Here is a 58,208-nt window from a genome sequence, read left to right as displayed (position 1 = left end):
GCCAGCTGGGAAAAAAGCTGGGCGTGGACCAACAGCAAGTTATGTCCCATGAACTGGACGTGTGGCCACTCTTATTCCGGGTGAAGAGTGCCTTTTTTGACTTATCTGCCTCAGCCCCCACGCTGCAAGCAAATTGCAAGTGCCAAAAAAGATACCCTTTTCCAGTAGAAGAGAGGCCACATGTGGAGTTAAACCAGAACAGCTTTAAACTCCGACAGGATCCTCTTCCCTGTCCGGACAAGCCCTTTTCTTTCATTTTTAAAGAAGAAAAGTGCCGTACGGACCAGCGCGGGAGGTCCGCAGGGTGCTGCAACTGCTCAGTGCAAGCATCCCCCGGGGCAGCCGGTCGGGGCCTGCAAAGGGCCTTGGCCGGGGCTGTTCGGGCCAAGTCCTCGGCCAGGGCATGGAGCTGGAAGGCGAAACGGACGGCTCGACCGGCTGCAGCTGCAGCTGATGCAACCCGGCCAGCTGTTTCGTCTCTGCCCAGCCCGGATCTCCACTTCCTGCACGGGGTGATGCAACCCGCAGGTGAAATAACGGCGTCTCGAGGAGGACGAGGCTGGAGCAAGGAGGCGGCGCTGGCTGGGGGACTCCCAGGTGCTCTTGCTGGCTCTGAGAAGGCTTGTAATGGCACACTTCGTTCCTGCTAATCTCTCTTCCCTCCACACGTGTTAATGACCCTCGTTTCTTTTTAAAGGTCCCGATGTGCCGTTAACAGAGCTGCCCTTTCTTCTGCACTGTTGCTGTCCCTGGGCTATTGGTGGGGACATCGTGCCCCCGTTTCACAGTTTAGTTCTAGCTCCTTCCCTTAACTCGCGCGTGGTCATGTTACTTCAGGGCAGCATTAACTCAGGTGCGGAAAGGACTGACAGCGAGGTATTGGAGGCACTGCCAAGATGCTCAAGAAGGCGAGGCGAAGCTTTATAAATCTGAATAAGACACATATCTTTCATTACAATGCCTACAGGACTAATGAAACAATACCTTTGGACTATTTTTGCCTCATTTATTGTGTTTTTTTAGAAGTAATCGGTGCACATTCCAATACAGTTATGTGGGGGGGTTTTGCTTTGATCTTAAAATGAATCATACAGCACAGGGCCCCCGGCGTATTAGCAAAGCTAGTTTTTCTTTAAGCAGAGAAAAATACGTGTTGTGTCATACACGCTTTTGCACCACGCCGCCCGCCTCCCATCTTCGAAATGCTCCATCTGCCCACGGGTACCCTCCGCTTCTCTGCCCCTCTGCATCCCACCTCCTCCGGCATTTCCTGGGGCCTGGATTCTCAGCCGGGGTGCTGTGGCACCCTGCGGTGCCTTGAGACCCTTCTGGGGCACCGCGCAGCGTGGGGCCTGCCGTGTTGTTACGGGCCGGCGCACAACCGTGACGTGCGAGACCAATCTTGTGAATTCAAACAAGAATCGGCAGTACTGAAAACACCTGGACCGGCGGCTCTCCTCCCCGGGTCTTTGCAGTAAGAGGGTTGCTCTGTTCTTCCTTTCCGGAGTCAAAACAGCAGTGAAACTAAGCTGGCGTTTTCTGAACGGGGCCTTGAGCCTCAAAAGGTTGAGCACCGCGGTCTTAAGGCGCGTTACCCGTATCAAGGGTTGCACAGCGAAACGGGCAACCGGCGCATCCACCTCGCCGAGAAGGGACCCAGTTGCTGGCGGTCCCAGAGTGACTTGGCCCCGGGGTGCGAATGACCCCGGCGCCCCGAGCGGATCTGGCTCGAGCAGTTGTTTGGGGGCTTGGAGGCTGAGTGGGCAATGCCGTGGCTTGGGTCTTCCTGCCTCCCTTGGTGTCTGAGCCATGCATTGGACGCGGATTTCGGGCCATCGACCTCGAAACTTGCGGTCCGGTTGGCTCCTGGCCCCCGGCGGCAGGTTCCCCCGGGTGCCGAGAACCGGTTTGTTGGCATTCCCCGCGCTGCGCCTCGCCCGGCACAGGCCCAGGCCCTTATCGTAAGGCGAGGCGAGTATGTTTTGCAAAGCCAGGCCCGAGGACAAACTTTTCCGTGGTTCAAATCCAAGGCAAACTTAAAGCACAGTGGAAATCATTGCTAAACCAAGCGGTTGCGTAAATAGCCGGTGCCAGGACTGTCGACTCCTCGGAGGGAACAAGCGATAAGCGCCCCGTGCTCACGGGCAGAGGCGATGTGCTTTAAGGGAGTCGGCTCCAAGGAGCCTTTTCTGCTGCAGGCTCCAGCCTGCTCGCGGCGTTTCCTCCGGTCGACGCGGGGTCTCGGGCCTGTTTTGGGAGGCGAGACTCGGGTTTGCCCTCGGCGGACACGGGGGGTGCATGCTCCGAAGGGAAGACGGGCTCCCTCGCTGCCGCCCTCCAGCTTGCAGGAGAGAACCTTCTTTTCTCCATTCACCTTGCAAAACCGAGGCGAGCGCGTTGTTCAGGGGTGTGTCGCACACGAGGAAGTGTGGTAACCGGCTCCCGGTCTGCGTGCCCCGAAGGCCGGCGGGCTCGGTGGCGCCAGACCCGCGGGAGAGCCGTGCGCCCAAGGGCCTGCTCGCGGCAGCGGGAAGGGCGTGCTGCACAAACAGCGCGACGAAGGCGCGCGCTCCTTGTTCTGTCTTGCGGAGAAAATTCCCTTGCCCCTGGGGCACTGGCAGGGCTGATAATTACAGTATAATTGTGGTGAGGACGTAGGCAATTTCTGTCTGCAAAGCTCGCCCCGGATCCCGGCTCTGAGGCCGCGAAGGAGCCTGCGGAGTTTCAGCAGGACCTCCCCGCGGGTACGAGCCCCCCGACCTGCAACCTCGCCGCGTGCTGCTCGTCCGCAGGATCACGGCGCCCCGGGCTCAGGTCGCCTTCCCGGGGCACCGGTGCCCCTCTCCGAGCCGCTGGCCCCAGGGCCAAGCACCAAGCCCTGTTCTTTGCCAGCCCTCGCGCTAGTTGTCAGAGACAAAACGTCCTCTAATAACACATCCTCTGGGGAGAACAAAGGTCTTCTGGGCTGGAACCCGTTAACGAGGAAGCCTTCTCATTAAGGGGCCTTGCGTTCAGGGCCTGGGGCAGTAGCTGAAGATGGTCCAAGAGTGCGGACAATGCCGAGGTCTGGATGACACCGTCCTGGCGTGAACCCGGGCCCGGGCCCTGCATGGACAGGCCGCCTGCCGTCTCTGCAGCTTTTCCTCGCCGGTACCGGCCAAAACGTGCGCGCGACACACGTGCTACGAGCTCGGTGCAGGAGATGCCCTGACGGCCGTAGGGCAGAGCAGGGGCCTGTGAATTTGTGGGGTAACCGAACGCTTCGGGGGAAACGGCGCGTCTCTCTCGACCTGCTCAGGTTCGGCATCTCTCTGCTGCTGGGTCCTTCGGTAAGACGGGGACGTGGAGGACTCCGGTAGCGTCCAGGCCCCCACAACGAAGACTGAGTTTTGCATGGAAAGCGAGACCTGAGGGGTAGGAGCCCGCAGCTCCCGAGACAGACTCTGAGACGGTCTGCAGCCCTGACGGGGACTTTCCAGCCGAGGTTGCTCCAGGTCCGGGCAGCCAGGACCGTCCTGCCTGATGCCGCGGGTTCAGCTGGTCCGGAGCAGGGGGCGAGTTGTCCCCAGCTGCTGCCGCGGCTGTCCTTGCACGCCCTCCTGGCACGTCCTGCGCCCGCCGGGCTGCACGGGACACGCTCCCAGGCGAGTCTGCTGCACGGGCCGGAGCGCCTCGTCCCCCATGCGGTGTGGGTCTCATCACCCAAATGTCTCAAGGCCGGTTGCACCAACCTGGCGACCCAAAGAAGAAACCAAAAGCAAGATCTGCTCCGTGATAGCTCTTTTTTTTGTGGATCAACAGCGTAGCTGGGGGAGGTGTCAGCCCAGCTTTGGGCACCAAATGCCCTGCCTCGATGCTGGGAGAGATGCAGATATGGCCAAAGCTAACTTCCAAGTAAAATGATTTCTTTTGTTTTTTTGGGTGAATCTCATATGTTTTGTTAGACCAACTTAAATAGTTGGGGGGAAAACATGTCAGCAAGGTTTCAGGTTTAAGAAGCCTTACTTTTGTTCAACGCTTCAAAGGGGACGAGGGCAGCGAAGCCGTCGGAGGCAGCGGCAGACGGAGCCAGCAGAGGTGACGAGAGATCGCTCTTGGTGGCTCGAGGATCGCCCTGGCCCCGGACTGGGGGACGGATGTGACCCCGCGCGGAGGGAAGAAGAAAGGGGCGGAGGGCTTTGCGCGCCCAGCTGTCCTGGACGCGTCCCCCGCGTGACCGACCGGCCGGCGGGCACCGCACCTCTCATCCGCGGCCAAGCCGCTCCCGAGCCTCCGGCCTGGCGGGCGGACGGCGGGGGACAGAGGACGATTGATCGCGCCAGGAAGCTCTGGCAGCCTCGAGCCAGCCCCGTGACCCTCGGCGCTCCTCCGTGGGAAAGCGGGGGTCATGGGGAGGAAAGCGTCAGGCCTCTTGGCCCGGACCTCCCGGCCTGCCCGGGGGCGACGGCAAGTCCTTGCTACGCCGCTCTGCCCCGCCGCGTGGGTCCGCCCAGGGCACGCAGGTACCTTTGGGCCTATTGTGGCACGTGCCCCCCCAGTTCCCCCCACGTCGTCTGTATCGCCCCCGTCCTGCCCCTGCGCAGGCTGCCCGTGCCCCCCTCGGGCCCCCCTACGCCGACGCTGGTGGAAAGGGGCTGGCCCCGAGGAGAGGAGACCGGGGCCAAAGCCCCCGTGGGGGGTGCGCCCCCACCTGCTGCGGGGCTTGTCACAGCTCGGCCGCTGCGAGTCACCGGCCCTTGGAAGGGGATTGCGTCAAGCCCGCGGAAACGGGCACTCTGGTCTGGGACTGGGCTCGTGGCGCCTGAGAGCTGAAGCGCCCGTGGGAGGAAGTGGAAATGCAAAAGGAAGCCGTGCTATTTTGGGACGGGAGTTGCGGGGGGAGGGGAAGTTGCTGGCTGTGCCCGTGCCGGCAGACCGGGGGCTCGCTCCTGTACCGTCTCGGCGAGCTGCGCGAGCCCCTGCTTCCCATCGCCGCGCCCTCGTACTGGACGCAGACCGGGCCAGTCTTGCACGGCCCAGTCCAGCGCAGGGAAGAGGGCTTTGGGCACGGGGCGAGAACAGCGGTGGTGGACGACTGAACAAGGAGCAATGGGCTCAAGCTGCAGGAAGGGAAGTTGAGGTTGGAGAGCAGGAAGCACTTTCTCCCCGGGGGGGGTGCAGCACTGGGGCAGGCTACGAGGAGAGGTGGTGGGGTCTCCACCCGGGGAGGTCGAGCCCCGGCTGGGATGAGGGAGCTGGGGCTTGGACTAGACGCGACCTCCGGAGGCCCCTTCCCAGCCTCGTTTTCTATGAGTCTAATGACACAAATACCCACCGTGCGCCTGCCTGGGAAGCGCCTGCCCGCGCGGCTGCTGCCCGAGGCCGACAGCCGGGGGTCACGCCGGACTCGCGAGGTGACACGGCAGTCCCCTAAAGTGCCAGGTGCAGGAGACGGAGAAGCAACCTGAACCCGGAGCCTGCGGCTATTTATATTTGGGTCTGAACTTTCCCAGCGAGGCCGGTGCGGGAGCTCCGGCAGGAGGCAGCTGAAAGGTTACGGGTTCAGATCTCCACGGAGACGTGCGGGCTGGCCGGCGTCCGGCGCCTGGCCCGTGTGCGACCTGCCCCTGGCACCGACGGGGTCTGGGCAGCAGGACGTGCTGCCTCTTCCCTGTCGCGCTCGGGGCTGGATGCAGACTTCTCCAGTGGGCGCATGTCTACACAGGAGGCTTTAATGCACATTAACCTAAGTTAATGCATGTGAAGGGCAAGCGTCTACACGAGCGCACCCTTAATGCGCATTAAAATCACGAATTTAGGCTATTCGTGCTTAAATCTGATACCTGCAAATGCAGCTACCAAATTTAGGCATGAATAGTTAAAGCGCATTAATGAAGGCGTAGACGTATTAAAGCACATTAACACTGTGCATGTCGACTGACTTGGGACTGACTTTATTCCCCAGTCAGTCCGCATGCAGCATTAGTGCGCTTTGATGCCCGCACGTGTAGGCACCAGCTTAAAGCTGCTTAACGTGCAGTAAGCTAATGTGCATTACATTTTGGCGCGCTTAAATGTGCGTGTAGACAGAAAAAGGAGGTTGCTACGATAAGTCCTGCACGGTCACTCTGTCTCTGGATTTCCACAGGGCTTTCCCTCTGGTCTGGTCCCTGTGGACGTGGCTCCAGCGAAGCCACAGCAAGGCTGTGCTGCATCCCGGGACGTACGGCGCGGCGCTCGGTGCGCAGCTGGCCCACGAAGGGGCCGGCGGTTGCATCCAAGGGACGGAAATGCCGGGGCGGACGGAAAGTGTAGACGGGGGAGCCCGGCTAGGACAGGGCTGCGGCGTGGGAACGGCTCTCCCTGGGCAGGGACAGGATGTGGCCTGCAGCCTCCTGGTGCCAACGAGCCAAGACATGAAAGGACGCCGAAACCTCCACAAAGGTCGTGGCGGCGAGGAAGGGAGGCAGAAGTGCGATGGCTCGGAGCAGCGCGTGGACACTCGCGCCTCTGTTTTCCGTCTTACTTGCCTTTTGGTGGCACGAAATAAGGCAGGCTGCTGTGAGGGTGCAGGTCGTGCCCAGAGCCAGGGCCGGGCCCAGGGGAGTCTGCGGGGAGCGGTTTCCGCGCCGTAGCTCGCCAGGCTTCCCCGTGGAATCGGCCTCCTGCAAACGCTCTTGTTCCTGCCTTGCGAAGTGGCACGTAACGAGCCCGCAGCTTTGTTTCGGGGGGGGCGCCGGGGCAGGCAGCATCTGTCAGGTGCACCCCTCTTGTTTTCCAGGCCTCGGCAAAGCGCCAGCAGAGCGTGGCCGCGGCGCGACCGGCGCTGACGTGCTCTCTCGGAGACCAGCGAAGCAGCTTTTCCTGCCATCAGCGAAAAGACGTTTCCTCAGACAGGAACAGACCGTGACATGGCCATTGGTAGGCACCGATTTCTCCTCCTCAGGTCACATTCGGCAGGTAAGTCACCTACTGCATCTCCGCACGTCTCCTCCGCGGGTGTCATCGGAGCGGCCAAATTTCCACTTTGTGCCTGGCCGACTGCCCCCCGTGTCCTCGCCGCAGCCTCTTCCCGTGCTCGATCGCTTCCCCACATCACGGGGAGGGTGAAAGGGCCGTTTCCTGGGGGGCGTCCGGGGCCCGGGGGCACCTTGGTTTCCACCAAGGGAGCAGGGCACCGACGCTCCCTTGAAGCCCAGCAAGCTTCGTTTTCTTCGCCGGCCTCTTGTCTTTCAGGGACGGGCTTGCCCCGAGCGGGCGCTGCTGAAGAGACGGGCTGGGGCGTCGCAGCGGAGCGGACGTGGTGCCGCGGCACTGCTGGACCCAGGGGCGCGCAGCGCGAGGGGCAGGTTTGACCGGCAGGCGCGGAGGCTCGACCTGGCCGCGGCTCCGCAGGGGCTTCCACCAGCACGTGGCAGGCGCCCCCAAAGTCTGCTCTTCCCAAGCAAAAAGGACCGGTTCGGATACGCGCTGGTGTCACTCCTCGGGGCGTTCATACCAAAACTCCTCCAAGACTGAACTGCGGGGTCCGTAGGCCTGTACGTTTTGGTTTCATGGGAAAAGAGGGAAAAACCACTCGGTCGAATGGGATCCACCGGCCTCTCTTCCCCAGGAAGGATCCAGCAGTCTCCCGTGCGGGGCGCGAGGGTCCCTTTCCACACGACGCCTGTCGGGGTGGGAGGAGGGACGGTCGGGGACCCCCGCCTGCCCAGCCGCCCCGCTCCCTGCTTCCCGCGGACGCTGGTGACCCTGCATTGCCCGAGCGCGGCTCCCCGTGGCGGTTTGCCAGTTCCCCGGTGTCCCGGATCTCTCTCCTGTTGCATCCCCGACCCATTTCTTGCCGTTAACAACCCCTGGCAGCCAGTAAATTCTTCAGATCGTTAAATTGATTCCCTGTTTTGTGTCCTCTGTCATGTCCCTTCACAGCTAGCAGCTACCTGAATGCACAAAACCTCGTTTTCTTCCTTTTCCTCTCGCGTGCGGCCTCCTGCGCCTTCCAGGGTTTCTGATGCCCGTTTCTGTGCTTCCCGCTTCTGCCGCTCGACACTGGGGACCATGGCGGTTTCCATCCTCCGCTCAGCCGGCCCGCAGTCACTTCCCCCGCGGGTCGCTCGCGAGCTTCCTCCTCCGGCAGCCCTTGACCTTGGGCCGGACACGGGAAATCCCTTCCCACATTTCTCCTGAAGCTGCCGTTTCCGATTCCTCGTCCTTTTGCACGCTTCTGGACTTGGTGGTTCAAATGTTGTAAGTCGTGCTTTTAGGACCTTGCATCTTGTACCATCTTGGGGTTCATTCGCTTTTGACCTGCAAGGTCTGGGTTCAGCCAGCTGTTAATTAGCAGTAGTTAATCTTGTACCATTTTTGGTTTGCTAATTTTTTACCTGGATGCCCTGGGTTCAATGAGGTGCTAATTACCGCGGCTCATCTTGTACCGTTTCAGGTCCGCTGGTTCTGACTGGCGGCCTGGGCCGAAGGGGACGTCGGCTGGCAGCGCGCCGGGCCGTTCTTTGGGTCTGTGTTGGACGAGGCATCAGCTCGCCGTCTTGGTCCGCTAGGTCTTGGCCTTGCAGATGCGGACTGGCCCGGGCTAATCGTGCGCTCAGGCAGGCGTGGGGGCACCGCGTTGCTTGGCCGCCGGGTTCACGGGCTCCCCCAGCGCGTTGCGTCCCAACCCGGGGACCGACACGCGGCTCAGGTCGGGCCCAGGGACTCGTCACGCGGCGCTCCTCGTGCCGCTCCTTGTTCTTGCGCAAGGAGCGCCGGATAACCATTGCAGGCGCGTCCCGGCTCAGTCCCCGGGGGTTTCTACCCACACGACTCGGCTTGCTGAGGGGGGCATGTTTTAGCTGGTAAGCCTGACTCACGCCCAGCCGGCCGCAGTTCACACCCGAGCCTTGGCAGAGATCTGGAGGCACGTTGCCCAAATCTGCCCCTGCCAGGAAGTTTTGCTTTGGGGAAACGTAATCCGGGTGCAGAAGACGATTCGCGGGGGCGTGAGCTCTTCCAAACGCGGGCGTTCGCCGGGAAGGGAAAGGACGACGCGTTACGGGCGGCAGATCCCACCTGCATGTTCGCCCCGACCCTCGCCGCAGCCGGGCCTGCTCTGTCGTGCCCGCCGGCCGTGCCCTTCGGAAAGCGCCAGCTCGCACTCAGCCTTGGGCCGTGGAGAAAGCATAAAGCAACGTTTCTGTTGCGAGGTCCTGAAGGACCACGGCCGGAGACAACGCTTTTAACACGCTGGGCTCCTCCTTGCCATCTCTGGGCTTCACTCGTGACTCACGGGTGCGCGCCCACCAGGCCTGACATGCTGCGGGACACCCTTGAGAGGATCTCGAGGCATGGCAGGGTGCTATGGCCCCTTGGTGGAGCAGCACGGCTGGTCCATTAGAGGCTTACCCCGGCCCCCTTCACCCGCTCCACTCAACCCTTTCCAGTCCCTCGTACAACCACTTTACTGTTCAGCGCATGACACCTTCCAGGTGAACCAGGTACGTGCAGACCAGGGTGACGCGCCCGTTCCCCAGTGGGGACTGCCCTGTGCGCTCGCATCCCTCCCAAGGGCAGCGGGATGATCCACGTTACATGAACCTTGTGTCACGGCGGAGCCGGCGCTGCACAGCAGGGTCACGCGGCGCCCATGCTCGCGGCAGCGTCGCCTCCGCCTCGACACGACGCCGGCGCTTCCCTGACATGAAGTCCACAGGCCGCGCGCAGGCCCCGGCTCACCCGTGCCCTTCTCCTCCCAGCTATAAACCTGATGGCGTGAATTCTGAGTCTCCATTTCCTGGTTTTCCTGTGTTGATGCTCTTTGTTTCCTGGTCGCGTGTCTGAGGTTCGGGTGCTGAGCGATGGGGGGCAGGGGCCGTACCGCTTCGGTGATGCTGAGCTAGTTAACATGCAACCACCCCTGGGTGTCGACACATCCTCCGCATTGCGCAAGGTTTGTTTGCCTCTTTCCCCTGGACAAAATGTTGGGAAATAAAGAAGGAAAAACATGTTTGCAGGCTGCGAGCAGCGCTCCTGCTTCGAAACCTGAGGGTTGGGAAACTGCATCACTGTTTTCTCCTCCCGCCTGGCGGGACAGGTGAATGGGTGGGCCACATTTGTTGCCAGCAGATCAAGGGAAATGATGCATCCCCTCTATTGGGCCCTGGGGAGGCCACATCTGGAGTGTCCAGCTGCGGCCCCCACTGCAGAAAGGAGGTGGACACGTTGGAGAGAGTCCAGCGGAGAGCAACGAACATGGCTGGGGGCTGGGGGACAGGACTGGTGAGGAGAGGCTGAGGGAACTGGGCTGATTTAGTCTGGAGAAGAGAAGACCGAGGGGGTTGAATAGCAGCCTCCAGCTCCCTGTTGGGGGGCTGCAAAGAGGATGGAGCTGGGCTGGTCTCAGTGGGGGCAGATGACAGGACAAGGAGCAATGGGCGCAGGCTGCAGCAAGGGAAGTTGAGGTTGGACATGAAGAAAACCTTGCTCGCAAGGAGGGTGGTGAAGCCCTGGGACAGGCTCCCCAGAGAGGCGGTGCGGTCTCCATCCTTGGAGGTGTTGAAGCCCTGGGTAGGCACATCCTTGTTCGGGATGACGTAGTTGGGGCTGGTCCTGCTTGGAGCAGGGGATTGCACTGGATGTGGCCTCCTGAGCTCCCTTCCAGTGGTAGTTTTCTGTGGTATCAATTAGAAAAGGCAGGAAACCCTTCCACAGGGTTTGGGAATGAAGCCAAAGGATGCTCCGGGAGAAAAGAAGAGATCACTTCGGCTGTGCCTGCAGGGGCCGCAGTGTCCGCGGGTGTAAGCTGGCTGTAGCCTCAGTGGTACCAGCGGGGCTGGGGGTGCAAGACGGCAATGGGTAGAGCAGCGCTGGTTGTTCGCACCAGCACCACTTCCCTTGGAAGTTGGGCCCAGGCCCTAGCCGCCCTGACCGTGAAGTCGCGCCTCCTGATGTCTAACCTAAACCTGCCCTCTGCCAGCTTGTGACCGTTACTCCTGGTCACTCCTGGCGGTGCTCAGGGGAACAGGGACTCCCCCAGCGCCTGCTGGTCCCCCTGACTAGTTTGTAACAGGCCACTAGACCCCCCTCCGCCTTCTCTTGTGGAGGCTGAACAGGTTCAGGTCCCGTCGCCTCTCCTCGTAGGGCCTGCCCTGCTGACCCCTGACCATGCGAGTGGCCTCCTCCGGACCCTCTCCATGCTGTCCACATCCCTCCTGCAGTGCGGCGCCCAGAACTGGACGCAGTCCTCCAGCTGCGGCCTGACCAGTGCTGCACAGAGGGGGAGGATCACCCCCCCGGACCTGCTCGAGATGCATCTGTGGATGCAGGACAAGGTGCGGTCGGCCTTCCTGACCGCATCCCCACACTGCCGGCCCGTGTTCATCAAGAGGGGAGTTCCCTAACCTGTAGGTATGGTGCCGGTTGTTCCTCCCCAGGTGCAGCACCTTGCACTTGTCCGTGTTGAAACCCATCCTGTTCTTGTCCACCCACCCTTGTAACTGTCTAGGTCCGATTGTAGCCTGTTGCATCCTTCCAGTGTGCCCACGTCCCCCCACATCTTAGTGTTGTCTGCGAATTTGAGCAGGTGCTTTTTACCCCCTCATCCAAGTCACTGATGAAGATGTTGAACAGTGCGGGCCCGAGGACCGAGCCCGGGGGGACCCACTGCCCACATCCCTCCAGGGTGAGAAGGACCCATCCACCACCACCACCCTCTGGGTGCGGCCCTCTGACCAGTTGGCGACCCATTTGACTGTGTGGGTGTCTACACCACAGCCCCCCAGTTTCTTAATGAGGACGGGGTGAGAGACAGTGTCAAAAGCCTTCCGGAAGTCCAGGAAGACGATGTCCACTGCTACCCCTGCATCCAGTGATCTGGTGATCTGATCGTAGAAGGCCGCCAGGCTGGTCTGACAGGACCTGCCACTGATGAACCCGTGCTGGTTGCCCCTAAGCGTGATCTCCCCTGCTGGCCCCTCCTGGATGTGTGCCCGCATAATTTTCTCAAACAGCTTGCCTAGGACCGAGGTAAGACTAACTGCCCTATAGTTCCCAGGTCCTCCTTCCTGCCTTTTTTGAAGATGGGAACCACGTTGGCCCTCTTCCAGCTCTCCAGTACCTCACCAGAGCACCACGAGTGCTCGTAAAGCCGTGCCAGGGGACTTGCAATGACCTCGGCCAGTTCCTTTAGTACTCTAGGGCGGAGATCGTCCAGGCCGGCTGACTTGAACACGTCCAGTCCCTCCAGAAGCTCCCTAACTAAATCCTCGCTAACCCGTGGCCCAGGTGTGCCTCCCCTGGGGCCCGAGGGGGGCCCAGCAGGGAGGGGGCTGTTCTGGTCCCTACTTAGGAAGACGGAGGCAAAGAAATCGTTAAACATGTTAGCTTTTTCCGCCTGGTGTGACGACCAAATTTCCCAACGCATCCTGCAAGGGCCCCACATTACCCGGGACCTTCTTTTTACCCCCTATGTATTTAAAAAAGGACTTCTTATTGTCCTTAATCTGGGAAGCTAGCCCCAGTCCCATCTCTGCCTCGGCCTTCCTGACTGCCCCCCTACATCCCCGAGCAACTACAGAATAGCCCTCCCTGGAGATGATCCCTTCTTTCCATTGGGTGTAAGCCTCCTTTTTAGCAAGGAGACATTCCCGGATGCTTTTGGTGAGCCACGGAGGCTTGTGTGCTCTCCTGCTCCCTTTGATCCTCGTCGGGATTACCTCCCTTTGGGCTGGGAGGATCGTCTCCTTAGGGAGCGACCACTCTCCTTGGACACCCGGCTCCCCTCCCCCCCCGGGACCTCAGTGCCTCCCCGACTACTCTCCTTAGCTCGTTGGAGCCTGCCCTCCTGAAGTCCAGGGCTGCTGCCTTGCTGCTGGCCTTTGCCACCTTGCGCTGGATGGTGACTCCCAGCAGGCGACGATCGCTGTCGCCGAGGGGGTCGAGCCCCCGCAGCCCCCGCAGCAGGTCGTCGCCCGTGGCAGCACCAGGTCCAACAAGGCGTCTCCCTGGTGGGGCTGTGCCCCTCCTGGGTTCGATGGAGGTCCTGCACTCTGGCCAAGACCCTGTGTGAGCGGTCAGACCTGGCTGCCTGCTCCTCCCAGCAGATGTCCGGGAAGCTCAGGGCCCCCATGGCGCCCACGTCCTTAGCCTTCACCACCTCCGTGAGCTGACCCAAGGATTCCTGGTCAAGCTCTTCCCCCTGGTTGGGAGGTCTGTAGTAGGCCCCCACCGTTAAGTCTCTTTCCCCTCGACTTCCCCTCGATGTTCGGGGCTGGAAGACTGTGGGGTCGAGTCCCCCGCGCTTGGGCGGCAAAGACTGCCGGGCGCAGATGACCCCTTCCCTTTCCTTCCCCAGGGCCCTGCCTCCGGTGCGAGACTTGCTCCGGCTTCGGCAGCAGCCGCAGGGGCGACGCGGAGCCCCGCGGCGCGGGGACGGACGCCTGCGCCACCCTCGTCGCCCGCCGAACACGTACGCCGGAGAGGCGCGGGCTGGGGGGCCGGGCTCGCTTCCCTGCTCCGGGGGTCGGGGCTTGGGAAGGGGCCCTGGAGAGCCAGGACGCCGGTTCAATTGCCAGCTCTGGGGAGCAAATCCCAGGCTTCTCCCCCCAGTCAGTGCTAACGAAGGCAGAATACGTGCTCAAGACCTGCGAGGCGTCCAGCAGGTGCGGAGCCGGCCCGCTCAGCGCGACCTTTGGGACGGGAGCCAGCGTACGGACCGATGCGACACGCTGCGTGGGGACCGCCTGCCAGGCCGCCCCGTCGAGGGTACGCATCCTAATGCCCCCCGCCACCCTGTGCCCCTTCTGCCTGCAGCGTCCCCCGCGAGGACCTTCCTGGGAGCCCTTCCGCTGCGGGCGGCACCAGGGCCGTGCGGGAGGGGGGACGGCCCCCAGGCTGCCCCAGCTTGGCTCTGCGAGCCTCTGCCACCGCCAGCACCTCCGGAGCTAGGCCCCGGCCACCCGCAGGTCTCCAAGGCCTGACGCCTGCCCTGAAACGGCCTGGGACCGACTGCCCTTCCCGTGCTTCCTTCCAGCGCCCCCGCCGGTCGCCACCCCGAATGGCCGGCACTGCCCCGCCGGCCGCGCCCTTTTTGGGGGCGCTTGCTGTGAAGGCACCCTGGACCTGAGACCCAATGCATCGCGTTAGCTGGGACCTTAGACGGCAGATGCAATTCCTGGGTGCTGCTGGGACTCCCCGCCTGGTTGCTTCCCCCTCAGATGGGGAGGGTGGTGGGGACTCCTGGCTCCCAGGCCGGGGGCTCCCAGGCTCTCGCGTGGTCTGGGGGAAATCTTCCCTTCGCGGTGCGCCGGCTCCATGCATTGACCTGGTATTGCAGTGCTTCCAGGACCGGTGCAAAAAAAACAGAAAAAAAAAAAAAAAAAGGCATGCCCGCCGCGCGCTCGCTGGATCTGGTGCTCAGTCCCCCGTGGGCCAGAGGGCCACAGATCCCAGCTCCCGCCCAGGGAACGGTTACTGGATGAGCCCCCCGGCTGGCGCTTCCCAGGGAGTTTGGGAGTTGCGTGCCCGGCTCCCATGACCCTCGACTGGCTCTATTTTTAGGCGTCTTTGAAAAAAAAATTCAGCCGGTGTCAGTCATTTGAGCTGCAGCAGGGACAGAGCCAGGAGCTAAGCTGAGCTCTTCCAGGGCCCAGCCCAGCCCTTGCATTAAGCACCCAGCACCCTTCTGAGATCCCACCGCTGACCCCACGGGGAGCTGCGCCTTTGCCCACGAGACTGAGCCAGGCCCGAGAGGAAGTCCAGCAGAGCCAGAGGGAGACGGCCGTGGGCTTTGGGTGCGGAGGCCGCGGCACTGCCCAGATGTGCACGGGGAATCCTCGCTGGAGCAGAGAAGGAGGGAGGGAGTGGGGGTTGTGAAGGGCTGGTGGGAAAGAGCAGAGCAGAGGCTGAGAGAAATGGGCTGCTTGAGTCTGCGGAAGAGAAGACCGAGGGGGATTGAATAGCAGCCGTCACCTCCCTGCCGGGGGGCTGCAAAGAGGCTGGAGCTGGGCTGGTCTCGGTGGGGGCAGACGACAGGACAAGGAGCAATGGGTGCAGGCTGCAGCAAGGGAAGCTGAGGCTGGAGATTAGAGAAAAAGCTCTCTCAGGAGGAGGGTGATGAAGCTTGGAGCAGGCTCCCCAGAGAGGGGGAGTCTCCATCCTTGGAGGTGTTTAAGACCCAGGTAGACCAAGCCCTGACCGGGATGATGTAGTTGGGGCTGGTCCTGCTCGGAGCAGGGGCTTGGACTGGATGTGACCTCCTGAGCTCCCTTCCCACCTGAATTTTCTATGATTTTAAGTGGATGCCACAGGGGGCTGGAGGGAAACACAGCCCAGACGTGGAGCCGCAGGGAGCAGGAGGGGCAGAGGCCATTTCGGCCGTGAGGAGCCGAGGAGGTGGGAGCCGCTGGCGGGTGGAGCTCGGGTACCAGGCGCAGAGGGGGAAGCTCCTGCGCTGCCCACCAGGCTTTCTCCCTCCTGTAGCGGCTGGCCCTGCGCGGCTGCGCCACCCCGGCGGCCTGTGCCGTGCTTGCCCCACGATGCGGCAGAATAGTTTGGACACTGGATTCCCCTGGGAAATCTCTGGGTTGATCTGGTGAACCATTCTGCACACACGCACACTTGCAAGACCGCCTTGAAGGTCACTCGCGCGCCCTGGGGTGTCGCAGCTCCCAGAGATCACTGACTTGCACCAAACCCAACCGAGACGTGCTTCTTTGCAGCTAGCTCTGGAGACCACGCTTCCTATCCTGCAAATACGGATGTGCTGGGTTCAGCATTGCGAGGAGGCGCCTGGTGAAGCCGGTGGAGGACCCCGAGGAGCGGGGGATGCTTTGGGTTCAGACAGGCTGTAAACGGAGCTTTTTCTTCCCGTGGAAGTCCTTCGCCCCTGCCGTGCTCGCTACTGCGCCGCGGGAGGGACGAGCAGGAGGCGTCCCCGCTGCCCCGGGCTCAGCTCGGCGCTCGCTGCTCGGTGGCGGCCTAAAGTGAAAGTCGAACCGAACCGCAACACAAAACCTTTCCTTTCGACTGCTTCCCTCCAGGCTTTGCTGCAAAACCAGGACGGTCCCGTGAGACGTGTTGGAATCGCCCGCTCAAAACCACTAAGAAGAAATGCCCCAGGAAGAAACGGACACGCGACCCGGCGCGACGATGATGACTGGCAGCGAGCAGGAAGCGAGCGGGGGCGCCCCGGTGAGCCGTTTCCGGGAAGAAGGGGGCTGCCTCCATGACGCGGAGGGGAGAGTCCGGCACACGTCACTGTGTACGCCCGCGCGCTGCGCAGGAGCATCCAGTCGGAGCAAACGTAGAAGCACGGCGGATTTCCACGTCGTCATCCTCCAGAGAGGTGATCACAGCTGGGAAAAACCACAGGTAGCAGGTCCGACCTCCCTCGAATCGACGGAGAAATGGGAGCGAGGTGTAACATCATAGGGCGCTAGTTTAAGGCACCGTGGCCCAAGTTGAGGCGCATGAAGGGTGCACATCTACACGTGCAGGTATCAAATTTTGGTGCAAGTAGCTAAAGCACACTAACACCCGCGTAGACACATTGAGGCACGTTAACGCTGTGTACGGACTGACTCGAGACTAGCTTTGGTGCCACGTAGGCCGGTGTGCATGGCGTTAACGCGCTCTAACGCGTGCACGTGTAAACGTGAGTCTGGAGGCGACTGTGGAGCCCAAGGACCAGGCGGAGGGAGCTGCTCGGCGGTTCTGCCACTTCGGGAGGAGGAGGCTTGTCGGGCTGGATCGGGGACAGGCCCAGGCGAGGGGAAAAGGGCAGGTCTAGCGCCCGTCTGTAAGAAGGGGAAGGAGGAGGGGCCGGGAGCTACAGAAGCGCCTGGAGCAGGTCCTCCAGGGATCCGTTCCGAAGGGGACCAGGGATCCACCGGTGGGGAGGCGCTCGGGCGCTGCTGGGGTGTGCTGCCACGAGTCCAAATCCCGGACAGAGCTCACGTCATTACGGCGAGTGAGACAGACGGGGGTTACGGACCCTGAATTTTTTAATTCGACTTGGGCTGTTACTAGGGGAAAGAAGACCACGACTCTCCCCCAAAGAGCACGCCCGCACGCCGCCGGGGCGAGGGGCAAAGGCGTGGGCTCCTCAGAGGCAGCCGTGCCCGGCGCTGCAGGGCGCGGGAGGCGCCGTCCCGTCCCCAGGGCCGCGGGCCGGCGTCTGGCGAAGAGGCCGCGGGTGACTCGTGTGGTCGGTCCCGTCGCGGGCTCGAGACGGGAAGTCGTGTCCGGGCCCGGCTGGCTCGGCTGCGGCTCCTGGAGGGGAGGGGAGGGGCGGGGTTCCTGCCCGGGGCCGGGGGCGCCGCGCGTGCTGCGCGGGGGGGCGGGGCGAGCGGACGGCCCCGCCCTGCGCCGCGTGGCCAGTGGGCGGGAGGCGGCGGCGCGGGCTATAAGTCGGCGGCGGCGGCGGCGGCGCGGGAGCGGGAGCGGCGGCCATGTGCGCGGCGGGCGAGGGCCGGGCGGCGCCCAACGGGGCGGCGTGCGGCGCGGGGGCCGGGGCCGGCGCGGGGGCCGGGGCGCGGGCGCGGCGCTGGCTGCGGGCGCACGCGCTGGTGCTGCTGACGGTGGGCGGCGTGGCGGCGGGCGTGGGCGCGGGGCTGGGCGCGCGGCGGGCCGGGCTGGGGGCCGGCGGCGGCGGCGCGGCGGCGGTGCTGGCGCTGGCGTTCCCGGGCGAGCTGCTGCTGCGGCTGCTGCGCATGATCATCCTGCCGCTCGTGCTGTGCAGCCTGGTGGCGGGCGCCGCCTCGCTGCAGCCCGCCGCGCTCGGCCGCCTCGGCGGGTGGGCGCTGCTCTTCTTCCTCGCCACCACGCTGCTCGCCTCGGCCCAGGGCGTCGCCATCGCGCTGCTCGTGCGGCCCGGCCTCGGCGCCAGCCCCGCCGCCCCCGGCCCCGGCCCCGGCCCGGGCCCCGCCGCCGGCCTGCCCGCCGCCAAGGACGTGCGCGACTCCTTCCTCGACCTGGTCCGGTGAGTGTGTGTCCCCCCCCCCCGCGGGCCCGAGCCGGCGGGGCCGGGCACTTCCGGGAGCGGCGCCCCCGCGCTCGCCTCGTGGCGGGGGCCGTGGGCCGTCCCTCCGCGCGGGACCCCCGCCGGCCAAGGAGGCCGCTGGGCTGTGAGCACGGGCCTGCCCGCGGAGGGGGCGGCCGCGGCCGCGCTCGGTCTCGGGGGCTCTGGCGCCGGCGCAGTCGCCCCTCGGGGCAGGAGGGCGCGGCCGCGCTCGCCAGCCCCGGCCCGCTGGGTCTCGGGCGGGGGAGTCGCCCCCGTCGCCCTGGCGGGAGCGAGGCCGCACGGCTGCGTGGTCCGCGGCGGCGCGCTGCTGGAGCCGCCCTCCGGCCCGGGCCCGGCTGGACTCTTCCGGCCCGCCTGCCTGCGCTGCCACCGCTCCGCGCTCGGCGAGGGAGACGCGGCCCGTTTCCCGCGCGGGGGCAGGCGCGATGCGAGAGCTGATGCAACGCCACCTGCCTCGGGTGCTGCTCGCCACGTCCCGCTGCGCTCGGGGCGGCCTCTGCCGGCGGGTTGCCGCGAACGGCTCGCCTTCCTCTCCCTGCGGGTGGGGGCACCCAGCGGCGCCCGTGCGCCAGCCCTGGGGCGGAGGGGGGAGCTGGCTCCGGGTGGCGCGGGCCAGGCGGGCCGCCTGAGGCGGAGCTGGCTGGGCCCCGGAGAAGCCCACGGGGATTTCCGGGGTAACGGGAGAGTTGTGCCGATCGCCCCTCCGAGCACACGGCAGCTTGCAGGGGCTTGTTGCCCCGCGGCTGTTTCTGCAGGACGCCAGGGCTCGTACACGGGACCCTCTGACCCAGCTGCTGCCGAGCAGGGGTGCGCGCCGCTCCAGGCCCTGCTGCTCGGGCTCATCCGACTCCGGCTCTCCCTCGGAAAACGCCGGCTCTTGGCGCTCGTTCTTGACAACGGGGGGAAATAGCGAAGCGGTTCTGCTGTTGCAAAAGGGCTGCGGGGTCTAGAGGAAGCCTCCGGGCCAATCTCGAATTGCGTGCACCCGTGCCGGGACGGCGTGGCACCAGGCAGCGCCCTCAGCTTCTTCGGGACCCTTGGGAGGGCCGGGGGGGCCGCCTGGCCAAGCTTGGCTGCTGCGGGTGCCCGGTGGAGGGGACCGCTGTCCCCGCGGCGTCGGTCCCCTGGGCCGGGCTGCGGTGGAGCGGGTGGACGCCCCGGCACACGCCCTAGACCGAAGCAGGACGCGATGTGCCGAAGGGCTTCTCCTACCGTACGGTCTGACGACACTAGCGTTTCCCAGGCTTCGGGGTCGACCTCTGCGCTTCTGCTGCGGAGCTCGCGGTATTTTTAGGCCTTCCTCCGGCTTTGAAAGACTCGCTGGATGCCTGTGCTCTGGCCCCGCTGCTCGGCGAGACGGCCCCGGGGGGAGGTCACCCGGTCGCAAACGCCGAGCCGCTGGGAACCGGCCGCATGGAGCGTGGCTTGGTGCCTCCCCCGCAGCAGGGTCGCTCTGCCCCGGCGGCTTGGCGACGGGGGGTCCCAGGAGCCCGACGGGCTGGGCCTGCCCTCGCCGGCGTCCCGGGGCCGCGCGTCTGCCTGGCAGGCCTCCAGCAGCCGCGACGGCCGAGCCCGGGGGTGGTGGGCTGGAAGGGGCCTGTGCGCTCCTCTCGGGCGTGCTCGGCGTCTCGCAACGCAGTGGCGGGGCGTTGCCCCATGGAGCTGTGCCGGGGGAGGGTGGGCGGCGTGGGGGGTACTTGCTGTCTTGCCCCCTCCCTGTCCCTCAACGCCCTGTTCTCCTCCCCCAGGAACATCTTCCCCTCCAACCTGGTCTCGGCCACCTTCCGCTCGGTAAGCATCTCGCTCTATCCCGTGTTCGGCCTCACGTCCTCCCCATCTCTCCTGCCCCCTCGGAGAAAGCGGGGGGGGGCCTCGAGCCCAGTCCGGCAGAGAGGGCTTGGGTTGGCCCCCGCGCAGTAGCTGTTTCCGCTCCGTGTCCCTGCAGTACGCCACTTCCTACAAGCTGGTGGCCGTCAAGAAGAACATCACGGATGAGCTGGGGGTCGTCAACGAGACGCTGGTCATGGAGAAGGTGCGGGCGGCAGTGCGGGTTCGGCAGGGCGCCCTGGCAGGGAAGGGGGTTGGTCCTCTGCGTCTGGCAGAGCGGCTTGGTGCTGCGCCCGCCCTCTGCCCGCGGCACCTCCCTGGCCCGTGACGGGTCTGCCGGGGCCGCGCTCCCTGGCGCCCTCTCCCGGGCGGGGGCGGCGCCGCGCCAGCCTGCAGCTCCCCGCTCCGGGGTGCTGCTCTGTAGGGGGGATCCCGGGGGTCCCTGCGGCTGACCTCCCCTCTCGGCTCAGGTGCCCTGGGGCGAGGAGGTGGAGGGGATGAACATCCTGGGCCTGGTGGTCTTCGCCATTGTCTTCGGGATCGCGCTGCGCAAGCTGGGCCCCGAGGGCGAGAACCTCATCGAGTTCTTCAACTCCTTCAACGAGGCCACCATGGTGCTCGTCTCCTGGATCATGTGGTGAGACGGGAGCAGCGGGAAGTGGGTCCGGGCCCCTGATCTCGCCCGTGGTTCAGTGCAGGCTCCGTGGTGGGTGGGAAGAAACATTAGGAGCCTCTGGTGATGGGGGTGACTGGACAGAAGGGGGCTCGGGGCACGGGGGACCCCAGGCCTAGCCCTGTTGCCTGCTGCCGACGGGGCTTTCCACGCTTGCCGGGGGCTGCCGCGGCTCCTTTTTCCTGGGGCCCAGGGTGGCCTCGGCTGTGGCCCGGTGCTGGGAAACGGAGGCTCCTTTGAGCCCCGAGGCGTCCCAGTCCTGGTGCTGGGAGCAGGATGCATCCCTCGCCGGTCTGGGCTGCGCAGCTCCCCCTCACCCACCTCCCGGCCCCGCAGGTACGCGCCCCTGGGCATCATGTTCCTGGTGGCTGGCAAGATCGTGGAGATGGAGGATGTGGCAGCCCTCTTTGCCAGCCTGGGCAAGTACATCGCCAGCTGCATCGTGGGCCACATCATCCACGGCCTCTTGGTGCTGCCGGGAATCTACTTCATCTTCACACGCAGGAACCCCTACCGCTTCCTCTGGGGCATCGTCGCGCCGCTGGCCACCGCCTTCGGCACTTCCTCCAGGTACCCGCAGCTGCCCGGGGCACGGCTCGCCTGAGCTGACCGCCCCGAGGGAGGCCCGTGTCTGGCCGGCGGCCAGGCTGGGGCGTGTCTGACTGCTCCCGTGGTGGGAGAACTGGCGATTTTTGGCCCTCGCTCGTACAAGGAAACGCTCCTCCAGTCATGCCTTGATGCCCATTAGCAGTTGCTCACTAGCAGCTGGCTGTGGAGTATCCTTGGCCTGCTGCACTCCATGCAACGGGGCCAGGAGCTGGTCGGGGAAGGACTTGGCTCTGGGCGCTGGCGTTGCGCCCTGGCACTCCTCGTCCTCGGGTTTCGGGGCAGGGGTCAGGAAGGAGCTTCCCCCATCAAACCAGGGTGCCTGGTGCGCACGCTGGTAGGCCGGATGTAGCTGAGTCCATGTGGCACTGGGGGGGGGCATGGGACTGTGCCCTTGTGGGTGAAGTGGGGGGGGACCTGCACTGAGGCCCTGCCACCCCCCAGCTCGGCCACGCTGCCACTGATGATGAAGTGCGTGGAGGAGAACAACGGCGTCTGCAAGCACATCAGTCGCTTCATCCTGCCCATTGGAGCCACGGTCAACATGGACGGCGCCGCCCTCTTCCAGTGCGTGGCCGCCGTCTTCATCGCACAGCTCAACAACATCTCGCTGGACTTCATCCAGATCATCACCATCCTGTGAGTGGCCGGGGGCCGGGCCCTCGCCCAGTCCCCGCCTTGGAGGGGTGCAGTGGGGTGGCTGGCTTGGAGGGAAGGTGCTGCCTCAGCTCCTGGCTGGCCTGTCTGGCAGGCAGCCACGCTTGGAGCTGCTCATTTTGACCTCCCCAGCCTGGCTGGGACGCGCCTGGGGGGATCCCTAGAGCCAGCGTGGTGACCACCCGCAGCGGCCAGAGTAGCCAGTTCTGTGCTCTCCAGGCCTCTGAGACGAATGCAGGGCCTGGGAGCTCCCAGCGCTGCTGCCTTGGTGTCCGGCCTCCCCTGCTGTCCCTGGCAGCAGTGTCCAGCGGACCCAGGTCTCAGTGGAGCCCAGTGCCGCCTCCTGGCGCAGAAGGGCTGGATGGGGGCAGGCCTGCTCTGGCCTCCTCTGCTCAGCCCTGGGCTGGAGCGTCTGGCACCGGAGGCCACGCAGGGCTCTGACCTCCCGGCATCTCTTGCCCGCAGGGTCACAGCTACAGCATCGAGCGTGGGGGCGGCAGGGATCCCGGCCGGCGGCGTCCTCACTCTGGCCATCATCCTGGAGGCCGTGGGGCTGCCCACCAACGACATCTCCCTCATCCTGGCTGTGGACTGGCTCGTGTGAGTGTGAACCGGCCTGTGCAGCGCTGGCTGCAGCCACCTCGCCCCATACTGGGAGGGGGGGCGATGCACCTGGGGTCCAGTGTGCATGGGAAAGGATCTTGACCCCAGGTGGGGGGATTTGCTCTGGACGTGGTGAGGTTGGATCCTGCCTTGTCGCTTGCTCTGCTCTGGGGAGGATGCGGAGCCAGTGTTGGAGGGTGCGGGGGCTGTGCTGTGGTGCCCGGGCCCGTGCAGGGCCTAGCTCATGGCTCCGTCTCGTGCCCGCAGGGACCGCACCTGCACCATCCTCAACGTGGAGGGCGATGCCTTCGGGGCAGGGCTGCTGCAGGCGTACATGGAGCGCGGTGGCCAGCCTGTGGCCGAAGAGCTAGTGGAGGTCAAGGCAGATGGGCTGGCACCAGGCAAGGGCGAGGACTCCCCGCTCCTCCGGACTGACCTCCCTGCCCCCGCGGATTCCTGCGAGAAGGAGTCGGTGATGTGAGGGCTGCGGCCGGCGGCTCCACGTCACGGACAGGCCGGCCTGCACGTTCCCGCATCTGGGGGGGCTGCGAGTCGCTGGACTCGACTGGGGCAGCGGGGACCTCTGCCCCTGACTTCAGTCTGCACAACAGTGCAGATGGAGCCTCACTCCTGGGGCCCCGGCGGCCACTCATGTCCTTCTCCCTGTCCCCCATGACACTCGTGGACCAAGCAGCCCCCAGACCTGCAACAAGGAGCCCTGCTCCCCGCCGCCGTGGTGGAACGGGCGCCCTCGTCTCTGTGCCCGCAAGACTTGAAGCTGCAGCGTCGCGGTGCCGCGCAGGGCAGACCGGCCCCACTGCCTCCTGCCACAGCTGGGGGATGTCACTTCTCCGTGCCGCGGGGACCTTGGCCTAACTTATTTTGCTGTTTTTAAAGCACCAGGAATGAGGCTTGTCCTGGCTGCAAGGAGCAGTCCCCTGAGGCCGAGGGCTGCTTTGGGGATGGGACCGGCTCTGCTGCATCTGGGGGCTGGCCCCGCACGGGGCAGACAGGGTGGTCTTCTCTTGCACCTGGGTCTTCTCAGGCTGCTCTTGGCGGCAGGGCTGCAGCTCCCTGGCAGCGCGGCTCAGCCACGGGCCACTTCTGCTGGGCCCTCGCTGCATCCGCTCCAGGGAAGCGGGTCCGTGGAGGGCTTGGCCCTGAGCCGGCGGGCACCGGAGCTGGCCTCGGTTTTAAACACTCGTTAGTTCTATTGTTGTGAACTCTCCTTCCCCCCGTGGCCAGCCCAGCGGATGCAGCCCCGGAGCAGCAGAGGGGGCCTGGTCTGTGGTCATTGCCTTGACCTCACGGGGCTGGGACCCAGCCCCCTGCCCCGGTTGCGTCCCACTGGAGCTGGCCTCAGGTTTTTAAGCACTCCGTTATTTCTATCATTTTTAACTATGGCTGTGGGACCAGGATGGGCAGACGCTCCGGGTCTTCAGGTCCCCCCTGCCCACAAGCCCCGCACCCTCCGTGTCCTCAGGGAGGAGCGGGCATTGGTCCTGCTCCCTGGCGGGGGCTGCGGACCAGCTCCCTTCTCCAGTCGTTCCAGCTTGTCCCCTGCGCTGCAGCCAGATACCACCCCCCCCCCCCACCTACCTCGCTGTTCTTGTGTGTGCCCAGGGGCAAGGGCCAGTCCAGGGTTCCTCCAGCCATGGGCGGCTGGGGCCAAGCGGGGGGCACCAGATCGCCTATGGGAGGGGGTCCCTCAGTGGCCGAGTGCTGACCCAGTGGCAAAACAGGGAGTGCTTTTCCAGTAGCACTCCCTGTTTTGCAGCTGGTGCTTCCAGGGGCTGCACGTGCCCCCTGTATGCACCCCCTACCCCTCGTTTCACCTAATAATTGGTGATGTCAGAGGGGACTGGGTGCTCTGGCCAGCTGTGACCTGGACAGGAGGGTCCTATCTTCCCCAGGGGTACTGGGGGCAACACTGGGGCCTGTTCTGATGCTGAGATGACTGTAACGGGTAAGGGTTGAAACAGGACTGCATTGCTGCTGCAATAAACTAAGTGCCCGAGCCCAACTGCATGCGTGTCCTGGGGGGTGGGGTGGGGCCAGGATGGTGCTGGAGGGGTTGACACAGAGAGCCTCAGTCCTCATCCAGGACATCCCCCTCCCTGGGCTGGGCATCAGGCTCTGTAGTGCCCAGCCCCCAGGTCCTACCACGCTGCATCCAGCATGAGTTGTCTCTCCCCTCTGCTTGGGGGGCTGTGCTGCCTGGCATGGGGATCTGGGGTCTGCTGCACCCTTGGGACTCCCCTGGTCAGGACCCCAAGGTGCGGAGACCCGGGGGCGAGGCCCTGCCTGTAGCCACACTTGCGCGGGGGGCTGGACTGGGCCTTTGCAACCTGACCATGTCAGTGCAGGAGTGGTGGTCTCCAGCCAGGGGGGGCGGGGGACATGCAGCTCAGCCTGGTGCATCTCCCCGAGTCCCACTGGCCCAAGCCCTTCAGCTGCCGGCCCTGGTTCTTCCAGCCGGTGCCGCTGGGCCGCGCTCCTGGGCCAGGCACCGTGTGCGGGGGTGCTGCCCGCTGCTGGCCGCGGCCCTGCAAGCCCAAGACGTATGCCCTGTACCCCCAGCACGAGGACCCAGCTCATTTTGTTGGGGGGGAGCTTTACCCCAGTGATCTGGGCAGTCACGCCGGCCTGCACTCGAGCTGCGGGGGGGTGCATCCCAGCAGCAGCTCATACGGAGAAGGGGGGCCACCACAGGCACACGGTGCAGGCTCTGCCCCGTGCCGGAGGGAACGGGTGCCTACATCCTGGGCCTGTGGATCTGTTTCTGTAAGGGGCCCAGGATGCCCTAGCCCAGCACCCCCCCCACCCCCAAGCCCAATTTAAGGCTGGTGGGCTCCAGGCTCAGTGCACGTGGGAGACCCCAGGCAGAAGCCATGAACCCCCAGAAAGAAAGGCAACCCCCCCCATCTGTACTGATACAAGCAGAGGGAAAATTCCTGCCTGAGCCTGAAAGCACGACCCTCCAGCCAGGGCGTCGGTGCCGCTCGGCGCATCGGCCTGGTTAACTCCCACATCCCCGTTGCTCTGACTGCAGAGGAAAAACCCCAAACATTAACGAAGAGGAAGGGGCCAAAAAAGATCTGGCCTTTATTAATCTCCACCCTGCACCCCAGAGCACGCAGGGGAAGGGGTCCAACCTCGGAGCGAGTGTCTGGGAACACGGGGAAGTTTTAGGGGGGGTGGCTTTGCAGGTTCAGGTTCGAATCCCACTGCGGCTAGCTTCATTTGGGGGTTGGATCAGGCGAACGTACAGGGTGCAAGAAAAAGCCAGCAGCCTCCTGGGCTGCCTGAAAGTGCATCGCTTGCAAATCAAGGGCAGCAGTTTTCCTGCTTTGTCCAGCACTGGGGAGCCCCAGATGCAGGTCGGGCCTGCGCTTCCAGGAGGCGGCTGGGAAGGGTCCAGCGGAGAGTGTAGTGAGGTGCTGGGAGACAGGAGGGTGGGGGGGGGAAGGCTGGGAGAGCATGGGGTGGGGGATCTGGAGAAGAGACTGAGGTGGGATCTGATGCCAGTCTTGGGGCAACAACAGAGAGGACGAGGACGGGCTTGTCTCTGGCTGCAGGGGACGGGACTAGGAGCAATGGGCTGCAGCTGCAGCAGGGAAAACTGAGGCTGGAGAGGCACGTCCTGGCTCTGAGATGGACTCAGCTGGGAAGGGGGAGATGGTTTCACTGGGCACAGGGGGTGGCTAAGCTTTTCCCTGCTCTGACCTCCCCTGCAGGGTGCATCTGCCCAGGTAATGGGTGTGGGGGCTCGCGTCTCCCCCATGCAGCTATGAGTTGGCATTGCCAAGAGCCCCCATCCCCCGAGCTCGCTGCCCCTCATGTGTGCCGTGGGCCAGTCACCGCAGGCCTGGGGCCTCCCCCTGCTCGGGGCAGACCTCCGCTTCAGCTTGTTAAATTCCCCTTCCCCTCGCTCCAACCAGGTTCGAACCAAGGGCCGACAAACCCCAGCCGCTCAGCACCGCAGCAGCAGCAACATAATGACCACATTTGCTAGTGTGCCACCCCCAAAAATCAACCCTCCAAAATGGGGGGGGGGTATCCTGGCTGGCAAAGACGCAGGGAGGAAGAAGCACGGAGACGCTGTGCTTGAATGGCGGCCAACAGACCCTTTTTTTTCCCCTACATCCTGCCTTCCAGAAACAAGGCACAAATCTCATCAGCGGGCGCGTGACAAGTGGGGAAGTCCCACGCTTTTCCGTCCGCAGCTTAGGCCAGAGCCCCGGGCAGGTGTCCGCGAGCTGTTCTGGTGCCAGCCGATGGTGCAAGCGGTGGCAGGCAGGACACACCGGACCATCTCGGGCCTTTCTCTGCCTGGCAGGGTGGACCAGACGGAGCCCCGGTAGCTGCCTGGCCCCAGTCTCGGGCACAGGGGTTTCATCCCCACGACCCTGAGGTGTTTCACCCCACTGTGCGTCCCCAAGCGGCCGACAAACCCATGCCCCAGGCAGGATGGGACAAGTCTGAGCCGTTTGACTGCAAACCTGAGGGAGCTGGCGGTCCAGGTCACCTGCCCCTTCATGCAGCCCGTCCTCGGCACTGTGGCTCAGGCTGGACTTGGCTGGTGCCGGCGGCCCGTGGCAGCGAGGGGCAGGTAGGTCCTGCACCGGTACATCTGGCAGCCCCGGCCAGGGTGGTCTCTCTCGAAGGCGTGGGCCAGGCATTCAGAGAGCCCCCTTGTCCAGCCTCTTCCGCGCGGGGTTGGGATACTCGGGGTTCTCGATGACGCCGGCCCCAAATTTCAGCTCTAGGAAGCCGCGGTGGTCGTTGGGCGCCATGGCCATGAAGCCGGCGAAGGGCAGGGGCACCAGGGGCTTCAGGAAGTGCTCGGGGAACTCGACGTCCTGCCGGTGGTCCATCCACGTGTCCTTGGTCATCACACCGTTCTTGGGGTAGAAGGGCCAGAGGTCGACGTGGAGGTGGTTGTGCTCGCTGTACTGCACCCGGTAGAAGTCGCCCTCGATGGCCTTCTCCCACACGAAGCCCTTCTCGTCCACGACGGAGCCCGACTCTGCGCTCTGCAGCAGCTCGCAGTTGGGGATGTCCTCCAGGTAGATGCCAAGGTCCACGTCGTAGTCCCAGGGGATGATGTCCTGGTGCCGGGCAGCCCCCAGCAGCGTCCCGCCTTCCAGCCAGTACCGCACGCCGGACGCCTCCAGGACGCCGATGACGTAGCGGGCCGTCTCGCGGAGGGCCCGGAGGCAGCAGGGGGGGGTCCAGCGGTCCTGGTAGAGGTACTCAGGCGTGTCGTCGTGCACAGTGCCGAAGCAGCGCGGGGTCTCCTTGGTGCACCCGTACCACTGCTCCTTGCCGTCCTCCAGCACCACCCGCTTGATGCCGAAGTCCTGGAAGAGCCTCCGCCGGCTGGCTTGGGCACGCCGCTCGGCTTTCCACTGGTTGTGCGAGGAGCTGAGCAGGGGCTGGTGCAGCGAGGAGAAGGAGACGTCCAGGACCCGCACAGCCCAGCCCCGCAGCGCCGTCTGGATGAAGAGGGAGGTGAGCAGGGGCTGGGCCAAGGGCGCGGAGAGGTTGAAGAGGTCCCTGGCGCGCAGCAGGACCACGGCGTCGCCCCGGAGCGCCCCGCAGAGCCGGGGCGAGGGCGCCGCGCTGTACGTGGCCAGCCACTCCCGCAGGCTCACGCGCAGGTCGAGGCACTGCAGGGGCAGCACGGAGCGCACCGGCGCCGCCACCAGCCGCACGCTGCCCCGCTCGGCCCGCAGCGCCTCCAGCATGCGGTCCAGCTGCCCCGCCCCGTCCGCCCGCACGCCGTCCGGCACCAGCGCCACGAACTCCGTGCTCACGTGGGCCTCGGGCCTGCAGGCCGCGGCGGGCTGGTCGGGGCCCGGCCGCAGCACCACGAGCCGGGCGCCGGGGGCGGGCGGCAGGCGCAGCGGCGGGTAGGGCGGCGCGTCCGCCACCACCAGCACGGGCCGCTCCGGCCGCTGGCGCAGGAAGCCGCGCGCCACGTCGGCCACGTAGTTCTCGAAGTCCTCGAACTCCCGCAGCACGACGGTGACGCCGGGCCGCGGCGGCGGGAGCCAGGCGCCCGGCGGGCCGCGGGCCCGGGGCCGCCGCAGCACCCGCCGCTGCAAGCGCGACACGTAGTACAGGACGAGCAGGTTGAGCGCGATGGCGAGCGCCAGCACGCCCTGGCACGGCGTGAGCCGCATGGCGCGGCCCGAGGCGGCCCCCGCCCCATGGGCCCCCGGCGCGGCGCGGCGCGGCCCGGCCCGGCGCACGGCGCACGCGCCGCCGGGCCCCCCGCTCTCCGTCTCCGCCAGCCAATGGCCTTGCCGCGCGTCCCTCACGTGACGGCCGCACCAGGCCAATCGCCGTGCAGCTGCGGGCGGAGCTTCGGCCCGCCCCCCCCGGGCCCCCAGCCGCGGGGCCTTGCTCGCTTCGAGCTCCCGCCTGCGCGCACGGCTCGCGGGGGCCGGGGGCCGCGCCGGCAGCTTCCCCGAGGGAGGCGCCTGAGGCCCGGGCTCCGCACGAGACGCCCTGTGGCATCTCGCCTCGCCCGAGCGGTTCGCGGCCCTCTACATCGCTCAGAGCCGGGGGCGGCCCCGCTCCCGGCAAGCGTCCTGCCCCCCACATCCCTCGGCGGGCACCTGCAAGCCCCGGCGGAGACGCGGAGGCCCGAGCCCGGCGGCTTCGACAAGAAACCGGTCCCTGTTAGCGCCGCCTCGAGCTGGGCGCCGGTCGCTACTCGCCCCGCCGTGTCCGTCGTGTGTCGACGGGCCGCCCCGCCGCCGCCGCCGCCGCCTCGCGAGGGTGGGCGCCCGAGGGGCGGAGACGGGCTGCCCTCTGCGGCCGGGGCTGGGCGCGACGGGCTCGAGCAGGGAAACTCAGGCTGGGGGGGAACACGACGGCGTTGCACCAGGCTCCCCCCCCCCCCCCCACCCGCCACCTAGCACTATGGGGCTGCCGGGTCTGGGGAGGAGCCCTGGGTGGGACTGGGTGGGCCCTGTTGCCATGGAAACCCCATTGCCTGCTGGGGGCGGGCGTGACCTGGCGGGGGTGTTGCCATGGGAACCTGCAGCGTGATGAGGGGGACCTAACCTGAGGCGGGGACAGTTGCTGGATTGGAGACCCCCCACCTGAGGGGCACCCGTGGTGGATCCCTGTTGCCATGGGAATCCCCCCCCTTCCTGAGGGGGGAGCAAAGCGGCAAGCGGGGGGGCCACTGTTTCCATGGGAAGCCTTTCTGCCCTCTGGAGGGGAAGGGTCTGGAGGAAGAGGGGTGTTGCCATGGCAACCCTCCCTGCCTGCTGAGGGGAGGAGGGGGGCATTGCCATGGCAACCATTCCTGCCCCCTCAGGAGGAGGGGTGGGAGGGTGTTGCTATGGGAACCCTCCTTTCCCACTGAGGGGGGAGGTGGGGGGTCATTGCCATGGGAGCCATTCTTGCCCCTTGGTGGGGTCTGTTGCCATGGAAACCCTGCCCCCTCGGGGGGAGAAGATGCTGTGGGAGGCGTTGCCATGGGAACTCCTCTTGTGGGGGGGTCATTGCCATGGGAACCCCGCCCCCTCAGGAGAAGAAGGGGGGGCGTTGCCATGGGAACCCTCCTGGCTGCTGGGGGGGACCGTGCTTGCCCCGGGGGGGTCTGTTGCCAAGGAAACCCGCCGCCCGCCCGCGGGGGGTCACGCGAGGTGCCAGTTGCCAGGCCCCGGCGCGGGGGGGGGGGGGGGCGGTTCCCTTGGCGACGCGCGGGGGGGCACTTCCGGCGGGCGGCCCGTGGCAGGAAGCGGCCCCGATGTGGCAGCGCCGGCGGCCATGATGGAGCCCGAGCGGGCGGCGGCGCGGCCCCCCCCCGGCCCCGGGCCCCCCCCCGGGCCGGCCCCCCCCCGCGCCCCCCGCCGCCGCCGCCGCCGCCGCCTCTGAGCTGAGCCTGCCCGGCATCCTGCACTTCATCCAGCACGAGTGGGCGCGCTTCGAGGCCGAGAAGAGCCGCTGGGAGGCGGAGCGCGCCGAGCTCCAGGTGCGCGCTCTGGGCCCCCCCGTACGGCGCGCGGGGGGGAGTGTAGGCCCTTCCTGGGGGGCGCGGGGCGGGTGGGGGGCGTTATGCCTCCAGTACGGACTGGGCTGAACGGGGCCGGGCCTGGGATGGGGAGAAAACGGGTGGGGTCGGGGTCGGGCAAGGGAGGTCGAGGGGGTGTCACCGCCGGGGAGGGTGGAGTCCCAGCAGGGTTCGACCTCCTGGCCCCCCATGGGCCAGATGCCGGCGCGGGGGTGAGCGAGGCCCGTGCTGCGCCCATGTCTGTGGGCGCCCGGAAGGGCCCGGTGCCGCTGTGGCCCCTGCCGCGCCAGCTGGGAGCACTTGGAGTGAGCTAGACACGGGTGGGGGGATTTGGCCACCGTCCCCCTGTAGCCTCCCCCGCTCCACAAGCAACCCCCACCCAGCGCCATCGGGGGCACGATTTGGGCAGATCTCCCCTGCGGGGGCAGAGCGGGGAATAGCCGCAGGAGGTGTCTGGAGAGGATCCTGTCCCTGACAGATCTGGGCGGTGAAGCCGCCTTCTCGAGTCCCGGTGTTGGTGTTGGACACGGAGCCGAGACCTCTGGGGGTCTCGGTCCCCGACGGAGCGCGGGGAGGGCATTGCTGTCCCGCCGCGTGCCCTACATGGCCGGGGGGGTGGGTTTCCCTGTGCCGTGCCAGGCAGCTTCATCCGGGAAAAGCTGGTCGCTCCCAGGCCCCACGGACAGTCACGGAGGCTTTGGGGCTCTCGGCTCTGTGTTGGCAGGGTCGTAGCCAAGCAGTTCAGGGGTCGGAAGGTGCTGCGGGGGCAGCATCGAGGCTGCAGCTCCCGGGAGCGGGGAGACGGGGCCAGGGCTGGGCAGGGGGTGTTGCGGATGCAGGAGAAAATAAGGAAGCGCTGATAAGGCTGAGGGCATATCCGGGGAGGGGCCCAGAGGGCAGCACAGGGCAGTGGCCTCCGGGCAAAGAGGATGTCGCGTCCCGTGACTGAGCGGAGGAAGCTGGAAGCCGGCTGGGCGAGGGGGAGGGGGAGGGCTTCCCTAGCAGCCCCAGGACACTCGCAGGGTGTGGTCGCCACCCAGAAGCCTCATCTTTTTCCCCCCATCAGGGAGTGGGGGCTTGAGGACAGAGAGTGACTGGGCCCCATCTCCAACCGGGGGTGCTGACCGTGCTGGGGCTCCCCGGCTTCTGGTCCGTGGGTCGCAGCAGGTCAGGCGTCTCTGGCCTGGTACCAAAGGTTGTCCTTAAACGACCCAGCTGGAAACGGGCATTTGGGCTGGCCCAAAGGTGGGCGCGGTGCTGACTTTGACCTTGGCATCACGTGCTACCCCTGTAGCTTCACCTGCAGCAGCTCGGTTCAGCCTCTTCCCTCCGCTCCTCCTTTCCTAGGGGAGATGAAGCCAGTCAAGGCAGGGGAAGGTCTATCCAGCGTCACGTGGGTTTTGCGGCACCTGCGGCCAGCGTGTGGACCATTGGCCTGGTGCCTGCAGACCTGGGGGTTGCTGCCTTAGGTGGGGGGGATTCTCCTGTCCTGTGGTTCACCGCAGGTGCAAGGGGTTGGCCCCAGGAGGGGTGTTTGCAGGGCTTCTCTGGAGAGATCGCTGCACTTCAGATTAGCACTTTGACTCCAGACCCAGCAAGCCCTGCACTCGCAAGCCCTTTGGCTAGGAAGGGCCAGATGCTGCTCTGTCCTGGCCTGTGGGCACCTGACCACATTAGGCACGGAGCCAGGGGGTCTTGGAGCACAGGTTTGGCTTGTGCACTGGGGCAGAGGCTGGCTGAGTGGCATCCAGCCGGGACCCAACCTGCATCTCTGGTACCGGCTCAGTCGGCTTCTGCGAAGTAGGGGGATGAGCAGGGTCCCCTGCCACCAACACAACACTTTACACACAAGCAGTGGAGGAGGTTGGGGGTTCACAACAGGCATCCTCTGTCTGATGCCCTGGCGCTGTGAGGAAAGAGACCTGGCAGATGGGAGAAAGGTGGAGGCTCAGGGCTGGGGGTTGCTATTCAATCCCCACTCAGTCATCCCTTCTCCAGACTAAATCAGCCCAGTTCCCTCAGCCTCTCCTCACAAGTCACGTCCTCCAGCCCCCCAACCACTTTTGTTGCCTTCCACTGGATTCTTTCTAATGTGTCTGCCTCCTTTCTGTTGTGGGGGGCCCAAAACTGGACTCTGTACTCCAGATGTGGCCTCCCCAGTGCTGAGTAGAGGTAGCATGAGTGCAGTGAGGTGGGGCATCGGCCTTCTTCTGAACTCTGAGGCTCTTGGGGGTGTGGGGACAGCCCCTTGTCCTCTGGACCCTGAGTGATGCCCAGCTCTGGCTTCCCCCTTGCAGGCCCAGGTGGTGTTTCTGCAGGGTGAGAGGAAGGGCCAAGAGAACCTCAAGACAGACCTGGTGCGGCGGATCAAGATGCTGGAGTATGCCCTGAAGCAGGAGAGGTGCGGCCCGTTGCTGCCAAAGGGGTGGGGGGGGACCTGGGAGAGGGCATGGGGCTGCTTGGGTCCCATGGGCGTGAAATCTTCAGCTGTGGCCAGGTTTCCAGCCCCAGAAGACACAGTTTTGTGCTCCAGATGGAGCCCAGCGCAGGACTCCTGGGTTCTTTCGGTGGTGTGGACAGAGCAGCTATGCTCTCCCCACCCAGCTGCCTGTGCTCCCAGGGGGGACCAGGCTCAGCCTCTCTGCTCCTCCCAGGTCCAAGTATCACAAGCTGAAGTTCGGGACCGAGCCCAGCCAGGGGGAGAAGAGGGCGGATCCATCGGAACCAGGTACCAAGCCCAGTTGGGCCTGGGGTCCAGCAACAAGGCAGTCTGGACTCATCAGTGTTTGCTGGGGGCTTGGCTTCAAACTGCTGGGGGGGGCATCAGGGAGAGGGGGTTATGTAATGCCAGACATCAGGGACACACATGCCTTGGTGCTGCCTGTCCTCTCCTTCCTTCCAGTGTCCAACGGCCCAGCCGAGATGGCCTCGCTTGACAGCAACCCATTGGTATGGAAAGAAGGGCGCCAGCTGCTGCGGCAGTGAGTATGGGGAGTGCTGGCTGGGCGGAGAGGCTGGGGCAGCCCCATGGGGCAGGGAGCAGGGGGCCAGTCGTGCCCTTAGGTGGGTCTCTGGCCACTTCTCACCCTTCACCTGTCCCAGCTTGTTCCACACCTCTTCAACCCTTCCCTCTTTGTTACACTCAGACGTGTCACCGCCCACCGATGTGCCAGCTCCCTCCACATTCTGCCCCAGAAACAGCTGCATTTTGGTGGCGGCCAAAGCAGCTTCCATGGGCATATGAAGGCAAGGCCCTGCCTCTGACTGCTCCTCGGTTTGACACCCAGCACTTCTTGAGAGCTCTGTCTGTCAGGGTTTTATGGAATCCTAAAGTGGGGGCTGGAAGGGATCTCCAGCCAGTCACATCTAGTCCAGCCTCGGCCTGAGGCAGGATCAGCCCTGTCTAAACCAGCCCAGACAAATCCATAATCCATCCGACATAAAATTGCTGTCAACCCTGACACAGCACAGACATCACACCCGAACCTGCCCCAGGGAAAGCAGGGGGACCATGGCAGCCAATGTCCTGCTGCTGCCAGGGGTTGCTAATATAAGCTTGAGATCCCAGGCAGAGGCCGTGTCCTCATTACAGAGGAAGGCAAACCCTCCCAGTCCATACCACTCTGACCAGGAGAGGGAAATCCCTTCCTGACCCCAGTGCGGTATCGGTCTGAACCTGCTCAGAGGGGCAAGACTCTCTAGCCCGGACCCTCTGGATTTGAGTCTCAGCAGGAGCACTGGCACAGCCCTGTCCCCACCCCCAGCCTGGGGTGCACCCAGCATCTCTGGAGAAGGCTTAAAACCCCCCTGACACCTGGAGCAGAAGACAGTGGGGACCAGCAAAGCCCAGAAGCCTGGGACCTCCATACAACAGAACCCCTAGGACACCACCCCCAACCAGTGGCTGTCCAACCCCCACCTTGAGCACCTCCAGGGATGGGGGGTCCATAGCTTGATCTCGAGGTCAATCAGAGACTCCATCTTGGTGCCAGGCAAAGACAAGGGCCCCCAGGGCTGCAGCTGCTTTCTGTGGAGCCAGCCCCACCCAATCTGGTATCTGCAGTGGGGCCACAGTGGTGCTCTCAGATCTTGAAGACCTTCCCCCCCACCTCACTCTTAGCTCGCCTGACTCTTCCCTCCTCTTCATCAGATACCTGGAGGAGGTGGGCTACACGGACACCATCCTGGACATGCGCTCCAAGCGGGTGCGCTCACTGCTGGGCCGCTGCTCTGTGGAGCTGAATGGCGCCGCCCAACCCAGCAATGGAGGGCTTGGCCCAGGGGGTCTTCCCAGCGGCCAGTCCCTGCTCGCCAAGCAGATTGAGGAGCAGATCAAGAGGTGAGCGCATGCTGTGAATGCCCTCCCCCCTGGAAGGGGCATTACCATGGGCCCCTCTTCCTGGAGCTGGGCCCCTAAATAGGGGGAGGGAAGTCTAGCTGCAGTGGAAGAGGGGGTCTCTGCTGTGAGGAGGATGGGGGCGCCTGCCACATGATCCAGATCAGGGATGCTCAATCTCTGGCCCTCAGGCCAAATCGGGCCTACAGAGTCATGGCATCTAGCCCAAGGGGCTCCTTACAGGCTGGGAAATTTGGTAGGAGGGGAGCAATGGGTGGATCAGAGCTAGACTGTGCCCCCTTCCTCCTGCAGGGCTGGGCCACACCTGCTTCCCCCTGTGCAGCTGGATTGGGGCCAAGCCCCCTTGCCCTCTGCAGTTGGATCATAAAATCAGAAATCTTAGAGCCGTGGGGCTGGAAGGGAGCTCCAGGGGTCACGTCCAATCCAACCCCTGCTTGAGGCAGGATCAGGCCCATGCAAACTGCCCCAGACACATACAGCATCGAGCCTCTGAGCAACACAACACAGTCACCCCTGCCCCCTGTTAAGCAGGGAAGCCGTGGGGGGGGGCAATGTTCTGCTGCTGCTCCCGGCGGTGTCATGGACACTTCAGAGACCTTAGGCTGAGGCCGTGCCCCCGTTGCAGAGGAAGGTAAAACTCCCCAGTCCGGGCCACTCTGAGCAGAGGGGAAATCAGTTTCTGCCCCAGTGCAGTGTGGAGCTGAGCCCAAGCTCAGGGGCAAGACTCTCCAGACAGGACCCTGCGGGGTCAGTGCCAGCAGGAGCATTGGCACAGCCCAGTCGCATCCCCAGCCTGGGCTGCAGCACCCACCACCTCTGCGGGGGGCTTAAAAACCCCTGACACCCGGAGCAGAAAGCAGGGGATCAGGGCTGCGCTGGCCCCACCCATCCCACTCGGTCGTGCTGGGTGGGACTCCGCTGCACCCACTCCAGGTGCTGGATCAGGACCACCAGCCTCATCCGGCTTGAGCATCTCCCACCCAGCCCACGAGGCAGAAAGATTGTGACCTCTTGTCCGGCTCAGGGGTGTCAGACTCACCCCAGCCTGGGCCCAGGCACTTGGCACTCAACATGAGGGGGGCTTTGCTGGGATGGCAGGAGAGGGGGGTCAGTCTCTGCAGCATTAAGACCACAACTCTAGGGGCTGGGAGGGCCCGTGAGCATGGGAATGGCTCTGCCAGGAGCCGGGATGCTATGTGACCTTCCTCCCTGAGCCCAGGGACCACCAGGGTAAGGGGTTGCTTCCCCAGTGAGGGGTGTGGGCCGGCCAGGCCCTTGCAGTGACCATGTCTCCATGCCCATGGGCAGGAATGCGGGGAAGGAGTCGAGCGAGCGACTGGGCGGTGCCGTGCTGGACCAGATCCCCTTCCTGCAGCACTGCGAGGATGAGGACAGCGATGAGGAGGAGGACGGGGAGGGCCTCCCCCTCCAGGCCCCGCGCCAGCACAAGAAGCAGCGAGTAAAGGCAGGGCCAGGCGTGGGGATCCCCGGGTCCCTCTCTCCTCTCCTTTCCTCCCCACCCTGGGAAGGGAGCACAGCATGTGGGGTGGGGAGATGCTGAGAGCCTGGGCTCCATGCCCCACTTTGTTCCCCTGCCTCAGTTTCCCCAGCAGGGTTAAGGGTTTGAGGAGGGCTGCTGTGGCTTTAACTCCTTGTTGCCCTGTGTCTGCCTGGGTGGACGGGGGGACATTGGCCTTCCAATCCAGGGGGCACAGGGACCAAAGCAGAAGCCACCAGCCACAATGACTTCCAGCCCCGGCCATCTGAACTCAGGCCTGTGGCCTGTCCTGCAGTGTGCACTGACATCCAGCTCCTGTTAAAGCTGGGGCAACTGAGGCAGAGAGGGGCTTGCCCAAATCATGTGATGGAATTGGGAAAGGGGTGGGGGACCCAGCTGTGCTGGGGGTTCCTGATATAAAGCAGTTAACTCTTTGTGGGTGGCAGCCACCCCCGCTCCAGTCCTGTGGGCAGTCAGCTTGGGGAAGGGGTGGCTGGTGCAGACGGAGGTGTCCTGTGCTCGCTCACTAGTAAAGTGCCCACCCACCCCCCACAAAGGGGCTGATGACCCCTCTCTCTGCCAGCAGGTCCCAGCCAAGACCCTGCTGCCTGAGGTGGAGGACGAGGATGACGATGAGGACTCGGAGGACGCCCTTGGCGAGTTCGATTTCCTGGGCTCTGGCGAGAACAGCGAGGGCTCAACCGGTGGGCGGCGCTCCGGGGACACCATTGACTTGGGTATGGGTAGAGGGCCAGGCTGGGACTGGGCCCAGGGTCCCCCAGCTGCCTTGGCACAGCCTGCACAAACCCTGTTATCAGGTGTCACCCTAAAGCAGTTTCCATTCCTCCCTCCCTTCTCTGCTTGGCCGGCTCCACCTGTCAGGCTGTTTGGTCCCTCTGGATCTCCATAGCCTCCCAGCCCTGTGCTGCCCCCCCGCACCTGCCCAGGTAGGCTTGCTGACCCCCACAAACTCCACATCACCAGCAGCACCCGTGGCCCCTGCCTCTGCCCTTGGCTGGTTCTCAGTGCAAAATGCCTCAACCTGTGTGCATCTGTTCCCCCCACTTTAGCCCATGGGGGTCCAGACTCCCCTGACAGCCTCCTGTCCCCCCAGAGCTGTGTCCCTGGCTGCAGGGACAGAGCCAGGGAGACACGCAACAAACCTGGTCCAAACAGATCTGTTGCCTGTGGGGGCAGGGCCAGGGCCTGGTGCATGTACTGAGCGACTGCCGGCAGCCAATGTTGTGTTGCTGTCAAGGGTTGTTAATAGATGCTTGAGAGACCCTGGGCAGAGGCCGGGACGTGTCCCTGCTACAAAGGAAGGCACCTACTACTTCGATGCCCCAGGGCTTGTATGCACTCGCTTTCCGCCCCTTCAAGGTGCTGTAGCAGGTTGGGAGATTACTTAGCTCAAATGAAGTCTCTTACCGTCTTAAATTTGGCACAGTCCTTTTTTTCCTGGCTGCACTGGCCTCACAGGACCCCCCCTACAGCCAGCCATCCTCCAGACCCTGATGTGTGCAGCCTCATGCCAACCTCTGCCAGCCAGCCTGCTACACATCTCCTTACCCCCGTAACAGGGGTGAAAGGGCCTTGCCAGCTCCTACAGTGCCCCCGGAGGATGGGGCAGGGCACCAGCTGAACCAGCAGAGAGATTTGCAATGGTTGTTGTGATGCCAGCTACATGATACACTCCAAAGACTCCCCCAGGGCAGCACTGCAGCTGTGGGGGTGCCAGGGCCGTGACCTGTGCTCCTTCCTCCCCCACAGAGACGAGGCGCGTCAAGCTGCAGGGCATGCTAGCTGACCTGCGTGACGTAGATGGGCTGCCTCCCAAGCCGGCCGGCCCGACAGCTGTGGCCTCACCACGACCCCATGAAGGTACCACTGGACACGGGGTGTCCCAGTTTCAGAGGAGGGGTCTGTTACAGGGACCCATAGCATGTCCAGGGGTCCCTAGATCCAGCAGATACCCCCTGCCCAGCACCCCCTTCTTGCCCCTGCAGCCGGCTCGCTGAGCTTCTCCTCTGATGTCTTCATCATGGACACCATCGGGGGCGGGGAGGTGAGCCTGGGAGACCTCGCTGACCTCACCGTCACCAACGACAATGAGCTCAGCTGCGATGTGAGTAGTCCCCATCCAGCCCTTCGCAAGGGTCCCTATCCAGTGGGTGCCTAGCTGCCCTTTCTGTGTCCCAGCAACACCAGTCTGAGCCTGTTCACCTGGCACCCAGAGGCCCAGAAGAGCAAACTGAGCACTCAGGGCTGCAGCTCCCATCAGCCAGGCCCAGAAAGCCCTGGATCTGAGCTCTGGGTCATTCTCACATAGGCTGAGCTCTGACCCCTGGGGCCTGGCAGAGCACCTACCACCTCAGCCAGGTTGACCAGCGCCCAGTTGCTTCCCGCCAGGGCCAGCCCGGGCTCCCTGCCCCCTTTCACTTTTCCTTTCCCCTGGCTCTTGACTCTGCAGCATGAGTTTGAAGCATGTTAACCACCAGTCCCCTTTCCGGGGCTCACCCAGCTCCAGCCCTGTATGTGGGTGTAGCGGGACCCTGCAGAGAGATGACAGCTAGCAGCACCGGGAAAAACCAGCCCAGGGGGAGAAGGCCGGGCCGGGCCAGGCTGGACAAGGCAGGAGAAGAGTTTCTGTACCCAGCTGATTCCCCAGTTCCCCTCTGCCCCCAGCTGTCGGACAGCAAGGACGCCTTCAAGAAGACCTGGAACCCCAAGTTCACGCTGCGCAGCCACTATGATGGGATCCGGGCGCTGGCCTTCCATCACGCTGAGGCCGCACTCGTCACCGCTTCTGAGGACGGCACGCTCAAGCTGTGGAACCTGCAGAAGACGGTTGCCGCCAAAAAGTGGGTGGGGGCAGAGCGGGGTGGACTGGGGGACAAACGAGGTGGGGGGGCAGAAGGAGCTGGCCTGGGCCAGGGTGCAGTGGGGTAAGGGTAGGGCTAGACAGGGGTGGGGGGCAGAACAGGACCTGGGGAGATTAGGAGCCACAGTTTCAGCCCCTTGTGAGTCCCTGCAGTGGGGCAGGGGGTCCTTACCCGTGCAGCCCCTAACCACCCTCCCCTCCCCTCCCCCCAGGAACACTGCGCTGGATGTGGAGCCGGTCTACGCCTTCAGGGCGCACAGGTGGGTCCCAGCGCGGGGAGGCTGCCACTGCCGGTCCTGGCCTGGACAACGGGTCGCCACACATAGTACCCCCCTGCCCTGCTCTGGGGGTCCCTGGGGGCTACCACACTGGGCTGGGGTAGAGGAGGAGCCCTGCTGGCACTGGCTTCCCCAAGGGGCCTCATTCTGCTCCCCAGTCCCCCAGGGACCAGGTGTGGAGGTGAGACCCCCTGCTCAGACAGTTCAACGCAGCTTGCTCGGGCTGGGGCTGTACCACCCCCCCAGCTGCCCCTCAGTGCTGCTGTGAGCAGCCGGGGGGGCGTCCGCAGCCAGGATCCAGTTGATCACATCCCATTTGCCTTGTTGCTCCCTGCCTGCCGGCATCGTCCTGTGACTCTCGCTGTTGCTGCCTGCTGGGCATTGTGGGAAAGGCCAGGGAGGACACTAGGGATCCCCTCAGCCTTCCCCCTCTCCCTGGTCTCTCACCCCGCAGAGGCCCGGTGCTGTCCGTAGCCATGGGCTGCAACAGTGAGTTCTGCTACAGCGGCGGCATGGACGCCTCCATCCGCTGCTGGCGGGTCCCTGAGCTGGGCATGGATCCCTACGATGGCTACGGTGGGTGCAGCGTGTGCCCCCCTCCGCCCCCCACACACGTCTCTCCCCCTGCTGGGGAAGAGCATGGTCCCAGCAGCATCTGGTTGGAGGAGGTGTGGGGGTACAACCCTGGCCCTGTGGTCTCCCAGCATGCTGTGCAGCCCGGCGCAGAGCAAGCCACGCCGGGAGCAGGGCTGGGGACAGCCCCTTGCCTCTCCTCCTGACCTGCACCTGCTCTGGCGCAGACCCGGGCGTCTTGGGCACTGTCCTGGAGGGCCACACAGACGCAGTGTGGGGCCTGGCCTTCTGCCCCACGCGGGGCCGCCTGGTGTCCTGCTCGGCCGATGGCACCATACGCCTCTGGGACCCCAGCGGGAGCCCCTCCTGCCTCAGCACCTACAGTGCGGACAGTGGTGAGTAACCCCCGCACCTGGTGCAGGACTCCTGGGTTCGAGCCTCACCTGGGGAATGTGGTGGGAGGGCACTAGGACCCCTGCGTTCTGTCTGTGGCTCCGTGGCGGGAGAGGGGAGGTGTTGCAGCGCGCCATCAGCATGTCGCACCCCAGAGCACGTCAGGGCGGGGGGCAGGAGCTCGGTGCGGCTGCGGTGCCTCAGTCCAGAGAGAAGCCTCCATCATCCCTGCTCTCCCCCCCGCCCCCCCCAGAACATGGGACCCCGACCTCGGTGGCCTTCTGCAGCACAGAGCCGGCCCATGTGGTGGCTGCCTTCCGCACAGGTGACACGGTGCTGTATGATGCCCAGGCCTCCCGGCCTGTCCTCACGCTGGAGTCCCGCGCGGGCAGCGGTGAGTGCAGCTGAGGGCAGGGGGGCAGGACCTGGCTTCCATCCCGAGCCTGGTGGGGATGGGGTGGGGTGGGGATTGGTGCAGGGGGCATGCGGGGAGCGGAGCCGGGACTCCTGCTTTCTGACCTTGGCCTGGGGGAAGAGAGCACACCCCAGGGAGCTGGCAGGGGCCAGGACTCCTGGGTTCTCACCACAGCTACAGGGCAGTGTGGCCTAGTGGTTTGAGCTGGGGCAGCTGTGGGGGCCAGGACTCCGGGATTGTCACCATAGCTGTGGGCAGTGTGGCCTAGTAGTTTGACTTGGGGTGGGAAGGGGGTGGCACTGGGAGCCAGGACTCCTGGGGTGGCACTGCAGCTGCGGACAGTGTGGCCTGGTGGATTGAGGTGGGCTGGGGGGTTGCCCTAGGAGACCAGGACCCCTGGGTCTCACTCCTGCCCCCCTAAACACCCCCCAGCAGGATACAACCAGATCAACCAGGTGGTGAGCCATCCGGGCCAGCCCCTCACCATCACAGCCCATGATGACCGCAGCATCCGCTTCCTGGACAACCGCACGGGTAGGACAGACTTGCCAGGGCTGCCAGGATCACGCCAACTCCTCCCCATCCCCCGCTTCTGTTCCCTGCTGGTGCCCAGTGCCATCTCCCCCCCCCCCAGCAGCTCTGGCCTGTGTGCCCCCACTCCCTCCATAGAGAGCCGGCGCAGGGTGGTCCTGGTGGCACTGACCACCCACTCTGCGCTGCTCCCCAGGCAAGACCATGCACTCCATGGTGGCCCACTTGGACGCTGTGACCTGCCTGGCTGCAGACCCCAACGGCATCTTCCTCATGTCGGGGAGTAAGTGTCATGAGTGGGCCAGGGCTCGGGGAGCCCAGGAAGGGGCAGTGGGACCAGGACTCCTGGATTCTTTTCCCAGCACCAGGGGGGAAGTGGGGCACAGCAGTTAAGAGCAAGATGGCAGGGCCGGGAGCTCGGACACCTGGGTTCCTTCCCTGCCCTGTGAGCACTGAAGGGGGGGCCTCACCCCATCCCCCAGGCCACGACTGCTCGCTGCGCCTGTGGCACTTGGACAACAAGACGTGTGTGCAGGAGATCACGGCGCACCGCAAGAAGCACGAGGAGGCCATCCACGCCGTGGCCTTCCACCCCTGCAAGGCCCTGAGCGCCTCGGCCGGCGCTGATGCCCTGGCCAAGGTCTTCGTGTGAGCGGGGCTGCAGGTGAGGGGGCGGGGCTTGTAGAGAGGGGGCGGGCCCAGCAAGTGAATGCGCTGGAGGCTGGGGGCAGGGCTACAGTTGGGTGGGAGGGGCAGGAGGTCTGTTGGGTAGGGTTTGGGGGTGGGGCTGCAGGTAGGTGGGGTGGAGCCTAGGCGTGGGGCTAGAGTTGAGTCAGGGCGGGGGCCGATGGGCTAGGGGGCAGGAATGAAGGCGGGGTGAGTGGCGCAGGATCCCATGGGGATGGTCCTTGGGGTCTGGGGGCCTCCCCGCCCCTCCCCCATCCTCGCCTCCTCTTTCCCCAGGTGGGTCCTGCCCCCCCCAGCAGGGGGTTGGGCCTGGCAGTCATGTGACTCCTGGCAGACAGTGGGGGGGCTGCTCTGAAGCTTCATAGCACCCCTGCACCCCCGGACCCAGACTGGACCCCCAGCTGCACCAGTCCTGGCCCCCTAGGGTCCTGCCCTGCTACCCACCCCCCAGCCAGGGAGCTGTGGGGGCTCCAGCCTGGCTGCCCCCCCAGGCCTGGGTTGGGGGTGCAGGGGTGGCAAAGACCCCCCCTTGAATTGCAGCAATAATTCCTGGCTGGCCCATGGCGGGTGGGGGCCTCAAGGGGCTGCGCACAAGGGCCCCCACGTAACACTACTGCCGGCTTTGCATGGGGGGGGGGGATTGGGGCCCTGCACTTGGATGCTCTCCCCCTCCCCCCAGAGCAGAGCACGCACCAGGACGCCTGGTTCTTTTCCCAGTACTAAGGGGGGTGGGGGGATCTGCTCAGCTGGGGGCCTTGGACACTTGGGTTTTGTCCCAGCTCTGGGAGGGGGAGGGGGTCTCGGTCGAAGCGGGGTGGGGGGCGGTGGGGACCCGGATGCCCGGGGTTCTGTCCCAGCCCTGGGAGGCGAGCAGGCTAGAAGAGTGGGTGGGAATCCTTGGCCCCCTGCCCCCAGTCCCCCCCAGCCCAGAGCACCCCCTGGGTGCCCCCCCAAGCCGGTGACCCCCAGCCCCTGCCTCTTTGTATATTGTGTATAAAGGAAACCGAGGCCCCGGGCCCACAACCCCGTTATCACTGTGTGATAGTCCCGGCCACCGGTGCCTCGGGGGACTCCTCCCCGCCAGCACCCCAGGACCCAGCCCCTGGGAAAGGGAGGGCAGGGGGGGACACGGAGCTAGGCCCCCCCCCGGCCCCTCCCATCACTAGCAGGTGAGCAACCGGAGCCTTTTTACCGCCGTTTGGCTTTTTACCGTGTATTTATTTGACTCCATCGGGTTCTTTCTTTCCTCTGTCCCGGGCCCGGCAAACCCCAAGGGGGCCGCGGCCGCTGGGAAGATCCCACCTCAATAAACCCCCTTTGGAATAAGCCACCGGCTCCTGGTTTGCACCCTCCCTGCGACACCAGATCATGGCTGCGCCTTGGTCACAGCACAGAGGAACAGCGCCGGGTAGGCTGGGGCGCCCGGCACGGGGGGCGAGGGCAGGCCGGGTCCTGGGGCCGGTACCGAGCAGGGGGATGGAGGTCCCCTGCACTCTGTGCCGTGGGGGTCCTTAGTGCTCACACAGCAAATGCAGCAGACTGCACTAGCACATCCGTGTGCTTCATGTACATCTACTGGCTCCGGGGAGCCTGGCTGTGCCCAAATCAGGGAGCTGGGCCCGAATGGGGGCATCGTGACCGGGTTGCGAGTGAGGGGCACCAACCAGGCCCTGGGATAGCGCCGTGCCATGACGTGTGTGGATGCCACAGGGGACAGGGAAACCTTGTCTCCAGCCTTATGCATGGGCCCCCCACCCCCTCCAGCCTGCACCTGCATGCACGTGTCACAAAGACATGCCCAGGAGCACACTCAGTGCTTGAACACATGCACCCAGGAACATGTGGCACACGAACACACCTGCAAAGGCACCATGTCCCCCTCCGCGCTTGGGAACCAGTGCCTCTTGTGCAAGCATGTGTGCGAATGCACAGTGTACCAGCATGGGTGTGTGGGAACACGCATGAAGCACCAACACATGTTGCTCCTGGGGTCCCAGGGGCAAGGACAGGTTTCATGCAGCACCGAGTGCCCCCGTGGCTCAGCACACATGGGTTCAGCCCCTGCCTTGCTACAGACCCGGTTCCAGTGCTGTCCACCAGGGGGCGCGTGGCACCTTCTGAAGTGCCCAGGCACCAGGAGCCTTGCACACATGTGCAGAGATGCCTGCCCCTGCCCCACATGTGAGCACAGTTGTGCTTGTGCCCCTCCTCCCCAGTGTAAACATGCCTCCTGGTACACATGTACATGTGTTTGCAAATGTGGGTTCCCCGCACGCCCCTTGACTCAAGTCCCCTCAGCAGGTGCACGTGTGTGCAAGCAGAGCTGTGCAGTGGAGCCATGGCTACCCTGGGGAAGCAGGCAAGGGATGGGGGTGCACGTGTGTTCACCCCCCAGACACCTTGGTTCCATGTGTGTATAAGTCAGACCCCTGCGTTACGTGTGCATATGTGTGTCCCAGACCCCTGGGTACCAGGGGTTTGTATGTGTGTCCCCGATGCCTCTGTCTGTGTGTGTGTGTGTGTGTGTGTGTTTGTGTGTGTCCTGCACACCTGGGTTTCACAGGCACATATGTGCAGCATGGAAAGCCCCTGGCCGAGCCTGGCCCAAGGGCTCTCTCTATGTTTGCCTTCAGCATTTTTGGCAGCCAGGCCAGGCTCTCCATACCGCCGCCCCCCCCGTGGGTCCATTCCTCCCTTCCCACGGTCCCAGAGTGCAGCGCGGGATCCGTGTGTGTCCCACAAGTGTGGTGGGCTTGCCAGGCCCCGTGCAGCAGAGTGTGCATGTGCCTGTGACATCGAGGCGTGTCGTGGGGTGAGTGGGCCCACCACTGGACATGTAAGCTTGTGGGAGGAGTGTGTTGGCTGCATGCGGTATTGGGGTGAGGGGGAGCATAGTGCTAGGTGTGTGCATTAGCGTGTGTGTGTATGTGCACGCACACACTATAGATGTACATATGTGGGACTGTGCAGTAGTGTGTGTGCACTATCTGTGTGTCTATGTGGTGGTTCATGCACGATAGCATGTGTGTGTGCGCAGCATCGAGTGCATGCACACAGTAGGGGTGTGTGTGTCTACGCAGCAGACATGACCAAAACTGGAGTGTGTGGCCAGCTCTGGGTGCGTATGTGACTCCTGGGCCTGGCACTGGGGACGCACTGACGGGGCTCCCTTCCACGATGCCACGTGCGTGTGCCCTGTGGCCGCTTCCAGCACCACTTGACGGCCAGCACATTGCACAAGTGTGCATGGGGCACAGCGCCATCAGCTCCTCGTCACGTGTGCCCGGGCCCTTTGTGTCGCTGCTGTAGCAACGCCAGCCCCTGCCCAGCACAGGTCCAGCAGGGCAGGACGGAGTGTGTCCTGGGCCAGCGGCCCTGGAGCTGATCCCTCCCTGCCCACAGAAACCCCCTTGGGCCGGGGGTAGTGCAGCCCAGACAGCAGCAGAGGATCAGGGCATGGTATGTTCTGCCCCTGCCCTTTGTGGGGGGTAAGAGCGACTGTGGGGCCCTGATCTGCCCCCAGCAGAGTGGGAGGGGCCATGTGGTCTCTTTCTGGGTGGATAGATGGACCCCCAGCATGGAGGGCACAGACCTGGCTGCCCCAGGGGGTATAGGAGGTAGGAAAGACCCAGATCCCACCATTCCCCTGGCCCTGGGGGCAGTGGTTGCACCCCTGTGGCTCCCCCCAGTCACACCTGTGTGCACAGGTGTGAGCCAGAGTGTGCGATTCACACCTGGAGCGTGGCATAGGTGTGGCACGCATGTCGGCAGGGGAAGCTGCTTGGCACCCCCCCCCGGGAGATTGCAATGCCCGTGCTGGGGGAGAGGGGTTGTGTGGGTCTGTGCGTGTGTGGAGGCGGGGGCTGTGTGGGGTACACACATTGTGGGGAGCTCGTGTGTGTGTGTCCAGGGCAGCAGGCAGGATGATGAGTGCTCATGAGTGGAAAGTGAGGGTGAGCTCTGGTGAGGTCAGTAGTTTGTACAAGGCGAGGGGGAAGCGTGTGTGTTGGCATGTGACTACAGGGCTGTGTGCACGTGGATGCAAGTGTTCCGGGCATGCATGGGTTGGTGTTCATGTGTGGTCTGTTGCATGTGGGTGGGAGTGTGATGATGGGCACAGTTGTGTAGCATGCATCTGTTGTGTGGTCTGCATGTGCATGTAGAGAGGGGGCTGCCTGTGGATGCCGCCACAGGAAAGCACGTGTGTGTGTGTGTTCATGTCCTGGAAGTCTGGTGTGTGTGTGTGTGTGTGTGAAGGTGATTGTGTACAGGGCACATGTGGAGGTGACAGCATATCCAGCGTGTTAGCGGGGCTGCCACATGGCTCTGAGGGGGGCATGTGAGGAGTGTGATTGTGTATAGAGGTGTGCAGTGTGTGCAGCACCACGCTAGGCACGTGGTCATGCACACAGGCATGTGTGAGGAGTGTGGCTGTGTTGTTGCTTGTTGGGGAGTGTAGTGAAGCATAGCTGGGTGTGCATGGGTGGAGGGGTTTGCATGTATGTGTGTGGCAGGTGTTTGTATGTATACAGGTCTCCATGTGGCTGTGTGTAGAGGCATGAGTGGGTTTTGAACACTGGTGTGTAAAGCATGTGTGTGGACAGGCGAGTGCATGATTACATCTGGGCATGCAAGGTGTGTACATGACTATAGGCAGGTGTGTTTGTATGCAAGGGGGCCTGATTGCTTGTGGGTATAGGCATCTAAGGCATGTGCTTGTGTGAACAGGTGTGCATGTCATTGTATGTTGCTGCATGCGGTTGTGCACACAGGCATGCAGGGTTCACATGGGTGCATGTATGCTTGTGTATACAGCTGTGTATGCAGTTGTGTGTAGAAACGTCTGGGTTGTGCGCACAGGTGTACAAAGACTGCGCTGTGTGCAGATCCATGCTTGATTGTGCATGCAGGCATGCAAAGGGTGTGCTTGTGTGCACCATGATGGTGTGTACAGACCGGTAAAGTTCATGTTCACATGCATGGGCACCCGAATGCATCAGTGTGCAGGGAGTGAGCATGTGTGCAGAAGCTTGTGCATACAGATAGGCGAGGCATGCATGTAAGTGCATGCTTGTGTATACGGGCATGCATGTAGCTGTCTGTGGATGCCTGCATGGGTTATGTATGCAGCTGTGCAAAGTGTACACTTGTGTGCACGGGGTGGGCTGGATGATACACACAGGTGTGTGGGCATAGACCCAGCTGTGCCAACGGGCATGCACATGCACACAGGCACAGACAGGCGTGCAAGGCATGTGTGGGCATGCACAAGAGTGTGAAGACAGGCCTGCAAAGCGTGTGCGTGCCCATGGGCATCCAAGCAGCTGTGTGCAGTTGTGTGTGTGCATGCACAGGCCCAATGATATGCAAGGCACACTTATACCCCCTGCAGCCCCCTGCCATGTGGGACAACAGCAGTGGTGCTGGCCCAGCCAACGCGTCACGATGCGGCGTAGACTTCCAGGCGGGCCGTGGCGCCGTGGCCATGCTCTACGCTGCTGCCTTCGTGCTGGGCCTGGCCACCAACGCGGCCACGCTCGGCCCACTGGTGCGCCTGGTGCGGGCCGGCAACGTGCTGGCCGTCTACCTGCTGGGCCTGGCCGCCTCAGACGGGCTCTACCTACTGACACTGCCCCTGTGGGCCACCTACACGTGGCGCGGGCACGCCTGGGAGCTGGGCGCTGCCGCCTGCCGCGCCGCCGGCTTCTTCTTTTACTCCAACATGTACGTGAGCGTGGCGCTGCTGTGCCTCATCTCGCTGGAGCGCTGCCTGGCCGTGGCCCGGCCCCTGCAGTCCCGGGGCCTGCGCAGCCGCGCCGGTGCTGCTGCCGCCAGTGCTGCCGCGGCTGCCACCGTCTTTGTCTGCCACGCGGCCGCGCCGCCACCTCCTGCCACGCCACCTGCCTGCTATGACAGCTACCCCTTGCCGCCCGGCGTGGCGAACTTCAACTACTTCCGTGTGGCCGCTGGCTTCGGGCTGCCGGCCGCCGTGCTGGGCGCTGCCTACGCCCGCATCCTGCGCGGCATCGGCGCCAGCAGCAGCCGGCACAAGGTGCGGGCGCGGCGCCTGGTGCTGGCCGTGCTGGGCATCTTCCTGCTGTGCTTCGCCCCCTACCACGGGCTGCTGCTGCTGCGCGCTGTGGCCGCCTCGGCCCTGCCGCCCCGTGCCCTTTGTGCCCTCGAGCGCCGCCTGCACCTGCCCTTCGCCCTCGCCCTGTCACTCTCCAGCTTCAACAGCGCCCTCGACCCCGTGCTCTACGCCCTGCTCAGCTGGCGCTGGGGGCGGCGCTACCTGCCGGGCCACAGGGGGGTGGACGGCGCCGTGGCCACTGTGGCACGGTGAGGGTGCCTGCCAAGGGTGGCAGGGGAGAGGGGGAGAAATTAGGGGTGCCCTGTGTTGGGGGGGTGCTGGGGTGCTCTGTGCATGGGGGGGCTGGGGTACCCACTGGGGCTGGCAGTGGCACGTGCTGGCGTGGGGGGTGCAGCTGTCTGTGACCCCCCCCCCTCAATAAAGGTGCTGCCTCTGACCACAAGCATCCTGCTACTTGGGGGGGCCACAGGTGCCAGGGGGAGAGTGGGGCCTAATGGTTAGATCCAAGGGTCTGCAGTGCAGGGGGGAGCAGCAGGTGGTGCAGTGCAAGGGTAGGCAATTGCAGTGGGGTGGTGGGGCTCCAGGGAGGGTACAGGGGGGACGGGGTTAAGTGGGGGTGATGGGGCGGGGGTGCAGTGGGAGTCCAGTGCAGTGGGGGTGCAGTAGAGGGGTGTGCAGTGCGGCTGAGGGGGCTCTGGGGGGCAGTGTAGTGGGGGCGCAGGGCAGACGGGCCGGAGCCCCACTGACCACACCCTCGCTTCTGCGTCACGTGGCCCCGCTCCCGGGTCTATTTATAGCGGGTAACCCAGGCGCACCGCCCGGCTCTGGCCAATCAGAAGCCGCAATCCCGTGGGCGGGGCCAGTGCTAGGGGCGGTGTTATGCAGACGACCATGGACAACCGGCCCAATGGCTGGGCAGGGGGCGTGGCGCCCGCCCCCCACCCCCCAGAAGGAGGTGTGGCCGAGCCAATGCCTGCATTGAGGGGCGCGGATATGTAGAGCAGAGCGCGCGAGCAGGGCAGTGATTGGCCCCAGTGGGGCGGAGCATGGGTGGGGTAGTGGGCGTGGATAGGCAAATGAGCGAGAGAAAGCGAGCCAGGGATTCAACAGGCAACGGGGCCCGGACTTGCTCCGGGGGCCGAGCCAAGGGGGGGCTCTCCAGCCAATGGGGAAGAACCAGGGGCGGGGCTATGCAAATAAGACCCAGGATTTGGAGCCGGGGCCGCGGACGGGGCCAGCCCTATGAAGCCCAGGTCGAACCAAAGGGCGCGTCTGGTACAGGGCGGGGCCATGTAAATGAGCCCAAACATGCGAAGCGCGGGGGCGTGGCCATGCAGATAAAACTCAGCATTGGCACCCCTGGGAGAGCGCCAAGGGGCGTGGCTATGCTCATGACCCCGCGTTCGACCCAATGAGAGCGTGGCTATGCAGATGAGGCCCAGCATTCGCAGCTAGAGGAAAGCGGTGGGGGGCGGGGCCATGTAGATGCACCCGAATTCGAAGCCTTGGGGGCGTGGCAATGCAGATGAGCACTAGAACTCGCCGCTCTGGCGGAGCAGCTGAGCGGGGCTATGTTAATGAGCGCCAGCGCTGGAGCCAATGCTAGAGCTCTGGGGGGCGCGGCTATGCAGATGAGCACCGGAGCCGGACGCGCTGGGGGGCGCGGCCATGCGGGCGGGGCCCCGCCCCGGAGCGCCAGCCAATGGGCCGCGGGGGCGGGGCCATGCAGATGAGGCGCTGACAGCGCGGCGCGGCGCGGGGCGGCGGGATGCTGCGGTCCGTGTCGCTGCCGCCGCCGCCGCCGCCGAGCCCGGAGCGGGGCCGCCTGCGCGGGCGGCTGGAGGGCGGCCTGGCCGGGCTGTGCGAGCTGCACCTGCTGCGCCAGCGCCACGAGCGCCGCGTGCGCCAGGCCCTCCGCCTCGCCGCCGCCGGGCCCCCGCCGCCCCACACCGAGCCCGAGCCCGAGCCCGAGTCCGACACCGAGCCCGACCCGCTGGTGAGTGCCCCGCCCGGCCGCGGCGGCGCCTGCATGCGGGGGAGCCGCCTCCGCACGCCGCGCCGAGCACCCGGCTGCGCATGCCCCTGCCCTCATGGCGGCACCGGGAAGATGTTACCCCCCGCCCGCTGATTAACTCGTTTCCGAAGCCCCGGTGTCTTAATGGAGCGAGCGGCCGGCAGCCAATGGCAGCCCTCCGCTTTGCATGTTGATGAGCGCCTCTGATGTCATGCCACGGGGGCGGGCTGGGCTGGGGGGCGATGGATCAGCTCGGGGACTCCCCCCGTGGAAGTGGGGGCCGCGCCCGGGGAGTCCACGCAGCGCCCCCCCCCCCGAGCCGGCCGCGTGCGGGGGCTGCTGGAGGAGACTCCCGCTCCTGGCCGCCGTGCGGGGCACGCGACCCCCCGGGGCTTCCGCCAGCGGCGGGCGGCGGGCCGGTGACGGCAGCGCTCGGTCCGCCGCGGGCGCCGGCGTGTCAGAAGCCCGCACTGCTGCCGCTCCGGGGGACTGCCCGCGGCCAGGCCGGGACCCGGCTGGGCTGTCTCGGGGGGCGGGGGGTAGCTGAGGCTGTGTTGGCGTGAAGCAGGGCTGTATATGGGGTGTGTACAGGGGTGCGCGTATATAGTGCGTGCGCGTGTATAGGCATGTGTGTGTGTGTGTGTGTGGACGTGTGTGCACACACGTGCACCCCCCGGCCCGGCCCGGCCCGGCCCGGCCCCCCCAGACTCAGCCGCATTCCGGGCCCGGGCGCGGAGGTGTGGCCAATGCCCGCTCCCTGCCCTGCCCCCGTCCGCAGCAGCCAATGGGGGCAGAGCGTGACGCAGCGCGGCCCCCGGGCTGCTCCGGGCCCGCCGCCCCCGCGACGGGGCTCGAGACCGGGCGGGGGCAGGTGCCCCCCCGCCCGCTCCGCTGGCTGGGCTGCGCTGGTCCATGCTGGGGGGGCTGGCCCCAGCCCTCTCCTTGCTGCGTGACGGATCCCACCCCCTCCCGGCTCCATCTGCTTCTCATCTGGGGCTGGCGGGGGGGCCGGACGCCTGGCCTCTTAGCGGGGGAGGGGCTGGGGGTCTAGAGCCAGGCCAGCTGTGCACCCACATCTGGGGGAGGGGGGTCAGGGGCTCAATCGCGAGTCTGCAGATACACCCCCCCACCCCACCCCAGAGGGGAGTTTGAGCAACAGCCCCAAAAGGGCACCAGGGCCTCCCCACCCCATTTGTCTGGGGGTCAGAGGTCCTCTGAGCCCCCAGGATTCAAGGGGAAGGTGGGGGGGGGCTGAAGAGGGTGGACCCCCCCATGTTAACCCCTGGCTCGTTGGCCCCCCCAGGACTTCCTGCCGGCGCTGCTGTGGGAGCTGGAGCAGCGTGTGGGGGGCCTGCGGCTGCACCCCGAGACCCCCAGCGGGGACACCCCGGCCTGGCCTGGCCCAGGTGAGGCCCCACATCCGCGTCCAGTGGGGGGCTCGGCCCAGCCCATCCCCCCTCCTGGGCTCAGCATTGGGGGATCCCAGCCCCCTCTCACATCTCTGCCTCCCCCAGGTTTCTATGCTGGAGCCCCCCCAGCAGAGACTCCAGACTCGGCCCCCTTCCCCCGACAGGGGCAGGGCCCTGGCGAGCGCCCCAAATCCGTGGGTGAGTGGGGGGCAGGACGGGGGGATGTAAGGGTGTCGGACCCCCCCCATGACCCACTTTGACCCCCGCTTCCCCCCCAGGTGACGCAGGTGGCGCAAGCCCCCGGCCCCCAGTGCCACGCTCCCTCTCGGCCCCTGAGCACCCACTGGGAACTGGGGGGGGCCTGATCTCGCCCCCCGAAGCCCCGTCAGCCCTCCCCTCCCCAGGGGGCGCTGAGAGCTACATCTCGCGACTGCTGCGGCGCCGCGCCCGGGGCCCCCCCCTGCAGCCACCGCGCACCAGCCTGGCCCCGGAGCCGGGGCTGAGCCGCCAGAACAGCCTGCGCCAGCGCCCCGCCAGCGAGCGGCGGGGCCCGGAGCGGGGCGCCAGTGCCCCTGCGCCCGTCAGCTACGAGGGCGGTGCTGCCGCGGCCCCCCGCGCCTGGGCCTCATGGGACGAGAGGACCCCGGCGCCCGGTGCCCGCACGAGCTCCCCTCCCCAGCCACGTGCTGCTGCTGCTGCTGCTGCTGCCTGCCGCCGGCCGCCCAAGCTGCATGCACTGCGCCCTGAGCCTGCTGATTCTGGCATGGTGCAGGCGCGCTACATCCCGGCCCGCGGTGCCCGCAAGAAGCCGCCGGCGCTGGCCAAGGGGCGCGCAGTGGATCTGTCGCTGGAGCGGGCCCCCGGCCGCGCCGCCATGCCCAAGAAGTGCCGCTTTGCTGAGGAGCGCCGAGGCCACCGTGCCGCCCGCTCGCAGTCGGAGAACAGCCTGGTGGGGCAGGGGGGGCCCATGCCCGCCGCCCCTGCCACCTCCCGCCCCGCGGTGGCCCGCGGGGGGTACCGCAAGTGGCGCTCCACAGCTGAGATCTGCCCCGAGGAGGGGGCCCGGGGCCCGCGGCGGGGGCCGGCGCGCCCAGCGCTGTGCGCGGAGGCCGAGAGCGACTCGGAGGGCTCGGGGGGCGGCGGGCCCAGCGAGTCCAGCCCCAGCGAGGCCGCGTCAGCCGGCTCGGGGTCGGGCTCCAGCGACTCGGAGGGCAGTGGGGCGGGGCTGGTGTGGCCCCAGGCGCCGGGGCCCGGGCGCCCCAATCTCTTTGTCAAGATTAAGGCCTCACACGCACTCAAAAAGAAGATCCTGCGCTTCCGCTCTGGCTCCCTCAAGGTCATGACCACCGTGTGAGCCCCCCCTCTCCCCCCGGCACCGGGGCCCCAATCCTGATTCAGCGTGATTTACAACCCCCCCCCCCGCACACACACCATCTGCCCCTCTTCATTGCCCCTCCCTGCACTCTGGAGCCCCGGGGGGGGCCTGGCATGGGGGGGCAGCGGTGCCCCCTCGTGAGCTGCCCCCAGAGGCCCCCCCCCTTCCGTGGCTATTCAAAGCCAGTTGCGCGTGGGGGATGGAGGCCCGTGTCCCCTGCCCCGTCCTGGTGAGCTCACGGCCGCGGGCAATCAGTGCCACGACTGGGCCAGCCGCTCCCGGTCCTGGTGAGCTCGGGGAGGGTGAGTTGGTGCCCCAGCCGTTCCTCCCCCCGTGCTGGTGAGCTCGGGGGTGTGGCGAATCAGCGCCGCGCTTGTGCCAGCCACCCCCCCTACCGTGCTGCGCCGCGCGAGGACTCCCACCGTGAAAGCAGCACTCGTGCCTTGGCTGGGGGGTGCTCAGGGCTTGTGTGACGCCGCAGCTCGGCGGCGTCGTGCCAGGCAGGGGGTGGGCGCCGGTTGCCGGGGGATGGTGCTGGATCCGGGTCTCCCCTCCCCCGCTGCAGCCTTTGCTGGGGGCGTTTGGGAGACCCCCCCACTGGGTTTGTAAATAAAGATCAGTGTTACTTGTGCAAGTGCCATGTGTCTGAGCCCGGGCAGGGGGGTGGGCGTGCGAGGCCGTGCACAAGCGCATGTGCACATCTGGGGGAGGGGGGCACAGCCTCTGCGCCGTGCCTGGCAACCCCCCTCGTGCACTAGAGATGCACGGGCCCTCGTACGAGGGGTGTACAAGTCGCCGGTGGGGGGCAAGGGGGCAAAAGAGAGGATGAGCAGCTGCTTTCAAAGCCCCCCCACGGCTCCCGCGGGGGGAGGGGCAGGGGGGCCGGCCCAGCCACGGCTCCGCCCTGGCGCCGATCCCGGCTCCGGCCCCTGATGGAAACCAGATGGGCCGGAAACGTGGGGCCGGGCCGGGCGGGGCCCCCCCGTCCGCCCAGCCTGCCCTGCCCCCCGCACCGGCCCAGCCCCAGTCCCCCCAGCCTCACTTTGCCCCCCCGGGTGGCCCAGCCTGGCTCCTGTCCCCCCCAGTGCGTCCCATCTCCTGCGCCCCCCCACATCCCAGCCCCCCCGGCCGAGCTCAGCACATCCCCCCCGGCCTGGCTCCTCCCAATCTGGCTCTGCCCCCCAAGGTCTCCCCCCTGCCTGGGCGCGCTCCCCCTCCCCCCGGTCTCTGCCCCCCCCCCGGTGCCCCCTGCCCTGACAGGGCCCGGCGCTAGTTGGGGGGAGGGGCGCCGCCGCCTTCCGGATGTGAGACCCGGGCCCTGCACGGCCCCCCCGGCCCGAGGGCCCGGGGTGGGGGGTGACGGTGCGCAAGCTTGCGTGCGCGCGCCTGTAAGGGTGTGTGCATGTAAAGTGTACGTGTGTGTGCACATTCATATCTGCGAGTGTGCGCGCAGTTGTGTCTGCACGCGGGGCGGGTGCGTGTGTGTGTGTGCGCGCGCGTGCCTGTGGGCTCCCTGCCCCCTGCCCCCCCGCTGGCTGTATGGGGGGGGTTGCGTTCCTTTGGTGCAACCACAGCGATGTCGCCATGGAAACGCATGATCTCATTTTTAAGAGGTCTCTGGTTTCCCCCCACCCTTGGTTCCTGTCCCCCCAGTCATCTCCATGGTGACCTTGTTGCTAGCCCCCCCAGCAAGTTAACCCTTCAGAGCCCGAGCCCTCCGGCGACTCGTCTACACCAGGGCAAAGGGGGCCACAACCCCTCCAGGGTGAATGGGGCACCCTCACCGTCCCGCAGTGCATTGCTGCCATATTACCCACCATGCTTGGCGGCCTACCCCGAGCGTGGGCGCTGTCCCCCTCCCGTGGCCAGCGGCGGAGGGCCACAAGGCCAGCCCGGAGGCCCCGTGCAGCCCGGCGGGCGGCCGGCGGCCTTAGCCCCAGGAGAGGCCGCAGCCAGTTGCCCCCGAGCTGGGCTGGGATGAGCCAGACCCTCGTGCGACCACCACCCCGCCCCCAGCCCTCGTGCACGCACCACGCCGCCTCTCCAGCCCTCGTGCACGCACCACCCCGCCTCTCCAGCCCTCGTGCGACACACCACCCCGCCCCCAGCCCTCGTGCACGCACCACGCCGCCCCCAGCCCTCGTGCGACCACCACCCCCGCCCCCAGCCCTCGTGCACGCACCACGCCGCCTCTCCAGCCCTCGTGCACGCACCACCCCGCCCCCAGCCCTCGTGCACGCACCACGCCGCCCCCAGCCCTCGTGCGACCACCACCCCGCCCCCAGCCCTCGTGCACGCACCACGCCGCCTCTCCAGCCCTCGTGCACGCACCACGCCGCCCCCAGCCCTCGTGCGACCACCACCCCGCCCCCAGCCCTCGTGCACGCACCACGCCGCCTCTCCAGCCCTCGTGCACGCACCACGCCGCCCCCAGCCCTCGTGCACGCACCACCCCGCCCCCAGCCCTCGTGCGACACACCACGCCGCCCCCAGCCCTCGTGCACGCACCACCCCGCCCCCAGCCCTCGTGCACGCACCACGCCGCCCATGTCCGCGCTGAATGTCCTGTACCGCGCCCGCACCCTCGTGCAGTGTGCCCCTCCGTGCAATGCCCGTGCGAAGTGCCAGGCCACCCTGGCAAGGCCCCTCACAGACCCCCACAGCCCTGGGTACCTTCCCCCTCCCCCCCACAGGGCCAGGTCCCTGCCACCCCCCACATCCCCCAGCCATGGGGCCACCTGCAGGGCAGTGGCTGGGGGGGGGGGACCAGGCCCCGAGGGATTCTGGGTAGTGGGAGAGTGGGGGGGGTTAGGGGCTCCCCCCATGGACCGGTTCAGGTCATGTGTGCACACGTATAAGTGCACGGTCACACACCCACTCACCCCCTGGAGGCATCTGGGGCTCCCCCTGCCCTGGGGGGGTCTGTCCATCCCTGGGGGCCCCCCTCCGCATGGGGGGGCAGACCCATGTCGGCCTGCCCCCCCATTGCCTGTGGCCCGCAGGAGGGGGCTGCGCCTGCCCCTTCAGCCACGCGTGTGCTTGCGTGTGCGGCCCCCCGCGGCCCTGCCAGCTGCTCGGGCCCCCCGAGGGGCCGGGGGAGGCGACAGTGCTGCCAGCTCGAGGAACCAGCACCGGGCGCAGTGGCCGGAGAAGCTTGGGGGGGACCCGCTGCAGCCCCCACGCAGCCCCAGGAGGCCCAGGTGAGTGGGGCACACGGCCGGGGCAGGGCTGCAGGGGGGGAAACTGAGGCAGGCAGAGAGCAGGGCAGGCTGGGGGGTGAAGGGGGCTGGAAGGAGTGGGGGGCAGTTGGGGACAAGGGGATTGGATTAGAGGCTAGGGAGCCCCCCCACCCCGGGCTGGGGGCTCTGCGGGGGGAGGCTGCTCTGGGCTGAGCCTGTGTGCGCGCGCACACACACACACACACACACACACACAGAGTCATGCATGCATGAACAGATACACAGGCAGCCCCCCATGCACACCCACACAAACACACACACTCATACATGCACAGATACACAAGAACTCTCCCATCCATATACATCTGCACACACACAGGCACACACGCACACACACACAAGAACGCCCCAGGGCATGCACGTGCGAACACAGACACACTTACACAAGCAACCTCTCATGCATACCCACCTCCCCCCCCCCACACACACACGCTCATGCCTGCACACAGACACATGCCCCCATGCACATACACCTATGCATCCATAACCATAAATGCACAAGCAGCACCCCATGCGTGCCCACCTGTGTACACACACACGTACCAAAGCGTACACACACCTACACACAAGCAGACAGCTTGCGTGCGCACACATACACAAACACCCCTGCCAATGCATGCAGATGTACCCACACGTGTGCAAGGACCCGATCTCTGCACCGACACACGCTTGTGTCCTGGCACGTACACGCACAGGCTCTCACACAACCCGGCGGCGCTGGCCCTTTAAGGCGGCTCCCGGGGCGTAGCGCCCCCTGCCGGGCGCCGCGGGGATGTGCAGCAATTAGCGCGGAGCCCCGCGGGCTCATTAGCCAGCCCCCGTCCCGCACGAGCCCCCCCGAAGTGCTGGGGGGGGCTCAGATCACGTGTGCACCCGCTTACACACACACGAACATGCACACACGAAACAGCCCATGTGCACACACGTGTGCACCCCCCCACACACAAAGTGTCCACACGCACTCTCTCACACCCCTGTGCACACGGGGTGGTGGCATGCTGGCATACAAACATGTGCACACACACGCTTGGACAGGCAGCAGCACCTGCGCGCACACACAAACACACGTAGCCCCTCCCCGTTGCACACACGCACACACTTGGACACGTGCATCTTCTCCCCCCCGCCCTTGCTCTGGCCTCAGTTACCCCGCCGGGGCGGGGGGTGGGGGCAGCTTCAGAAAGGGCGTGGTGACCATGGCCCCCCTCCAGCACACGCATGTGACATGGGCACCCTCCAGAACACGCGTGTGCCACACAGGCACCATGTCCAACAACATGGCCAAGATCGCGGAGGCGCGCAAGGCCGTGGAGCAACTCAAGCTGGAGGTCAACATCGACCGCATGAAGGTGCGAGCCCGCCCCCGTGCAAGCCCCGCCCCCTCGTGCAAGCCCCGCCCCCGGGCCAGCCGCCAGGGGGCAGCGGTGGGGGCGGGGCGCGGGTTAACCCCTGGCTGCCTGCAGGTGTCCAAGGCGGCGGCGGAGCTGCTGGCCTACTGCGAGGCCCACGCCAAGGAGGACCCGCTGGTGGCCCCGGTGCCCGCGGCCGAGAACCCCTTCCGCGAGAAGCGCCTCTTCTGCGTCCTGCTCTGAGCCGCCCCGAGACACCCGTGTGTCCGTCCGGGCCTGGCCACCCCCGCGGACACCTGCCCACGCGCCCACCCGTCCACCCCCGCGGACATCGACCTACCCACCCACCCACCCACCCGTCCATCCTCATCAACACCCATCCACCCCCGCGGACATCTACCCACCCCCATCAACACCCACCCACCCGTCCACCCCCGCGGACACCTACCCACGCGCCCACCCGTCCATCCCCGCGGACATCTACCCACCCACCCGTCCATCCTCATCAACACCCATCCACCCGTCCACCCCCGCGGACATCTACCCACCCCCATCAACACCCACCCACCCGTCCATCCCCGCGGACATCTACCCACCCACCCGTCCATCCTCATCAACACCCATCCACCCATCCATCCCCGCGGACATCTACCCACCACCCACCCCCATCAACACCCACCCGTCCACCCCCGCGCACACCTACCCACGCGCCGACCCGTCCACCCCCG

At 65.7% G+C, this 58,208-nt stretch overlaps 7 protein-coding genes across 16 annotated transcripts; 6 read left to right on the top strand and 1 right to left on the bottom strand.

Moving 5' to 3' along the window:
• The first annotated feature begins 980 nt into the window (after nucleotides 1-980).
• Nucleotides 981-10,765, top strand: LOC149860295 (uncharacterized). Of its 5 annotated transcripts, none has more exons than XR_016443363.1 (4): nucleotides 981-3,894; nucleotides 4,026-4,502; nucleotides 6,128-6,939; nucleotides 7,216-10,758. XR_016443363.1 is itself a non-coding variant. In XM_090056215.1 (3 exons), exons 1-3 carry the CDS (start codon nucleotides 4,388-4,390, stop codon nucleotides 7,495-7,497), a joined length of 576 nt encoding a protein of 191 aa, XP_089912341.1. In that variant the 5' UTR covers nucleotides 981-4,387; the 3' UTR covers nucleotides 7,498-10,765. The 5 variants fall into 5 exon arrangements, 2 of the variants coding, with proteins under 2 accessions (XP_089912341.1, XP_089912340.1); XR_016443364.1 differs by having other exon boundaries at nucleotides 6,128-7,505; nucleotides 7,592-10,757; XR_016443365.1 differs by having other exon boundaries at nucleotides 6,128-7,517; nucleotides 7,592-10,757.
• Nucleotides 10,766-17,395: 6,630 nt separating this feature from the next.
• SLC1A5 (solute carrier family 1 member 5) lies at nucleotides 17,396-24,373 on the top strand. The gene is made up of 8 exons (XM_090056157.1): nucleotides 17,396-17,947; nucleotides 19,738-19,780; nucleotides 19,935-20,021; nucleotides 20,287-20,453; nucleotides 20,826-21,059; nucleotides 21,540-21,734; nucleotides 22,218-22,352; nucleotides 22,623-24,373. Exons 1-8 carry the CDS (start codon nucleotides 17,418-17,420, stop codon nucleotides 22,834-22,836), a joined length of 1,605 nt encoding a protein of 534 aa, XP_089912283.1. The 5' UTR covers nucleotides 17,396-17,417; the 3' UTR covers nucleotides 22,837-24,373.
• A 2,089-nt stretch (nucleotides 24,374-26,462) lies between these two features.
• FKRP (fukutin related protein) lies at nucleotides 26,463-28,631 on the bottom strand. The gene has a single exon (XM_090056173.1). It carries the CDS (start codon nucleotides 28,541-28,543, stop codon nucleotides 27,038-27,040), a length of 1,506 nt encoding a protein of 501 aa, XP_089912299.1. The 5' UTR covers nucleotides 28,544-28,631; the 3' UTR covers nucleotides 26,463-27,037.
• STRN4 (striatin 4) lies at nucleotides 28,571-43,330 on the top strand. Its single transcript, XM_090051343.1, has 19 exons — nucleotides 28,571-29,208; nucleotides 30,156-30,351; nucleotides 32,688-32,791; nucleotides 33,045-33,118; nucleotides 33,293-33,371; nucleotides 34,541-34,729; nucleotides 36,056-36,206; nucleotides 36,832-36,982; nucleotides 38,016-38,126; nucleotides 38,252-38,370; nucleotides 38,931-39,106; nucleotides 39,339-39,386; nucleotides 39,859-39,980; nucleotides 40,205-40,372; nucleotides 40,624-40,764; nucleotides 41,218-41,319; nucleotides 41,513-41,599; nucleotides 41,799-41,980; nucleotides 42,280-43,330. Exons 1-18 carry the CDS (start codon nucleotides 28,571-28,573, stop codon nucleotides 41,966-41,968), a joined length of 2,826 nt encoding a protein of 941 aa, XP_089907469.1. The 3' UTR covers nucleotides 41,969-41,980; nucleotides 42,280-43,330.
• A 142-nt stretch (nucleotides 43,331-43,472) lies between these two features.
• Nucleotides 43,473-49,675, top strand: LOC149860291 (putative G protein-coupled receptor 132). The gene is made up of 2 exons (XM_090056203.1): nucleotides 43,473-45,462; nucleotides 47,396-49,675. The coding sequence occupies exons 1-2, from the start codon at nucleotides 45,460-45,462 to the stop codon at nucleotides 48,344-48,346; spliced, it is 954 nt and encodes a 317-aa protein (XP_089912329.1). The 5' UTR covers nucleotides 43,473-45,459; the 3' UTR covers nucleotides 48,347-49,675.
• A 125-nt stretch (nucleotides 49,676-49,800) lies between these two features.
• On the top strand, nucleotides 49,801-53,521 carry DACT3 (dishevelled binding antagonist of beta catenin 3). Of its 2 annotated transcripts, XM_090056178.1 has the most exons (4): nucleotides 49,802-50,090; nucleotides 51,412-51,514; nucleotides 51,623-51,715; nucleotides 51,796-53,521. In XM_090056178.1, the coding sequence occupies exons 1-4, from the start codon at nucleotides 49,863-49,865 to the stop codon at nucleotides 52,869-52,871; spliced, it is 1,500 nt and encodes a 499-aa protein (XP_089912304.1). In that variant the 5' UTR covers nucleotides 49,802-49,862; the 3' UTR covers nucleotides 52,872-53,521. The 2 variants fall into 2 exon arrangements, with proteins under 2 accessions (XP_089912305.1, XP_089912304.1); XM_090056179.1 differs by lacking the exon at nucleotides 51,623-51,715 and having other exon boundaries at nucleotides 49,801-50,090.
• Nucleotides 53,522-55,395: 1,874 nt separating this feature from the next.
• GNG8 (G protein subunit gamma 8) lies at nucleotides 55,396-57,929 on the top strand. Of its 5 annotated transcripts, none has more exons than XM_090056192.1 (3): nucleotides 55,396-56,092; nucleotides 57,392-57,480; nucleotides 57,595-57,929. In XM_090056192.1, exons 1-3 carry the CDS (start codon nucleotides 55,843-55,845, stop codon nucleotides 57,721-57,723), a joined length of 468 nt encoding a protein of 155 aa, XP_089912318.1. In that variant the 5' UTR covers nucleotides 55,396-55,842; the 3' UTR covers nucleotides 57,724-57,929. The 5 variants fall into 5 exon arrangements, with proteins under 5 accessions (XP_089912318.1, XP_089912316.1, XP_089912317.1 ...); XM_090056190.1 differs by having other exon boundaries at nucleotides 57,372-57,480; XM_090056191.1 differs by having other exon boundaries at nucleotides 57,392-57,929.
• Nucleotides 57,930-58,208: the final 279 nt, after the last annotated feature.

This window comes from Crocodylus siamensis, chromosome 6, assembly GCF_052110815.1.
Source record: "Crocodylus siamensis isolate JL-2025a chromosome 6, ASM5211081v1, whole genome shotgun sequence".
Lineage (NCBI taxonomy): Eukaryota > Metazoa > Chordata > Crocodylia > Crocodylidae > Crocodylus > Crocodylus siamensis.
The sequence above is the reverse complement of the archived record's forward strand: the minus strand, read 5'-3'. Positions and strand labels throughout refer to the sequence as shown.

What these genes read in the sequence shown, in the direction of transcription:
- LOC149860295 (XM_090056214.1), top strand. Translation starts at nt 3,854, where the DNA reads ATGCTGGGAGAGATGCAGATATGGCCAAAGCTAACTTCCAA. An exon ending in TGGCCAAAGCTAACTTCCAA is followed by an intron (nt 3,895 to 4,025) that starts GTAAAATGATTT and finishes AACGCTTCAAAG; the next exon opens with GGGACGAGGGCAGCGAAGCC. An exon ending in GGTCCGCCCAGGGCACGCAG is followed by an intron (nt 4,503 to 6,127) that starts GTACCTTTGGGC and finishes GGATTTCCACAG; the next exon opens with GGCTTTCCCTCTGGTCTGGT.
- SLC1A5 (XM_090056157.1), top strand. Translation starts at nt 17,418, where the DNA reads ATGTGCGCGGCGGGCGAGGGCCGGGCGGCGCCCAACGGGGCGGCGTGC. An exon ending in CTCGTCTCCTGGATCATGTG is followed by an intron (nt 20,454 to 20,825) that starts GTGAGACGGGAG and finishes CCGGCCCCGCAG; the next exon opens with GTACGCGCCCCTGGGCATCA. An exon ending in GCCTTCGGCACTTCCTCCAG is followed by an intron (nt 21,060 to 21,539) that starts GTACCCGCAGCT and finishes GCCACCCCCCAG; the next exon opens with CTCGGCCACGCTGCCACTGA.
- FKRP (XM_090056173.1), bottom strand. Translation starts at nt 28,543, where the DNA reads ATGCGGCTCACGCCGTGCCAGGGCGTGCTGGCGCTCGCCATCGCGCTC.
- STRN4 (XM_090051343.1), top strand. Translation starts at nt 28,571, where the DNA reads ATGGGCCCCCGGCGCGGCGCGGCGCGGCCCGGCCCGGCGCACGGCGCA. An exon ending in TATGCCCTGAAGCAGGAGAG is followed by an intron (nt 32,792 to 33,044) that starts GTGCGGCCCGTT and finishes TGCTCCTCCCAG; the next exon opens with GTCCAAGTATCACAAGCTGA. An exon ending in GGAGTCCCGCGCGGGCAGCG is followed by an intron (nt 40,765 to 41,217) that starts GTGAGTGCAGCT and finishes AACACCCCCCAG; the next exon opens with CAGGATACAACCAGATCAAC.
- DACT3 (XM_090056178.1), top strand. Translation starts at nt 49,863, where the DNA reads ATGCTGCGGTCCGTGTCGCTGCCGCCGCCGCCGCCGCCGAGCCCGGAG. An exon ending in ACACCGAGCCCGACCCGCTG is followed by an intron (nt 50,091 to 51,411) that starts GTGAGTGCCCCG and finishes TGGCCCCCCCAG; the next exon opens with GACTTCCTGCCGGCGCTGCT. An exon ending in CGAGCGCCCCAAATCCGTGG is followed by an intron (nt 51,716 to 51,795) that starts GTGAGTGGGGGG and finishes CTTCCCCCCCAG; the next exon opens with GTGACGCAGGTGGCGCAAGC.
- GNG8 (XM_090056187.1), top strand. Translation starts at nt 56,341, where the DNA reads ATGAACAGATACACAGGCAGCCCCCCATGCACACCCACACAAACACAC. An exon ending in TCAACATCGACCGCATGAAG is followed by an intron (nt 57,481 to 57,594) that starts GTGCGAGCCCGC and finishes GGCTGCCTGCAG; the next exon opens with GTGTCCAAGGCGGCGGCGGA.